Raw genomic sequence first — 72,089 nt, 5'->3', positions numbered from 1 at the left:
TTCCTCTGAAGTTCCTCTACCTTTATTGTCTGTGCCACCCATTTGTCACTTGTCACATGTTGTGATTTGTCTTTTTATATATGTCTGCTTTGTTTCCTGAAGAACTCATATAGTACAAAATTACACTTAAAAATCCCTTTTATTACCCATAGCACAAATGGAGCTTTGTGTAACTATATTGTGTAACTAGCTTTGTGTAACTATTTTGTGTAACTATATTGTGTATACATATAGTGTATATAATATATAAGCTTTGTGTAACTATATTGTGATACATATAATGTATATAATAACATATAGTATAAAACTCCAATGAGGGGTCATAATGAACACTCCCCCTTATTCCAGTCACCACCACCACCACCAAAAACAGGTATCCCTGTCAGGGCTGTCCCACACTCCAAGAGGCTCACACCTCAGCTTCCTTGAACTTAAATTTCCTTTGTGCTATATTTATCTAAACTATCTAAAAATGATAGGGGCTCTTTTCCACATAGCACTTAAGGAATAGCTAAATTCAATTTTAAATCATAAAATTATGATGATAATCTGGTCAATGTCTAGAATCAGGAATCAAAATCAATTTGACAAAGGATATATATACACTGCAACAACAAACCTAAGTATCAGTTTTTAAAAATACTTAACCTGAATGTTATAGAAGGTCTAGATACTGTTGGTGATCAAAAATGATACTCCTTCAAGAAATACTGAGATCAAAAACATGTCAAAATCACATTATCTAAATAATGAAATACATAATGCAAATATGCCATAAGAAGCTGAAAATTCTATCATTTTATGTTGCATTTAGATGCAACAGGTGCTGCTTCATCCTTACTAAATCATTACAACTAGATCATCAAAGTATCCAGGTAACTTTCGTGGCAATCTTAGGAGATAAAGTACATGAGAAGATAGTTAAAATGGACATTTGTCATCCTTTACAGTTCATAGAGGCTGTCATCCTGCTGGAGTAGGATGAGCACACTTTCCAGTAGACATCGATTGTACAAACAAAGAATTGGAGACCTAAGGAGATTGAGGCTTGGTTAAAGCCACACAACCAGTAAGTGGGGGTCCCTGAGTCTCACACCCAGCTCTGTCTGCTTCTCAGTCTAGTTCACTCTCAGGTATAACTTGTACTTCTACTGCATATTAAGAGCAGGTTTCAGGTTTAGAGGCCTCACTCTGGCCTCAGGATCTTTGCACTTTCCATTCTCTCTGTCTGGACTGTCTCGCAGACATCCATTTGGCTCGTTACCTCACCTCCTTCAGTTTTCTGCTCTGATGCCACTTTCTTTGGGAGTTCTTCTCTGATTATTTAAAATCCCATTTGCCCTCACCCCCACACACATACCCAAGAATTTCTCTGCCTTTTTCTTGCTTTATTTTTCTCCAAGCACTTACCAGCCTCTGATATGTTATGTATTTACTTGCTGACACTTGCACATAAGCTCCACAAGAACAGAAGTAAAAATTCCTAATAAAAATTCTTCTGCTCCCTGTGGTATCCTAGAGCTAAAGCAATGGATGGCTTCTAGAAGACAACAAATATTTGTAGGATGTATACAAATTAAAAAAATAAATCCATGTAATTTCTAGTTTGAATTCATAACAGTACAATTGTCTTCTGTGGCCATAGTCTGAACAGCCTGATTTCTAGCTCTGAGGTTTTCATTCATTCACTGATTTGCTTTACTTCACATAATTTATCACTGCCTGAAACTTTATTATGTACTTATCCATGTACTTATTTATTATCTGTCTCTTTATTTTACTATAGTATTAGCTCTAAGAAGGCAAGGGCTTTGCCTGTCTTGTAAAGGGCTATATCCCCTCACAGAAAACAGTACCTGGCACATAATAGGAGTTCAAGAAGTAGCTCTGATAAGATAATAAATTAGTAAGTGTATTCATTTAAGAACATTTATTGACCACCTGGCATGACCTGTCTTTAGTTTTATGAGGGAGAAAAACAAGTCAACAGGGAATTGCAACATAGGTAGGATTTACCATGGAAGGGGGAGAAATGTGCAGATACGCCTAACCTGATTGTGAAGGGTTAGTGGAAGACTTTAAGCAGGATTTGGCATGAGTAGATTCTCTTTATCATCTCACTGTGACATTTGAAAGGAAGGACAAGGCAGCAAGAATCACTGCTCATTACCAGATCCGCAAAGTCAGCAAACTGTAGGCATGAGCTGGGACTGTACCACCCGATAAGCCTCCACCCTGGCAGGTACAGAAAGCCAGTCACAGACCCAGCCTTCTGGAAGTGGACGGGCTAGACTGTCCCGTGGCTCCATGGGGACATTCAAACTCCACGACAGTGCTTGGGGACAGCTTATGGGTGTCTGAAATGCCCGCCAGGAGCTTTTCTCACTAGTGTAAAACCTGGAAATAAGCAAAGCTGTAAAAATCTATATATCTTGATAAGCTAGTAATTCACATTCTAAATAACTCTAGAAAGTAATAGAAAGATTAAAAACTCTCCTTTCCCCACTTCCATCATGCATACAATTTAAAATAATACATGCAAATATTACATTTAATACTTGGAGATTTTTCTAAATAATTAGCTGGGTAAGCAGAAGATAAAAGTGATCCTATGAATCAACTTCGACTGACTCTAGTTTCTTGAGACCCTATGATAATTTGTGTCAGCAAAATCAACTTCCACCTGCATATAATAGGGAGAGAAATAGTAGGGGGCCTGTAAATGTGGGGGCAGAGGGATCTGTGCCTCTGGGGAAAACTTCAGGCACAGTGAGGGGAAAAAGCTTAGTGAAGAGCGTGTGTCCATTCATTCAGCTCACCTGTAGTTGGCCCTGCATGTGAAAAGCATGGTTTTAATTCTCTAACAGGAATCAAGGCTGGAGGGTAATAAATAGACCCACACAAATGCATTCAACTGATTTTTTTAAGAAATTGAGGTCAAACTCACATAACATAAAATTAGCCATTTTAAAGTGACTTTGAGTGCATTCACAATGTTGTGCAACTACCATCTCTGTCTAGTTCCAGAACACTTTTATCACCCCAAAAGGAAACCCCATACCTGTTTAGTATTCGCTCCCCATTCTCCCTTCCCCCTGCCCCATCTCTGAGAATTCACTTATTCAGGATATTTCATATATATGGAATCACACAATATGTGACCTTTTGTGTCTAGCATCTTTCACTTAGCATAATGTTTCAAGGTTCATCCACTCTGTAGCATGTATCAGTACTTCATTTCTTTTTATGGCTGAATAATACTCCATTGTATGTATATACCGTATTTTGTTTATCCGTTCATCAATTGATAGACATTTGGGCTGTTTGCATCTTTTGGCCATTGTGAATCATGCTGCGGTGAATATACATGTGCATGTACTTATTTGAGTATCTGTTTTCAATTCTTTTTCGCATATACTACTAACTGATTTTTGGCAAAGAGGCAAAGCAATTCAATAGAGGAAAGACAGACTTTTCAACAAATGGTGCTGGAGCAATTGGACATCCATAGTCAAAAAAATAAACCATGACTTGCCCCCGATAACCTTGTACAAAAATTAATCCAAAATGGGTCATAGATTTAAATGTAAGATGTAAAGCTGTAAAAACTTCTAAAAGGAAACTGGTGCAGTCACTCCAGAAAACAGTATGGAGTTTCCTCAAAAAGTTAAAAATAGAGCTACCCTACGACCCAGCAATTGCACTACTAGGTATTTATCCAAAGGATACAAGCATAGTGATTTGAAGGGAAACCTGCACCTCAAATGTTTATAGCAGCAATGTCTCCACAATAGCCAAACTATGGAAAGAGCCCAGATGTCCATCGAGAGATGAATGGATAAAGATGTGGTGTGTGGGGATGGCATAGCCACTCTGGAAGGATAGTTTGGCAGTTTCTTATAAAACTAAACATGCATTTACCATAATGACCTGGTGATTGCACTCTTGGGTATTTATGCCAGAGAAATGAAAACTTATGTTCACACAAATATCTGTACATGAATGTTTATAGCAGCTTTGTTTATAAGCACTCCAAACTGAAAACAGCCCAACTCTGGTACATTCATATTGTAGAATACTACTCAGCAATCAAAAGTAGTGAACTATTGATACAGGAAACAACCTGGATGTTTCTCAAGGGCATTATGCTCAGTGAAAAAAGTCAATCTCAAAAGGCTAATACTTTATAATCTTATTTATATAACATTCTCAAAATGACAAAACTATAGAGATGAAAAACAGATTAGAGGTTGCGATGGGGCAGGGACAGGTGTTAGGAGAGGATGTAAATATATATGGAGTGTACGAGAGGGTTCCTTTGTGATGATGGAGCAGTCTGGTGTCTGGATTGTGGTGGGGGCTACATAAATACATATGCTTGGGATTACGTATGCATATATGGCATAGAAACACAAACACACACAAATGAGTGCATGGAAAAATTGGTGAAAAAGTGAACACGATCTGTAGTCTAGTTAACAGCATTGTACAAATGTGGATTTCCTGTTTTGATATTGCATATACGATGTCACCATTGGGGAAAGCTGGATGAAGGGTACTACAAGTATTTCAAAATACAAACTTAAAAAAAAAAAACCTAAATAGTGAGTAAAAATGCTGGTAAAAAACTTAGAAATACCTGTATTTTGAGCATATAAATGAGAGTGTGACTTTAGGCCTTGCTGCATATTCCAGGCGAGCTAGAGGGAGTCCGTGCCTTCTAGGTGCTTAGGTAGTGGGTAGGATGGTTCAGTGAATAGCACATTGTCTCATAGGAGGTGAGCATGTAAACAACCTCCTATAATCTCTGAATCAAATACATTGATTAATTTCAAGTAAAGTGTGCAGGAATTGAGAGGAAAGAGATTTTAAAGTAGTCCAAGAGGCTGGGAAAAATTTCTTAGGGGAGGTGTTTTCTAATACGAACCTTGAAGGATGGGACTGATTCTGAAAGTACAGAAGAGAGTAAGGAAATTTTTCATGTGGATCTTAGAATTTTTTTTTTTTTTTGGCTAGTATTTTTAAAATCAACCTTCTACTTTTTCCCCAAACTTATTCTTTCATGCCTTTGGCCTAGGAACCTAGATGAGTTTATATATGGTAAAAATGCACCACAGGGACTGGTTTGAAATGTGCTTATTTTGAGGCTCAAAGAGTGTTTAACGTCACTTCATAGTTCTTCAAAGAGAAGTACTTTGAGAGAGAACTTGAATTCCTGGGTCCTATAGCCATATGCCTAGAGGTACCAAGCTGCAGTCATGTAGCTGGGAACCCTGCCAAAATAAAAGAGTATTTCTTCCATCCTCATAGTTTTGTTTTGTTTTGTTTTGTTTATCAAGAACAACTTGAAAAATGAATCCCACCAAGTGCTGCTGACAATAAAGAATATTGCCCCAGGTAGGGACACAACAGACCATTTGCAGTTAACAGAGTCTTGATTCTATATTTTCTTGCATCTACTTAAATTTGGGCTCCAGCCCAGAGGAGCCCAATTCCAAAGGAAAGCTAAGTGCCAGATATAAATAGACCCGGACAGAGCACAGGCAATTTATTCTATCATTTGTTGTAATGAGGAACTTACATTCTACTTGGCCCTGCCTTACCTTGTTGGCAAGTGTTAACTCTATTATTTATCTAGTGAAGTTTTCCTCTATTTTTGCAAACATGAATTTGTACTTTAGAAAGAGGACTGCAAGTCCTTTCAACTCTGTAGAGAAAGGATGCCCTTGCAGAGCCAACCGTTAGGGTGCACATACAACTACAGCCAGAAGCTGGGTGTTTGGCTGAACGGTGCCCTGGAGCTTACCTTATTAAACAACCTCATTTTGCAGGTGAGGAAACCAAGACCAGAAGAAAGTACTCCTTTGTTGCAGAATAAGCGGAGTTTAAACTGCCCATTCGTGTATTTGTTCGTTCAGTACATTCTGAGCGCCTATGAGCCAGATGCTGTTCTGGATGTTGGGGGACATGGGGACCCTCTCCCAGGGAGCTGACAGAAGTGCTTGCAAAGGAGGGACTAGAGAATTAAAAAGTAAACAAGCGAACTTCCAATTTCATCACAGTGTCAAGTACTGTAGAGAAAGAAGTCCCGGGAGAGCGACTCTCTGATGGGGGTGGGAGGGGCTCAGAGAGGGCCGTTGCCAAGAGGCACGTGTAAGCTGAGGCCTGAATGATGGGAAGGAGCCATCTGTTTTAAGACAGTGGCAGAGATTGTTGCAGGTAGAGGAAGAGCTGAAGCCCTGAGGCAGGAAGGTGCCTGGCAGTTTCAAAAGAGCAGAAAGCAGATGAGTTCAGAAGGAGGGAGATGTGCTGGTAGGCGGAGAACTGGAGGGTTGAGACCCTACAGGCCTTGTAGGCCTAAGGGGCGACTTTTGAGATGTTGCAGGTTTGAGCAAAGGAGTTGCAGGATCTGGTTTACATTTTAAAAATAGTTCATCGTGTATCATGTGGAGTGAATGGTAGAGAAGCAAGAGCAGAAGCAAGGAGACTACTGGTACAGTCAGGCCAGACGAGAAGGAATGGCCTAGAATAGGGTGGTGGCAGAGACGAGCGAGGCAAGTGATTGCATTTAGGATATATTTTGGAGACAGAACTGTTAGGACTATGGTTGGATTGGATATGGGTGTGAGGCCAAATGAGAGTAATCAGAAGGACTGAAGTTTTTGGCTTGAGTAATTGGGTAGGATCCTTTCCTGAGATGGGGAAGTCTGGAGAGGAGTAGGTTGGGGAGAGTGTGGGTAGGGTGAGGAAACATTTATCAGAAAAAAATAAAGCGGTATCGAGAATGGGGGAAAACAGGAGTAGATCCATTTTGGTAGAACAGTAAATGAAGGCCTCACTCAGAAGTTGACATTTAAGGTGAAATCTGAAAGGCACAAAGCCAGCTAAGAGAACATTCCAGATAGAGGGAACCACAGGTGCAGAGGCGCAAGAGAAGAAATGGCTTAGCAAGTCAGAGGTAGGTGAAAGGAGCTATTGTGACTGCAGGGCAGGGAGTGAGATAATCAAAAGAGTGGTTTCTATTTTTCGTACTGCTCAGGAACAAGTTTAACACTGTAACTTAGATGTGCAAAAAGAAATATTGCTTTTTTTTCCCTCTATCACTGACCTGATTTTCCTCACAGCTGCTACCCTGAATAGGAGTGGAGACTGTAAGAAGGGACCAGAAATTTAAACCTGCCCATTTGTGGTATATTCATTGCTTTCAGAGAACCCCATTGCCTTCACAACGTGTGTGTGTGTGTGTGTGTGTGTGTGTGCGCACTGGGGGGGAGACTTTGGGTCCACACACCAGTCGTGTACTGCTTTCTAGCTCCCCTTGCCTCCATCTTGACAGGAGCCAAGCTCCTGTCGTGTACTTGTCCATCCAGTCAGGTGACGTGTCTTGGGAGAACTCTTAGTCTGCTCTCTGGGCTCAGTCGGCCTGGAGGTCTTTCCTGCAGACTCACCCCTACTTCCATTTTCTCTGATGCCACAGTTCCTTCTCCCTGAGGTTTGAGAGCACCTGTGACTCCCAACTTAAGGCACTTCTGAGTCACCTCATCATTGTTCTGTGGCATCTTTCGCGGCAGGAACATCATCTCACGTCCTTCACGAGGCTAGCAGGAACCTGGGGCTCTTCTGTGCCATATGGCAGCCAAGGAAGTCTCTGGGTAATTAAGTGTTCTCACTCCCTGACTGGGCTGTGCTGCCATTTTTACTTTGCTGTGGTCTTTCATTGTTGGTGCTCTGTGTGGAGATGCCCTCTCAGAGTTGTCAGTGGGAAGGGGCAGCAGCTCTTCCACTTTTGACTTCCTTCTTGACCCTCGACCTGTCTGATACCTGCCCCAGCGATGTTATGGTCCGGGGAGGTGTGGTGGTATCCATAACACATATGCAACTGACAATTGGCTTTCTCTACCTCTCTTCTTTTTCTAGCAAATTCTCTGACTAGAAGAAGCAAGTGTCCTTCTTCCTCCTTATGATAGTTTAAAAACATATCTGCAAATTCTCTGATACTCTTTCATCAAGAGGTGGAGTCTATGTCACTTCCCTTGAAACTGGGTGGACGTTTGTGTCTTCCTTGATGAAAAGAACATGGCAGAAGTGATGTGGTGGGACAGAGGCTGGATTAGAAAATGCTGTGCTGCTTCTGCCAGATTCTCTTGAGACTCACTCTGGGAGCTTTTAGCTACCATGTGAGAAGCCCAGCTACCCCGAGGCCACCATTCAGGGAGATTATGTGGGGAGATGAGAAAGAGAGGGAGAGGGGAGGGAGGGAGAGATCTGAGGAGCTTGAGCTGTTAGTTGTTCAAGTATGCCAGGCCAGGTGCCAACATGCTAGTTAAGAAGGTGTCAAGATGTTATCAGTTTCAACCACTGTCTGATTGCAACCTCAAGGGACAATCTGATCAGGAAGCACCTGGCTGAGTTCATTCAATGCTCAGATTTATGAGCAAAATAAATGATTGCTCCCATTCTTTTGGGGTGGTTTGTTAATAAAGATTGGAGTACTCACTCCTCCTGGAGCTCACATTCTTACCAGTATTTTTCTTCTACCTTCAATAATCTGTACACTATGCCTCATAATTAAGCAATAGGTCCAGGCCTTCAAGTAGAATGACCAATTACCCTGATTTGACTGGGACTGAGCGGGTTCCTAAGATGTGGGACTTTCAGTGCTGAAACCTGGGAATATCCTGGGCAAATTGAGATGAGTTGGTCACCCTATTCCAAAGTTTGCTTTCAAGCTGAAGAAATTTTGGGATTTTTAGAATTATTGCATCACTATGAATTTTAATAAGAAGTGGCTTTGGGCTTGGATGCTGACCCATTGTTCTAGAGGATATCTGTCCTCCCAAAGGGAGTCAATGAGTAGGCTAATGCAGGCAAAGATAATTATAGGATCTGAAAAATATTTCAAAAATATCTCCCACAGATGGGGAAACTGGATCAGACAAGGTCACTGACTTTTCCAAGGGCAAATAGTGACGAGGCCATAATTTGGGATACAGATAGTTGGACTTCAGTCAAGGGCTCTTACCTCCATATTATGTCATTTCCAATCCTCGTCGATCTTTACCCTGTGAGTACGGTATAATAGTGAACCCTGGATACTATTTAGGCTGAAGGAGAGATGTCCTTGCCAGTAAGACAGTTCACCATCTTCAGCTCTAGGCAGTGCACAGATTGGAGTAAAATCTAATCTGAGCCATACCTGGACAAACAGAGAACCAGAAAATACATCTCAATTAAAACAAAACCCTAAACCAACGTCAGGTCTGTTTTGAAATGGAGTTTTAACAGTCGCATCAGAAATGTTGGTGAAAAATTGCAGGCCCTGGTACTGCTGTCCCAGAAGAAGCCCAGCTAACTTTGGGTCCCAGTTTTAGGGCTCTCCTCGAAAGTAAAGGATGGGGCAGCTTCCAGCCAGCAGCAGGGCAGGTATAACTAGATATGGGCCAACAAGTGTTTCTGGGTGTGTCTTTTGGCAACGAAACCCGGACTGCTTTAGCAAATAAATAGGAGGCTGGTAACTATCTGCTCTGCCTAGGGCTGAGGATGGAGGACTAGGTGGGAGGAAGGGTGGAGAAGGAGAATATTACTTGAGGTCTGACTTGGCAGGAAACTGCCATTATGCTGCTTGCCCCACCTCTGTTTAGAAAGTGTATGTGGTATGCTTGTGTGTGGGCTGTGTGTGCACCTAACCACTAGAGCAGAGCTTTTATCAAAGAAAGCAAATTGCTCACTGATATGACATGGCCACCCAAAAGCCAGCCCTATCCCGTCCAAGGGATCCAGGAGGAAGCTCTGTTTTGACCGGCAAGGCAACGTGGTGAGGAGGCTGTGAATCATACATGGTTAGATTTGATTGGCATGTGAGCAGGCGTGAGTTGCATTTCATTTAATGATTATAAGATAAAGCCCTATAATTTTGCATAACCTAGAACTCATTCAGGAGCAACTGAAATTAGTTTAAAAAGAAAGAGTCAGAGCTCTTGGGATGGGGTACTATTTTGAGATTTTTAACCTTTGCTCTTCTTCTGTATTTCCTCTTTTTTTCCTCCTTCCATTGAAGCAGGCAATTAAGTTTGTTCTTTGCTTCCATGGGGGGTGGGGGGTGGGGTTATGGTTGAGAGGAGAGCAAGCCTTGTGTGCTTGTCTTCCTGGCTTTAGGAGCAGAGGTGGGGAGGGTGTGGGTCAAAAAAGCACAGAAACAACATATTGGCCAGAAACCCAAAAGAAAAAAAGATTTCTCCAAGACAAGAGAGATCTCCCAGGACTGGAAAGAGAGAGAACATGAGGAGAACAGAGAGCTCTAAAGTCCTGAGACAGAGGCGCCTGGGTGGCTCACTCGTTAAGCGTCTGCCTTCGGCTCAGGTGGTGATCGCAGGGTCCTGGGATCAAGCCCCGCATCGGGCTCCCTGCTCAGCGGGGGGCCTGCTTCTCCCTCTCCCACTCCCCCTGCTTGTGTTCCCTCTCTCGCTGTGTCTCTCTCTGTCAAATAAATAAATAAAAATCTTAAAAAAAAAATAAAAAAATAAAGTCCTGAGACAGAGAAAAAACATGCCCTGAATCTTTCAACATTCATTCACTCAATTCCTGTATGCACCATGCACTGTCCTAAGAGCACTGAACAAATACATAAAGACCCTTGCACTCGTGGAGCTTACATTTCAGTGACTATCAAAACATATGGGTTTCTGATATGCCAGAGGCTATTCTAAGTGCATGGGATGTATTTACTTCTCAAGACCCATTGAATTAGATACTATATTCCCAGCTCACAAGTGAAGAAGTTTCAACATAGAAAGGTTACATAATTTGCTGATCTCCTAGCTAGTAAGTATCAGAGGCTGAACATTGAACCCAGACAAGCAGGCTTCATTGCTCTTAACTGCTTGCTTAATTTCTAGGCAGGGCTTTGGGAGGGTGGCAAGGCACTAGAGTTGAGAAATCTGCCTGGAGCAGTTTCACAGAGACTCCCATGCCCCAGGTAGGTTAGGGCGGCAGTGAAAAGACCCTGAAATTCTAGGGGCTGCTGCCTGTGATGATGGATGTCTCTGAGTCAGTCTTCCCCTGAGTGTGTTCCACTGCCCCAAATTCTGGGAGGCCAGCATGAAAACAGAAATTAAGCTGAGTTAAACGAATACAAATGATAAAATAGATGACCAAAAAATAATAAGAGAAAGAGAATAAATGTTTTTGTAATCCTGAGTCTGTAGACTAAGAGCCAGCCGTGTATTTTGGGAAGTGTAGGAATTAGAGAAAGCTATGTGCTGCCCGTGGGAGGAGTTAAAAATCCCAATCCCTTCACATGTTCCCCATCCGCCCCCCTCCCCACCGCCTGCCCAGAATTAGGGCACTGTACAAGGGGACTAGGATTTCATGAAGGTGGAAGCCCAATCAGGTAGATAGAGCTTATATTAAAAAAATAAATAAATAGGGCGCCTGGGTGGCTCAGTCAGTTAAGTGTCTGCTTTCCGCTCAGGTCATGATCCCAGGGTCTTGGGATCGAGCCCCACATCGGGCTCCTTGCTCGGCAGGGAGTATGCTTCTCTCTCTCCCTCTGCCTGCCTCTCCCCCTGCTTGTGCTCTCTCTTTCTCTCTCTCTCTGTCAAATAAATAAATAAAAATCTGTAAAAAAAATAAATAAATAAAAATAAAGTTCATCACTCCAATCTTTGTTTCTGACATTGCATTGACTTCTTTCTGAGTCTGACTCCTGCCTCCCTCTTATACAGACCGTTGTGATTATACTGGGCTAATCTGGATAATCCAGGAAAATTGCTGAGTTTCTATTGATCAAACTCCCTCTTGGTCTGATTGATCCAAATGTCAATTAGTGATGGACAGTCTTAACATTGCAGTTGTGTGAACTGCTTTTAAACAAAGCAAGCATGGCCCGTGTTTCATATTTTACATAGCCCAGAATATGTTTTTATTTTTCTTGGTACATATCCAACCATTTTGAATTCAATAAGATTTGAACTTGAAATACCTCAAGTACAATGTCACTCATCAAGGAGGAGAGGAAATTTTACACAAATTGATCATGTTTACTTATTACAAGCTATACTGGTTTTCTCATCTGAAACCCCAAGAATTCTTTGTGTATGTGTTGTCCTCCAGCTTGGGTATCTAGTGCATGGACACCCTGTCTGTGAATTCAGTCCTAGGTGGTTACCCGCTTTTTCTTCAGGAGAGAGAACTACTGACTCCAGTAAGTGCTCCTTTAACATCCTGCTCATATTGCAACTGCTAAATTCAAGTCATTCTCGGGGCAGAATGGCTCAGTTGGTTAAGCGTCTGCTTTCAGCTCAGGTAATGATTCCGGGGTTCTGGGATGGAGCCCCACGGCAGGCTTTCTGCTCAGTGGGGAGCCTGTTTCTCTCTCTTTCTCTGCCTCTCACCCCAGCTTGTGCGTGCTCTCTCTCTCAAATAAATAAATAAATAAATAAATAAATAAAATTCAAGTCATTCTACTATCATTATGTGTCTGTCTATGCCATTGATTGCTGGGCTCTTCAGGTCATGTTTATATCTTCAATCTTTGTATCCAACATAGTGAACATGGCATCTGAGGTATTGTGAGTCTTCCACAGATATTTGTTAAATGGATTCGTTTATTGAAGAAAGAACAATACTTTGATTCCATGATGAGAGCTTTACATCGTTTCTGGTTTTCCTTTCCCTTGCATACCAGAAAACTTCAAGCCAAATTGCTCTGTGACAATAACTCTCTCATCCTAATTCTAAAAGAATTTTGCTTCTGTTCTTATTTTTCTTTAAATTAACCTATGTATTTTTATTATACGTAATGCCAAATGCTTTTTAGAACTACAAAGAACATAACTTATAAATAACATGTTTGGCAAATTTTGATTCATCTGGGATTTATGTTTAAGGAAGACCGATGCCTTTCACCATAGTGAACCTAATCACTATGATGGTAACAGTAGGAAAAACCAAGGAGCAACAACTATCAGATAAACATGGGAAGGGGGTGTGCATTGTGCTTATCAACAGGAAAGACAAAATAGGGATCAAAGAATTGACTGCTGATGTGGAACTTCAAACAGGTACATTTCTATGTCTGGTACAGATGGCTATTATATTGCTAGAAGAATCATGTTGAAAACATTTATTTTACTTTTAGTTATTTTTTTTTAATATCTAGGAGAAAGAAAAGGACAGAGAAGATCTAAAGGATTTCTCAGAGGAAAAGGAATATTATAAACCTGGTGAGAAAGCTGCCCAGTGGTCCAATTATGAGAAAGGCAGAGAGAAGATCCTCGTACCAAGGTCAGACGGAGTCTGGAAGGTGCACCTCAATCACAACAAGAGAAAAACAGTATTTGAGATTGGGGAATGGTAGCCTTGGCTAGTCACAGGGACATAATCAATAAGAATATTGTTTTGTAAAATGAGGAGGATATTCTCTGTGAAATTACTCTTGGTTTTGTTACAGGCTTACCAAAAGGCCTAGGGCCAGAGTGAAATGGGAAAACAGGAAACAACAGGAGAAAAGAAAAATCAAAATGCTTGATGACAAGACAGAGCTTTATTTATTAAAGTTTTTACTTCGGAAAATTTGAGAAAGTAAAAAAGTTCATTTTTTTTTAACTGAAAATAGACCATTGGTTTTACTTAGAAAGCAAAGAACACTTTCTAAATGAATACAAATAAATGGAAGAATCCACAAAGAAGCAGTCATCTCATCATTACGTGAGTCAGTAGTCACTCTGTAAGGTGACCAGAAATATCTGGTTTTGTTTTTTTAACCCTGAGGATATAAAATTTTCTAATTTTTTACCAAAGGTTAAACAAAGGTAGTTCAATCTTTAGTAAACAATTGGTTTTTCCAATTGGTCCAACAGTAGACAAGGTTTGCTCTTATAAATCAATTTGAGGGGCACCTGGATGGCTCAGTCAGTTGAGCGGCCAACCCTTGAGACTGCAGCTCAGGTGATGATCTCAGGGTCCTGGGATCAAGTGCTCAGTGGGGAGTCTGCTTGAGGATTCTCTCTCTCCCTCTCCCTCGGCCCCTCCCCCTGCTCACATGCTCTTTCTCTCTCTCAAATAAATAAATCTTTAAAAAAAAAATAAATGAACTCCAGTTTTAAAATGAAAAGTGTCCTCATTTAGAATGTTTTTGTTGCTCAAAGTTGGTAGGAATATCACGATATTGGTAAGTGGGGAAGGAAGGTGCCTATGGAAAATGCTGGGATCTGTAAGTGGGAAAGGAAGTTCCAAGAGGGTTGGCTGTGCTTGGTTGTAGTGAGAGCTCTAGTTCTCGAGCTGCTCTCAGAAGGCACAAAACATTGAGCCCATCTGAAACGTCCTATTATCATGATTAACATTTAATCATGAGATTTCACATAAAAAGCCACATTTCTGATTTCTCTTGAAAAATCTGAGAGCATTCAACCGTAGCAACTATCACTGAGTAGGACTGAATAGCTGCTGCTCATTGGGACAGGGCTGGCTCCCTGTCATCCATTCCTTCCCACCCCTGTTTTCTTCAGACATGGAGACAGAGTGTCAATTGCCATCCACCCATGAGATTGCACAGGCGTTTGTCTTATGGTAGAAGTAATAAGATATGAGAACATGTCTTATAACCTTGTCTATATCAAAAGTGTGAAATAGACCAAGATGCCACATAATTCAAGAACAATGGGCGAAAGCAAATTTCCTTATGGAAATGAAGAGTAACCTAGGGATTCATATGCATATAAAATAAATCTGTATAGAAATCACCTGCCTGTTTTACTCATTTGTTCCCTTGCAGACTTTGGGTTTAAAATGCCTGGTTTAGCTTTTGTAGCTGCGATCTCATCTTTGGGCACAGATCACCCCTGAGGCTAAAATAATATGTTTCTTTTTCCAAGAAACAGTTCCCTTTTCTTTCTTTTCAGTGAAACTCTGACTTTTTATGGTGGTAAAATGCCCACAGCTGGGTCTATGCCAAAAATTTTAACCACATTTAAGCCTTACTTCTCAGCTTCCTGTGTTGCTAGCCGTATAACCCAGTGCTGACCAATGAGATGTAGGCAGAACATGCTGATGAGTGGAAGAATTCATTTACCTGTAAAAGGGAACAGGTGCAGTTTGTTTGGCCTTTTACTACTACCCCTTTCTTCCTGCTTTGAAATGGACAAGTTCTCTGGAGATGTAAAAACCATCTTTCACCCACAAGGAGACAGCCACAGGGGCAAAAGCCAATTTGTGAAGGATACTGAGCAGAAATAAAGCACGAGTCTAGGCCCTTGGGTACAGGTGAATCGCTAAACCAATTGCCAGTAACTATCTAGGTTTGATTATAAAAGACAAACCCTTCATTGTTTATATCATGGTTGTTTGGCTTTTCTGTTACTTGCAGACGTAGGCATTCCTAATTGATTCGTTCTTCTCCCCTCCCCTCCATTCATATGTGCACAATGCTTCTCACTATTTTGTACTTCCCACATCTGCCAAATTATGTCAACACCCCAATTCAGTTCCTACCAGACAATGTTTGCAAGGCATGGTGCTAGGATTTGGAATGCAGGATCCTATAAAGATGAGCAAGACAAATACTTTGTGTAAAAGTATCTTGTTATCTAGGGGCGCCTGGGTGGCACAGTCGGTTAAGCGTCTGCCTTCGGCTCAGGTCATGATCCCAGGGTCCTGGGATCGAGCCCCACATCTGGCTCCTGGCTCAGTGGGGAGCCTGCTTCTCCCTCTCCTCTGCCTCTCCCCCTGCTCATGCTCTCTCTCTCTCTCTGTATCTCTCTGTCTCAAATGAATAAATAAAATCTTAAAAAAATACAAAATAAATAAATAAATAATCTTGTTATCTAGAAGGGAGAATTAGATACTTGCACACAATAATTGCAACACAAAGTAGAGCAAAGACAATGTGCAGGTTGTTATGGAGTGTTCAAGGCATGGGTGACAAATGCCATTGCACCTGGTTCCGGGCTGGAGTCATCAGGAGGGATTTCTTGGAGAGGGTGGAATTTGAGATGAGTCTTGAATGTTGGATAACATTTTAGAGGACTGCCTTCTAGAAAGGGACTGGTGGGAGGAAAGGCCTGGAGGCAGCAAATGTAGAACATGTTGGAGAACGAAGGTTCTATGGCCCCCTGCTCCCACACTCCAGACCCACTGGCCTCGCTGGTTCTTCCGGGAGCAAGCTAGTCCCAGCTGTGCACCCTCGCACATGCTCCTTCTCCTGCTCATGGCTCTCCCTTCTTCTCCTGTATGCTGGCCATCTGGGACTGTTGTTTCCTTAGAGAAGACGTCTGTGGGTAGCCAAAGTCAAATAGGTCCCACCTGCCACTCTTTCTCTTTACTGTATTCTTTGCCTTTACAAAATTTAGATGCTCGTTTGTTTAGCAATTGTGAATATTTATTGAAGACCTGTTGTATTCCAGGCATTGGCCTCACCTAGTAGCTATATTAGTGAATAAAAAAGTCAAGGAGCGCCTGGGTGGCTCAGTTGGTTAAGCGTCCAACTCTTGATCTCAGCTCAGGTCTTGATCTCAGGGTTGTGAATAAAAAAAAAGTCAAGCTTCATGCCTGTACATGCAGGTAATGAGACAGGTGATTAACAAACATAAAATTATTACCTGTTGTGTTAAATGCTAGGAAGGAAATAAGGGTAATCTGGGAGACACCTGGGCCTGGCAGGAGATAAATTCTGTTAATGACAGCACCTACTTCAGAGGATTTTGTGACGATAACAAAGATGATATATATAAAGAGCTAAATAGAGTGACTGGCACATAGTACTAAAATTAGTAATTACAAGTTTGTGTGGGTGAGTAAACTTTTTATTGCTACATATACAAGAAAGAGCACAGAGCAAAAGTCTATAGCTTGGTGAATTTTTTTTTAAAGATTATTTATTTATTTATTTATTTATTTCAGAGAGAGAGAACACGTGGAGGCAGAGAGAATGCTTGAGCAGACTCCCTGCTGAGCACGGAGCCTGACGTAGGGCTTCATCCCAGGACCCCGAGATCATGACCTGAGCTGAAATCAAGAGCTGGCCACTCAACCGACTGAGCCAGCCAGGTGCCTCTATAATTTGGTGAATTTTTATAAATAAAACACACACATGTTACCCTTCCCAGATCAAGAAACAGAATATGACTCGAACCCTCAGAACCCCATCATGCTTCCTTCTAGTTAGTCACTTCTCAAGGGAAATTATTATTTTACCTCTCACAGTAGAGAATGATTTTGTCTGCTTTTTGAACTTTATATAAATGAAATCATAAGGTATGTACCCTTTTGTGCTTTTTTTTCCCTGAAAAATGTTGTGTTTTACAGTATGAGAATTTTTTTAAAAAAATGTATATATTCTATTGAAAATATTGATATGCAAAGAAATAGTTTTGGGTCAAATATTTTTAAAATTTAGATTTGATCAATTAATTAAAATCAGAAGTGTTGATTTTATTGTTATAAGAAATATTAGTTCTTGTAAGTCTTAACTGAGAATTTCTACATAAATGATTGCTGTACAATGTATCAAATATAAACAGTAGTATAGCAAGAAAATAAGTGGTCAAAAATAATTACACAGCAAAAGGAAAAATCAACAAGGTGAAAAGACAACCTGTGGAACAGGAAAAAATATTTGCAAACCATACATCTGATAAAGGGTTAATATCCCAAATATATCAAGAACTCATACAACTCAATAGCAAAAACCCAAATAATCCAAGTAAAAAATGGGCAAAAGATCTGCATAGACATTCTTTCCAAAGAAAACATACGAATGGCCAGCAGGTACATGCAAAGATGCTCAACATTACTAGTCATCAGGGAAATGCAAATCAAAACGACAGTGAGATATCACCTCATGCCTGTTAAAATGGCTGTCACGAAAAAGACAAGAGATAATAAATGTTGGTGAGTATGTGGAAAAAAGGGAACCTTTGTGCACTGTTGGTGGGATTGCAAACTGGTATAGCTACTATGGAGAGAAGCATGGGGTTTCCTGCAAAAAATTAAAAATAGAACTACCAAATGATCCAGCAATTCCACTTCTGGAAATATATCCAAAGGAAACAAAAACATTAATTTGAAAAAATATCTGTGCCCCCATGTTCATTGCAGCATTATTTACAATAGCCAAGACATGGAAACAGCCTAAGTGTCCATTGGTAGGTAAATGGATAAAGAAGATGTGAGATATATATATGTATATGAATATTATTCAGCCATAAGAAAACAAGGGAATTCTGTCATTGTGAAAACATGGATGAACCTTGAAAGCATTATGCTAAGTGAAATAAGTCAAACAGAGAAAGACAAAAACTGTATAATCTCACTTATATATGGAATCTAAAAAAATAACCAAAAAAAAAACAAAACAAATTTATAGAAAAAAAGAACAGATTTGTGATTACCAGAGGTGGGGGGTGGGGAGAGGGGGAATTGGAAGAAGGTTGTCAGAACTTCCAGTTATAAGATAGATAAGTAGTGGGGATGTAATGTACAACATGGTGACTCTAGCTGATGTTACTGTATGATATGTAGGAAAGTTGTTAAGAGAGTAAATCCTAAGAGTTCTCATCACAAGGAAACCAAATTGTTTTTCTTTTCCTTTTTATTCTGTATGTGATGGTGGATGCTAACTAAATTTATTATGGTAATCATTTCACAATATATGTAAGTCAAACCATTTTGTGGTACACCTTAAACTTATACAGTGATGTTAATTACATCTCAGTAAAACTAGAAACAACAACAACAAAATTTAACCAGTAGTAATAACCAGACTCCCTTTTCAAAGAATCTGGATACACAAAGAATGGGAAAATATTGTTGTAAGATTTTGCAGCATACAAAAGCATTTGATCCTAATTCATCGTCATCAACACCCCTTTCTTCTCCAGGAGTGCTGGACCTAGGTTAAATCCTATCAGTTCAGTAGGTTTATTACGTGAGCCATAGCGCACACATGTGTGCACGGTAGGTTCTGAATGCCAACGTCTGTCAAAGGTTGCTTTAGTAAGACACAGGATTTCAGTGTTGATATCATTGACTAGGCTTTTCCTTCTTTTCTTCCGAGATGGATCATGCTATCCTCCTGGTGTTTTTCTCTCCAGGTGGAATGGATGAGTTGCAAGGTAGCCAAGTCGTATACCTGGCTACCAGGACAGGAGATAACCAAGGCGAGGCAGGAAAGCCATTCTGACCCCGGGCGCTCCTAGGGGCGGGTGGTGTCTGATGCCCTGGAAGCAGCACCTTGCCTACACAGGCCACGTTCTCTAGCATCTCCCTGGATACCCTTACCTTTAGCTGAAACTGCCGCTCCTGCCCCAGCGTTGGCAGTCCCAGCCTCTGCTGGGCTATGCTATGCCTGCGGCTGTAGGGTGTTGATTTTCTTTACTTTTCTTTCTTTTTTTTAAAAAAGATTTTATTTATTTATTTGTCAGAGAGAGAGAGAGAGAGAGCACAAGCAGGGTGAGTGGGAGAGGGAGAAGCAGGCTTCCCGCAGAGCGGGGAGCCCGATGTGGGGCTGGATCCCAGGACCCTGGGATCATGACCTGAGCCGAAGGCAAACGCTTAACTGGCTGAGCCACCCTGGCGCCCCTGTAGTGTGTTAATTTTCATTGCGTGTAGCAGTCCATGGTGTGACCGTGCCACAATTTATTTATCCATTTCACTGTTGATGGATTATTTTTAAATGTTTGTCATTTCACCAGGTTGCATCTCCACACAGCGTTCAAAAGATTTTTATCAGATGAATGGGTATTAAGCAGGTGATGTGAGATACTACTGGAAAAGTGAATTAGGGCCATATTATGGAGAAATGTAAAAGTCCGGTAAAAAGTTTGCAGCAATTTCTTAGGCGAGAAGCTTTAGGGGGGAGAGGTTAAAAGCATGAACTATGGTGGGGGCGCCTGGCTGGCTAAGTTGGTAAAGCATGCCACCCTTGATCTTGGGGTTGTGAGTTCGAGCCCCATTTCGGGTGTGTTCACTTAAAAAAAAAAAGCATGACCTGTGGAGCCAGACAATTTGGGTTTAATGGCCAGTTCTACTTACTAGCACTTAGTAGCTGTGTAACCTGGAGCAACGTACCTAATATCTCTGCCTCAATTTCCTTCTCTAAAACAATGGGTGTCATAGGGAGATTGTAAAGATTAAATGAGTTAATATTTAGAAATTGCTTGGACCAGGATCCGGCACATGGTAAATTCTACAACAGTGATCGTTAAGTAGAATGAGGGTCTCCACTGTCAGTTTTTTAACAGGGAAGTGGTATTGTTGGAGCAAAGTGAGAGGCTGTCAACAGGGCAGGACCAGCGGTCCAGCTAGGGCGACTGTTCTTATCAGGAGGCTGACGGTCCCTGACCCGAGGGGTGTTACCTGTATCAGAAACGCTAGTGAGCAACTCAAATGCAGAGAAACAGCTTGAAAATGGGAGTGACAAAACTATAGTTCAAAGATTCCATCCTCTGCCTCAGCAGACAAGCTGTGAACGGGCGGTTTGGAATTATGACCTATAATTAGAAAACTTTCATCTTTTATAACCATCAGTTAACGAACAAACAGTAGTTAGAGAGGTGGAATTTCCGAGCAGCAGAAGAGGGATTTTTTTTTTCCATCCCACTGAAATGACACAATGTTAAGAGTCTCTCTCTGCTCCCTGGGCTCTTGAGATTTGCAGGAATTTCCACCGGAAGTTTCCTGCCCTGAAGTTGTCTGTGTTGTGCTAGGTTATTCCGCTGGAGCCAAACTACAGAACAGTGAATATGTAGGAGTCTGGGAAGAAACAGATGCTACACTCCAAGTGCATAATTTGAAAAGAGTTTAAGAAAAGGACCATTTTACAGAATTAGGAGATATAAAAAGGTAGTGCAGAACCCTGAGACTTGCAAACTTGGGAAGATCTGACCACCCTAGATCTGAGGGCGGTGGGGAAGCTCGCCAGAACCCAGAGAGGGCTGCGGACAGAAGCTGTGGGCTTTGGCACAGGGGAACACCCAAACAATGGTTCCCTGGTAAGGAGGGAACTGTGAGAATGCATCCTGCACTTTCCTCTTACCCTGCCCTCCCCACTCTGCCAGTGTGCCCATTGGCGGAAACTTTCTGGAAGCCGGAAGGCACAGGAGTCCACTGATGCAGGTCATAAAGGTCAGCCTTCCCAAGACACAGAGCAGGTGGAGTCCACAGTGGCATGGACCTGAAGGGGCAAAAATGCATGTCCCGCAGAAACAGAAAACAATGGCATCAGCCAGACAGCCCATTTCGCTACTTTCAGAGTCAACGTGATCTCATAAAACAGCTATGATTAATATGAATAGTAATAATCGGCATAGTAAAAACATGCTTTTTATCTATTGGGCATCCCCTGTGCCAGGCCCTGCGCTCAGCACATTGCATGCTTTAGTTCACTAAATCTTCACAATATTCCCATAGTTAGTGTCACTGCTATTTTGCAGATTAGGAAAACTGAGGTGTGAGAGAATTAATTGACTAACCTTAAGTACCATAGTGCAAAGGAAACACCTGGATCAAAGTGTAGTCCCACGCTTTCTGAAGCCAAAGTCTGTGCCCTTGTTACCACTTGAGTGATCTACTGATCCCTTTTATTGACGCATTCCCTTCAAGTATTTTCTACTCAGTTAGATGAATCTATTTACGTATAAATTGACACAATACAGAAATTATAAAGTCAGTGAAGTCCTTCCCATTTCTGTCCCTTAAAATATTTCCCTTCTCAGAAGTTCTCAGAAGTCTGTTAATGGTGTGGTATGTCTCCTTTCAAACTCTTTTTTCTATGCATTTACAAATTTACGTGTACATATGCAGCTATTCTATTTTTACATAAATAAGATCATTTTGTTTATAATTTTCTTCAACTTTTAAAAAATTAACTCATTTTTTATTGATGTATAATTGACACACAGTGCTCTATTAGTTTCAGGTGTACAAGAGTGGTCTGACATCTCTATACATTATGCTCAGGGCACCCGGGTTGCTCAGTTGGTTAGGCGTCCGACCCTTGGTTTCTGCTCAGGTTATGACCTCAGGGTTGTGAGATCAAGCCCCATGTCAGGCTCAGCACTGGATATGGAGGCTGTTTAAGATTCTCTCTCTGCCCCTCCCCGCCTCTAAAAAAAAAAAAAAATTATGCTAAGCTCACTGCAAGTGTAGCTGCCGTCTGTCACCATACAATACCATTACAAATACCACTGACTATATTCCCTATGCTGTATATTTTATCCTCATGATTTATTCATTCCATAACTGGAAGCCTGTACCTCCTACTCCCCTTCACCCATTTTGTTAACTTTTTTTTACCCTGGTTTTTTTCCCCTACTTTGGACCCCTCCATACTATAGTGACTTGAATTATTTTATGTGCTGGCTTAAATACGTGTAGATATATAATTATGTATAAAACCCCCTTGTGCTTCTAGGTCATACACAACTATAAAACCCTAATGAATTAAGGACCAAAAAAATTCCAAAATAAAACATTATCAGCATTAATGTAATGCAGTTTAATGTAATTGAAAGGAAATTATAGATGGATGGGTGTAACAATAGGATGATGTTTGATTTTTCAGTTTTTGACTTGATCCTTTTGATTTTGAGCATGATGGCCCATTTTTTATGTCATCATCATCATTATTTTTATTTTTCCTTTTAAACAATAAACACTATACTCTCTTTTGATCCTATGACCAATCAATGTAATAGAGCATGCCAAAACTTACTGAAAATTTTACAAAGGACCATTGAACACAAATATTTTCCATGTATCTCTACAATTACATGTTCTGACAATAAACTTTTGCAAGCTGATTGATGCAGAAGGAGATACATACAAAAAAGGAGCTTGCTTCCTGAATGGTACTAACAATCATACCCTTATATCTGAACTACTGTGTATAATGTGACCTGATTCTCCAACCATTGTTTAGCTTTTGCATAGCACAAGATGAGGTAATTTGGCCTCCAGTTGAACTTGGTGCCTCATTTCCATTCTAGATCTGTCTCAATTCTTTCCTCATTAGCTTCGTGGTTTAGAGTATGTTACTGCACATTTTCATGATGTCATGTCAAAATCCCAGTTTATTAAGTCACTTAAGAAACTAAAGTGTTAGTCCATGAAAATGTCTTTCAATTTTGAGTATCATTGCAAATATCAAGATTTATCTTTATAATTGGCTAAAATAAATCATTTAAGTATAATAGCAGCTATGTTGTCATTTGGGTATGAAGATACACCAGCTCAAATGTGTCCAGTTATGTCTATTAACACATAAAAGTTAAATGCTGTCCTTTCAGATGATCAGGTGATAATAAGCTGATTACAAACAGCAGTGCAAATATGCAGACACTGGAATTAGTGGCAGTTTGTGGGTATTAAGTGGTCATCCAGATTGACCCAGAATATGCCTGTTATTTTTTCAAGAGTATCAACCATATGAAAATAAAGAATTAAAATAATCCCAAGATATTTGTGGGTATACTTCCCTCCCCCCCAATTATGTGTAAGTGAACATCCACAGTTTAAGAACCACCGTGCACTATGTTTTATGTTCCTGCATGGGGTATAAAGGCAATCCGGATTGGGGGCAAGGAGGACAGAATTGCTAGAGCCAAGAATTTATAGAGTTTCTGTCTGCTGCTGGCAAGGAAGTTGGTGTTAAGAAAGGGATACTGTGGTCTGTGTGGGTTTCTGCCTCCCCAAACTCCAACCCAAGAAGATATTTCTCCCTCCTTCAGACAAGCTTAGACTAAATCCTTTCTGTGATGTCTAGGCCTTGAAAGATTAAAGTCAACCTTCCAAGTTACCACTCCACTAGTTTGTACTGTGGCTTGAGACCCTTGTTTCCTGTTGCAAAGTATACTCATTTGCTATAAAAGGTAGGAGGGAAATCCAGGGTGGTTGTATGGTAATGGCCTCATAAATGTATTACCCTGCTATATAACTCACCCAGGTGGCATGAGTGCCAGAAATGTGTTTTGTTTTTTATCTTTTCTTGTGATTCAATATGGGTATATCCCATTGAAAGAAGAGTGTCCCCTTAAAATACTTTTTCAGACTAAGCAATAGTTAATTTTTCCTTTTTTCTTTCCTCTCCTCTTCCGTCCTTCCTTTCTTTCCCCCTCTCCTCTCCTTGTCCTTCATTTTTCTGAAAGATACCCTTTAGGTTATCTCCTTTGACTCAGAAGTATAGAATAGACATTCCCAAGTTGATAGATCTCACTGGGGCAGAGCTATTGCTAGACAAGGATCTCCAAGACTCCCAGAACTGTGCTTACCATCCTAAGCATCTGCTAAGGAGTATAAATCAATAATGTATTAATAAACACTGAGCCTTATAGAATAATTTATCCAATTAATAAATATAAATGAATGAGGGAAATCTAAAACTGCCACTGGGCAAATACCATAGTAATAACAGATACAGGCAGGATCCACTGATGGATAAAATCAGTGGGTGAAAGTTGGAGTAGAAACTCGTTATTAGCAAAATCTCAAAGTATCAGTTATAAAGAAAAAATAGTAACTTGCAATGGAGAAACGAAACAGATGCTACAGTAACCAAATGGCCAAAGTCAATGTCACTGGCACTGAGACATATCAATATCACCTACCTCTTGATATGATGCACTGAAGAAACATCACTTTTGTAGTAATCTTGTCAAAAAGACATAAAACCTCTGTTAAATCACGAGAAAACACCAGATAGATCCAAACTGAGGAACATTCTACAAAATACCTGTCTAGTACTCATTAAAAAGTCAGGGTTACATATCAGATAAAGGGCTAGTATCCAAAATCTATAAAGAACTTATCAAACTCAACACCCAAAGAACAAATGATCCAATCAAGAGATGGGCAGAAGACATGAACAGACATTTTTCCAAAGAAGACATCCAAATGGCCAACAGACACATGAAAAAGTGCTCAACATCACTCGGCATCAGGGAAATCCAGATCAAAACCTCAATGAGATACCACCTCACACCAGTCAGAATGGCTAAAATTAATAAGTCCGGAAACAACAGATGTTGGCGAGGATGTGGAGAAAGGGGAACCCTCCTACACTGTTGGTGGGAATGCAAGCTGGTGCAGCCACTCTGGAAAACAGTATGGAGGTTCCTCAAAAAGTTGAAAATAGAGCTACCGTATGACCCAGCAATTGCACTCCTGGGTATTTACCCCAAAGACACAAATGTAGTGATCCGGAGGGGTTTGTGCACCCCAATGTTTATAGCAGCAATGTCCACAATAGCCATACTATGGAAAGAGCCAAGATGTCCATCAACAGATGAATGGATAAAGAAGATGTGGTATGTGTATATGTATACACACACACACACACACACACACACACACACACAATGGAATATTATGCAGCCATCAAAAAAGGATATCTTGCCATTTGCAACGACGTGGTTGGAACTAGAGGGTATTAAGCTAAGCGAAATAGGTCAATAAAAGAGAGACATGTATCATATGATCTCACTGATATGAGGAATTCTTAATCTCAGGAACAAACTGAGGGTTGCTGGAGTTGTGGGGGGTGGGAGGATGGGGGGCTGGGTGATGGACATTGGGGAGGGTATGTGCTATGGTGAGCGCTGTGAATTGTTTAAGACCGTTGAATCACAGACCTGTACCTCTGGAACAAATAATACATTATATGTTAAAAAAAAGAAGAAGAAGATAGCAGGAAGGGAAGAATGAAGAATGAAGAGGGGGAAATCGGAGGGGGAGATGAACCATGAGAGACTATGGACTCTGAGAAACAAACTGAGGGTTCTAGAGGGGAGGGGGGTGGGACGATGGGTTAGCCTGGTGATGGGTATTAAAGAGGGCACGTATTGAATGGAGCACTGGGTGTTATATGCAAACAATGAATCATGGAACGCTACATCAAATAAATAAATAAATAAATAAATAAATAAATAAATAAATAGAGAAGAAAAAAAAAAGTCAAGGTCATGAAAGACAAGGATAGACTGAGGAACTGCCACAGGTTGGAGGAAACTAAGGAGACAACCAAATGCAATATGGGATCCTGAATTGATTCCAGAACAGCAAACGGACATTAAAGGGAAAAAGTAAATACATTCAAGTAAGATCTATAGTTCAGTCAATAGTATCGTACCATGATTCATTTCCTGATTTTGATCAGTATGCTATGGTTGTATAACATATTAACATTAAAAGAAGCTGGGTGAAGGGTATATGGAAATTCTCTGTACTATTTTGCAACTTTCTGGCAAGTCTAAAATTATTTTATTTATTTATTTTTTAAAGATTTATTTATCTATTTTAGAGAGAGAGAGGAGGAGAGAATGGGGTGAAGGGCAGAGGAAGGGGAGAGAGAATCTTTTTTTAAAAAATTTTTTAAATTAACATATAATGTATTATTTGTTTCAGGGGTACAGGTCTGTGATTCATCAGTCTTACACAATTCACAATGCTCACCATAGTACATACCCTCCCCAATGTCCATCACCCAGCCACCCCATCCCTCCCACCCCCCTCCACTCCAGCAACCCTCAGTTTGTTTCCTGAGATTGAGTCTCTTATGGTTTGTTTCCCTCTCTGGTTTTGTCTTATTTCATTTTTTCCTCCCTTCCCGTATGATCCTCTGTCTTGTTTCTCAAATTGAAGGAGAGAGAATCTTTTTTTAAAAAATTTTTTATTGTTATGTTAATCACTATACATTACATCATTAGTTTTTGATGTAGTGTTCCATGATTCATTGTTTGTGCACAACACCCAGTGCTCCATGCAGAACGCGCCCTCCTCAATACCCATCACCAGGCTAACCCATCCTCCCACCCCCTTCCCCTCTAGAACCCTCAGTTTGTTGTTCAGAGTCCATCGTCTCTCATGGTTCGTGAAGGAGAGAGGATCTTAAGCGGGCTCCACACTGAGTGCTAAGCCCAATGTGAGGCTCTATCTCATGACCCTGAAATCATGACCTGAGCCCAAACCAAGAGTCAGCCATTTAACCAACTGTGTCACCCAGGTGCCCCTAAAATTATTTTAAAAGAAAAAGTACTCAGAACAGACATTCTCTCTTGAGAAGGGCAGAAAAAATTTCAATCTTTAGGACCATCTTTAGAGTGCCAAGCAAGTTGATGGGATAAAGATCTTTGAGAACATTTGTACAAAGTCTTGTAGTTTGTGTGAGGATGTGTGAGGAATTTTATTGATTTTGTTTTGTCCTCCCTTTTCCATTTTCTGCCAAAATATCCTGCTTTTCCTTGGTAAGTGTGGTTTGAAAATTGTGTTGTATTTTAAATGTTATCATTATAAAATTCTGAGCACACAATTTTTCCTGTTGGGAACTCATTTCTAACTTTAATAGGGAAATAAAATGAGTTTTCCTTCCCCCAGTTATTGGTGGTAGTCTGCTTTTAGGGACTACAGCTCATCTTTTAAATGAGTCATAGTTGTGTCCAAATCTGATAAAATTAATCAATCAGCACATGTCTACTTACCACTTGCTGAAAACTCAGGACATAGCTGCAGTCCTTAGTGAGCTCACAATCTCTTTGGAGAAACAAGTGAACATAGGGAAAGCAGGGCAAAACCCGAAATGAAGCCCTGAATGAGGTTGTGGTGCAGAATTTAAGTGCTGTGGAAGGAGAGGGGGTTAAGGGGTTGTAATGGTCACAATAACTTTCCTGCATAAGAAATTATTTCAATACAAAAAAAAGAAATTATTATTTTTTTTTTTAAAGTTTTTTTTAAGATTTTATTTATTTATTTGACAGAGAGAGAGATAGCGAGAGCAGGAACACAAGCAGGGCAAGTGGGAGAGGGAGAAGCAGGCTTCCCGCCGAGCAGGGAGCCCGATGCGGGGCTCGATCCCAGGACCCTGGGATCATGACCTGAGCCGAAGGCAGACGCTTAACGACTGAGCCACCCAGGCGCCCCCAAAAGAAATTATTTTAATATCAAAACATCAAGTCATACACATCAAGCATCTACAATTTTTATATGTCAAAGATATCTCAGGAGAGCTGTTAATAAAAAGAAATTATTTGATCTCAGTCTTGCATTGTTGGCAGAATTCCATAGATGGGGGTGATGGAAAGGATTTCAGATAGGGAGAGAATAAGCCAGCAAGCCCGCACTCAAGTGATCAATGACAAGCACAGCCTGCCTGGGGTAGCCAGTGGATGTTGACCTGAAGTTTGATCAGTAACCAATAGCAGGGGAAGAAGGGGGGCTGAATTATGGAGATTCTTGAAAACCAGGTCAAGAATATTAGATTACAAGCCTGTAGCAGATAATAGAGTCTTCACATGTTTGGGAACAGGGAGTCTATTGTAGTGATCTAGATGGGACCTGAGGCCTTGCTAGGTTTGCATGTTGATAGTGGGGATGGAGAATGGACATGACACAGAATATATAAGAAACATTCAAGATTTGATAAATATGAGGGAAATGGAGAGGAGTCATAGAGGACTTGAGAATTTTCGTCTCAGGTAATTTGGATGCCAGTACTCCTGACAGCAGGAAATTCAGGAGGCAAAGGGATTCAGGGGAAAAGGACATTTTGGTATAAAGTTTGAGATATTGTAAGAGATTTGAATGAAAATGTCTTAGTAATAGTTTTATAAACTCATTCATTCATTGATTCATTGAAAAAACTATTACGTGTTTTGTGCCGGGAATTATGCTAAGTGCTGCATATCTTATCCCAGGGGAGTCTGGTAGAGATAGACATCTACGCTATGATTGTAGGGAGCATGAAAGGGCTCTAGGAGCAGCAAGGCAGGGCAAGTTTCTCAAGGTGTTGGGACTACGGGACCACAGGTCAGACAAAAATGGAAGATCCAAAAGTGTTGAAGTCATCTGCAAGAAATAATACGTGGAAACCAAGATTGGCTAAATCCAATTTTAATGGAAGCAAAAAGGCAGAAGGTCAAGGTATGAGTCCTGCTGAGACACAGAGAGAATAGGAGAAAATCAAGTGTCAGCGACAGGGAGAAAGTACTGGAAAATTTGCATATGTAGTGGTGTCCCAGACACTGAAGAGAGAGTCTCAAGGAGTTTGCCAATTGTTTGGATTTTGGAACAGCTTTGAGGGGATGGTCTCGGGGGAGCCAAACTAGCAGAGGTTGGAGAGGAGCTAGAGAGGAAGTGAAGGCATTAAGCACTCGTGTAAAAAGTAAGGTAATAAAAGAAACCTAAAAATAGGAAAGTAACCAGACAGGGCACCAAGAGAGAGTGAAGTAGAATCTTCTCTGTTCATTTACTCTGTAAAAAAAAAAAAAAAATGCTGATTCAGTTGCCAGGCACTGTGATGGCTACTTCATGTATATTTTCTCTTTTATTCCTCACAACTTTTTGAGTGAGTAGCAACATTTATTCAGCAAACATTTATTGAGGGCCACTTGGAGCCACGTAGTGTTTCAGGGGACAGGGATACAATAGTGGACAAAAATAGACAGTTCCTGCCCCCGTGGCACTTATTTTCTAAGGGGAGAATTAACATGAAATAAATCATGTCACGCATTATGAAAAATGGAAAAAGGAACAAGGTGTACTGTTACAGGACTTATCATTCAAACAGGGCTGTGCTCCAGTTCACCTTTGTCCTGTGAACACACATTTTGCTAAACAAATTAATAAAGGAAAGGCCACGACATCTTTATGAAAAAGGTTCTAATTTGCAGAGAAGTGTGCAAATGAGCACCCTGGGTTTGCTGTAACTCTTAGGGCCACTCTGATTGTGGGCACTGATGTTAGGTGACTTCAAGTGGAAGTTTGTTCTGCTGCCCTCCTGAATCTTTGGATTCACCTGAGGCACCTTATCAAAGCCAAGAATTAGGCCAAGAGTGTGCTCTGAAAGTAGCGGAGCTGGTGTTTAGCACTGAACCTGGGAAGCTGGCTCAGGTTGACCAAATGCCCCCTCTACCCCAACTCCCAGCGGCAGCCTGGAATTTAGAACCCCAGATATGTCTTACCAGAAGTGGGAGTTTCTAGGCACTATTCCCACTCTAGGCTCTGGAGTTTCCCACTTGGTTTTTTTTTTTTTAAAGAGATTTTATTTATTTGTTTGACAGAAAGAGAGAGCAAACAAGCACAGGCAAGGGGGAGAGGGAGAAGCAGGCTCCCTGCTGAGCTGAAGGCAGACGCTTAATCCACTGAGCCCAGGCACCCTCCCACTTGGTCTTGACTCCCTATTTCTGTTCTCCTAGCTCCTGCCAATCCAAACAATTATTTTCTTTTTGCTCAGATCTTGATATTGGTTTTTAACCCCTGCCCAATAGACTGATACCACCTCTGACTGTTTTTTTTTTTTTTTTAAAGATTTATTTATTTATTTGAGAGAGACAGAGAGAGGGAAGGAGGGGCAGAGGGAGAGGGAATCCCAGGCAGACTCCATGCTGAGCACAAAGACCAATGTGGGACTTGATCTCAGGACCCCGAGATCATGACCTGAACCGAAACTAAGAGTCAGATGCTTAACCAACTGCGCCACCCAGGCTCCCCACCTCTGACTGGCTTTATTTTTTATTTTTTTTTAAGATTCTGTTTATTTATTTGAAAGAAAGTGAGGGGGAGAGAGAGAGCACGAGCAGGGGGCGGGGCAGAGGGAGAGGGAGAAGCAGACTCCCCACTGAGGAGGGAGCCTGATGTGAGACTTGATCCCAGGACCCTGGGATCATGACCTGAGCCGAAGGCAGACGCTTAACTAACTGACTGAGCCACCCAGGCGCCCTGGCTTTATTGTTTTTTCTAAGCTGGTTTCTGTCTCTGGAAGAGTCAGGATCCCACCATCCTGAAGAGGTTTTACCATTTTTTCTCCTGTCTTTCATCTGGGAGGCAGGTAACTTCAAGTTTCCAGGATATATGACCATTGTTAAATCAGATCGACTTTTGAGCCTGGATTGAGTGTCCCATTATAGTAATTAACCCAGAGTCAACCCAGGTTTTGAAGAAGTGAGAAGCAACCATGTCCTCCTTGCGATTTCTTCTCTGAGCTTCTCAATGCTTTCAGGTCTTACAGGTAAATGTGACTTACAAGGCTTGTATCTTTGCGTGTCTGTGGAGTAAAGTCACCGTCACGGTCAGGTTGAAAGTTATTCATTATTATAATTAATTTGAAAAATATCGCTGTTAAATGAAAGGCATGATCCCGAACCAGAAACAAATAAAAACAGGATTCCAATGCAGTCCCTTTTTATTTTCTTTGATCAGTGGGCTGTCCTGATGTTGGCCCAACCATCCTTAAACTAAGGCTCAGCATTATAAGTAGAACCAATCTTTATTTGTCTGAAACTCGCCAAAATCTAGCATCTTCTCCCTCATATCCTCATGGAGTTACCAGCTCATTACCTTTGATTTATTGGAGAGTCTGAAGCTCTTGCCTGTAAGAGGGAACAATTTCCTCACTCTCTGGTGCCCTGAAATATTTTCTCTTTTCCTAATCAAGAATTTTATTAAATCTTTCCCTCCCTTTCTAACAACCCAAGAACATCACCTGGAAGTGACATTATGCAAAGCAAGTTACCGCAGTTAGGACAGGACTGCACTTTATTCTTGCACATAACTTAATGGGTTTTTTTTTTTTTTTTTGAGTTTTGGGGAGGGATGGTCAACTCCATTTATGAAATAATGTATTTAAAGGGGGGGGTGCTAGATAACTCAGTCAGTTATTATCTGACTTTGGCTCAGGCCTCCATCCCAGAGTCCTGGGATGGAGGCCTATGTCCAGCTCCCTGCTCAGTGGGGACGGTGGGGAGTCTGCTTTTCCCTCTCCCTCTGCCCCTCCCCCTGCTCATGTTCTCTCTTTCTCTCTCTCAAATAAATAAATGAAATCTTAAAGAAAAAAAAGAATGTATTTTGGGGTCCAAGCAATATAACCAACTGGAATGGGAGAATGTTCATATTGGAGAATAAAGTGATTTTAAGGTGGGCAATTGCTATTTATGCTATTTACTCATTAATATGTAACTCAGGCATCATCTCAGGTAGAAAGCCTCTGAATTTTCCCACCCCCACCTAAGACACTGCCGGGGCAAACCAGGATGTATAGTCACCCTCTGTAAAATTCTGTCTAAATCTCAAAGTGTTTTACTACATGCATTGATCTCTGGCAGTCACAGGGAATCAGTAAATAATAGAATGCAAAAACAAAAAAGTAGGGTAAAGGGGGGTGGTTGATATAGATGTTCAGAAGAAGATAACATTTCATCCAATGGTTAAGCACATTTCCTCTGGTGCAGACTGCCTCAGTTCAAATTCCAGCTCTCTCAGAGATTGTGTAGCCTTGAACAAGTCCCTTACACAATCTGTACCTCAGCTTTCCCCTCTGTAGAATGGGCATCCCTAAACGGATTGCTGTGAGGACTAAGTGAATTACCGATGCAAAATGCTTAGAACAGTGCCTGACACATAGTACCTGCTGCATAAATGTTACCATTTATTATCATGGCATACGTTGGCCTAGCAGAAGAGGTAGAATTTGAACGAGAGCTGACAGGCAAGTGCGACTGGGTAAAGACAGCTGTATGCCAGTATGTACATATGGCTATAAAGATTAGCGCTAAGGTGGGGGAAACAGTTCTTTTCATTTTATTTCTACTGGTCTCCATCCATTGCATTGGGTTGGGACGGCAATTCTCTGGTGTTCGGCCCAGTGGAAATTAAGCTTCACTTTCCTTCCGACCTCCTGATAGACATTGATAAGTCGATAATGGATTTCTGTCCAGAGAGCTGATACAGCCTCAGAACGCCTCTCAACACACCCTCCAGGAAGGCCCTGCTAGTGACTGAAGAACCGAAAAAGGCAAAAACATATGTGCCATTCCCAGGTGAGTGTCTCACCTCACAGCAGAGAAACCTGGAGCCTAGAGAAGCGAAGTGACCCGCCCAAGGGGACACACAGCTACCAGAGCAAGAACGAGAACTTGGGTTTTTCTACCCTCCGGTTGACATTTATCTTTTCATCATCCACCACTAGTATTCACATTATCACTTGGTTAACTTAGTTTCTAATTAGAATGGCTTCTGTCACCAAATACATTAGTATGGCTTTAGATGGTTTAAAAATATGTGTGTGTATGTATTGTCAAAAGTTCATAAATAACAGAAGGAAAACCAGGGATCACCTAAGTAGTAATTAGTAAAAGTTTATTGTGCATACACCAAAAAGACAATTCTCAAACCGAGAGCACTGGAACCAAAACATGGAATGAGGCTCGGGTGCATTGTTATAAGACAATTTATATAATAGAAAGGCGGTGACTCTATTCTTCATAGTGATTGGTTTATAATATTATAATTTTCTTAAATGATGGGGAATTGGTTAGTGGTTACCTTTGGGAAACTGTTCTGCTTATAATTTCCAGAGGCATAAGCAAGAAATGACCTAGTCAAGTCCGTCCGGCAGCATAAGCTAAATTAAGCTTTGCTTCTATGACTAAACTGGTTTTGTCTGCTCAGAGAATTTTTAAGGCTGGTCTCTGTTTGTTTTTGATTTTTAACAATCTCCTATATTATGTATCTATTACGTGAAAGACAGGTAGCCGCAAGTAATTAAAACAAAAGGAATCGAGGTACAATCATGCAACCATAGGATGCCTTGGTGCCTTCCAACCATACGGTGAAATGGAGAAGCCTTGCACGTTCTGCAGCAGGGCTGATGACACTATCTATCTGGCTTAACTGAATTATGGCGACATGATCTCGTACTCAGGTTGCAAATGAAAAACTCCACCAAGCTCATCAGCGGCAGATTGAGTGTACTTAGAGCTTCAAGCCTAGAAGCATAAATTGTGATATTTTACTGCTCTTAAATGATGCATGATGAATGATTGAAGACATCATCCCATTGAACGGAATCTGGTGGGGAGTGTGATGTTCTTAACTATTTAGCACTTTAAGCTCTTAAGGGAGTGTTAAGTACTTTTACAGAAAACCTGTAGGGAAGTGATATTTGTTACGATTTAGACTGTGTCTAGAGAAACAGTGGAGCCTTGACCCTGTCATAGACATGTTGGGGAACCTGACTAGCGGGAGAAAGTTACGTGGAGTGTCCAGCTTTAAACTGGATTTTAGTGACTTAATTAGCACTTAGCGAAGCCCTGGTAAAGTGGTTCTTGGTCTAGGCTGAATATTAGAATCACCTGGGGAGCTTTTTAAAGTACCACGCTGCGGTCCCCTTCAGGGATTCTGATTTAATATTTTGGGTGGGGCCAAGCACTGGTGGTTTTTAAAGCTCCCAAATGCTTCTAATGTGTAGCCACAGATGAGAACCAATGGCGTGGTACTTGAGGAGCAAATTCATCAATTAGCTTTTAAAAATCCTCCTTCTTTCAGCAGTGAGCATGCAGGAATTGCTGGGAAGGAAAAATATAGGAGCGGAAGAGAAGTAACAGGTAGGAGATTCTAAGGGAGGGTCAGTAATTTCTCAAAACCTTCACCTACACTCGTTCAGAGTTTAAAAACTCTCTTTAGAGGTGAATCACTCAATACAAACTCTAATGACAGATCACGTCTGGAGATAGGACTCTATGCTTCCCGACCTGGAATTGTCAAAAAGGACTTAATTTATTCATTAATCAGTTCATTGAATGAGCTTCTACAAAATTACATGGGGCCAAAAACACAAAACACAAAAAACAAAACACACATACACAAAACACAAGGTCTGTGCTCTCCAGAAGCAATTCACACAGGACTCTGTGGAAACTGACATAGGAGAGACACGGGATATTCCTATGTGGGTAACGGACTTTTCCTCCCCCGCACCCCTCTTTTGGAGCCAGTTACTTTTTCTGGCTCAGGGAAACATAATTCCGGGCTGGGAGGATGGCAAGGCCTTTGCATGACAAGGTGTAAAAGATAAGCTGCCAGAGGTTACAGCGGACCCTTGTCTGTTGGCTGGACCAGGACAGGAACCGAACCGCTTCCCTCTTTGTAGATTCTACTCAGAGCCGGTCCTCTTATCCCCAGTCCTTTGTGTTCAGCCAGTGGCGAAAACTGAGGTTGCTGAGAAAGACAGTGAACCACTCCTGGGGCAGCAAGTAAGAGTAGGCAGGGGGAGGGCCCCGAAGAGGCCTTCGGGAGGGGGGTGGGGGTGGGGGAGGGGCTGCGGAGTAGGCGTGGCTACTGAAATGTAAGGTGCAAGCTGAATCCCCCAGGAAGGCCTCTCCTATAAACCCACCACCCGTTCAATGAACTAGATTTCCTCAACTGAATCTGCGGTAAAGGACTGACTGATTGCTCTTTGGGATTTTGTGTGTTTGCTTGTTTGTTTTTATTTGTGGACTGTCTTACCTTTCTCCCATAACAATGATGGTTAGTGCGAGGGTTACAGAGGCCATAGAATTTCAGAGAAAGGTCAGGTTCCTATCAATAACCAGGGAAAGCTTCAGGAAGCTGAAATGCTGAGAGTCACTAGAATTTCATAGACTGTAGACTTTTTAATTTGAAGACACTCTGGAGAGACCCAAATCCATTCCCTAATTTTCTAAGGAGGTTATTGAGCTTTGAAAAATAATGACGTAGTGGGGTTGGGATGGGGTGAGACAGAGTGAAACTTAGAAGCCAGGCCATAGGGGAGGGAAGACATAAGACCCACTGGAGCATGGAGAGAGGATCAGTTGCCTGATTATTCGGAAGATTTTTTTTACTATGGGCAAAGGTGAACTATTTTAACAAAAGAAACTGAATTATTAATATGAACAAGATATAAAACATTTGGACATGGCTCGTGTTAGGAAAAAAATATATGAGATCAGGGAATTTCTTTGAGGGATGAAGATGGAGGAGAAGCATTGCACTTTACTTGGAAGTGCGACTTTCCCAGTATGAACTCAGAAAACAAAAGGATAAGCCTTCTTCCATTTTCCTTCTTCCCTCCCCTCCCCCAATCTCTCTGACTCTTCTTCCTCCTTGTTCCTTTCTCGTCTCATTGCTGAGTGGGAATCCAAGCTGGGTGACATGGGGCTCTCCTCCATCGCTGCATCCCTAGTGATCAGGATAATGCCATCCAGGGAATTTACCCGCTGTTTGTGTGTGTGTGTGTGTGTGTGTGTGTGTGTGTGAGAGAGAGAGAGAGAGAGAGAGAGAGAGATGTGGGGCACTCTCTCCTCCATTTTGCAGTCTCCCCTCCCCCACAATCAGACATCTGGGTTAAGTGCTGCCTCTGTTAGGAACAAAAATACAATAATAAAAAGCAATTTGAATTTTGAATTCCATCTGGAAATGATTAAAAGTGTGAATTTTGTTAATGGAATATGTCATCATTGTTCACAGAAAAGCTACAGAAATAGGCTTTGCCATTATAGTAAAGGCAACTGTAATTTTATTTTGGAACTCCTTCTGCCTCCTATTTCCTCATAATTTCTAACCAAATAACTGAAATTAAAAATTGGTCAGCCATGCTCCGATAACACTACTATTAAATCTTCTCAATACCATTACTTTCACTGTTCTCAGCATAATAATTCAGGAATGAATCAAAGAGAACCCGAGCCGGGAAGTTTGCTTTTAAAGCCTTTTCAAGCTGTAGAATTAGTCTTGGGCTAATTTAATCCCTAGGAACAACCATGCTACTGATATTTCGGCTAGTCCGTTTTGATGATGCAAAGTACCTAGAGAATAACATTCTGTTTCCTGGTGGAAAATTGGAGTCCTTTCTTCCAGTCATAAGTGTAAGGACTCTTGATGAGATACAGTGGAAAAAATAGAAAAAATATATGAAGCTGGCTTCCTTCAACCTCTCTTAGGATAGTTAATCAGCTCCGGAAATAACTTTACCAAAATGGGAAGTTTCTTTTGGAGTTTAAAGAAAAAAGGTTTTGGGTATTTAATGGAATTACTCCTTTGATCCAACCTATAAATAAGACGTATTGACTTTCTAGCTCCAAAATATATGTCAAATCAGACCATCTGTGTCTCTGCTTCTGATACTGCCCCCTTAGTCCAGCCCTCTCCTGCATGGGTTCTCCCTGCTCTGACCCCTGCCCCTCCCACTCACCCTCACACAACGGCCAGTGTCCCCCTCTTACAGTGTAAGATCACCTCCTTCCCACCTCGTCCTCCTGCTACCATCCTACAATGAGAGAAGTTTGGATTTAAGTCTCACTGGGTCTCCCAAATGCTCGACCCTCCCCGACTTTCTGTTGCTTCCTCTCCAGCACTCTGCTGTTCCTTTCGTAAGACCTTACCACAACTCATAAATATTTGGTTTGCTTATTTTTTTCTTGTGTCATCTTGTGTGCCAGATTGTATGATTCATGAATTTGGGAGTGTTACTGTTTCAGTCTCATTTATCTTTGTTTCCTAGTGGCAAGCTCAACAACTAGCCTGTAGTAGACTTTTTCTCCAGCGTTTTTTTTTTTGTTTGTTTTTTGTTTTTTGTTTTTTATAAAAACTTTCAAACAGGGCTGCCTGGGTGGCTCAGTCATTAAGCATCTGCCTTCGGCTCAGGTCATGATCCCGGGGTCCTGGGATCAAGTCCCGCATTGGGCTCCCTGCTCAGTGGAGAGCCTGCTTCTCCTTCTCCCTCTGTTCCTCCCCCCATGCTCATGCTCTCTCACTCTCTCTCTGGCTCGCTCTCACTCTATCTTAAATAAATAAAATCTTTAAAAAAAAACCTTTCAAACATGCAGTAAAGTTAAGAGAATTTTACAACGGACATGTGAATACCTGCAATCTAGTTTCTACTAGGCTTTCTTCATTAGATATCTATCCATCTTTCCATTCCTCTATCTGTACATGGTTGGCTTTTAATACGGTTGTTGAATGAATGAATAAACAGATGAATGAGTGCTACTCTTCTGGTTGATAGATGGAAGCTATTCATTCTGAGGTTGGCCCAATACAAATACTGAGCTTCCTAACCTGTCGGTGACCCCATCCCATCGTTTCTGTGTGGATAAGGGTATGGGGAACTATGTGATGTGCTCTAGGATGTGTATCTGCTAAGTTCTGTATTATGAACTGGGCTAGATACTGGGGATTCAGAAATAAGAACAAATTTCCTGCCTTCCAGGGGCACATGGTCTGCTAGTGAGAGAATCTAAATATGGTAATGATGGAAGAAGAAAGAAGTAGAAGATGTGAACTAGTGATTTTTTTTTTTTTTTTAGTACACACAACTTATTAACAAAGACTGACCAGTGTTATCTTGGTGTTAAAACTGCCTGCTTTCTCAGCATTTTGTATTTTTGGTTGCACAAGTAGGGAAAAGCAGTTGTTGACTTGGCCAATATCCGTGCAGGAACATTTTATGATTCCAAGTTCAGTGAGTGACAAACGCAAGCCCATTTTAACCATGAAACTTTTGACTGTTCTTTTTTTTTAAAGTTCTGTGACCACTATTGAAATATACAAATAATGCAGAAAAGAAAAAGCATATAAGAAGTGTTTGTAATCTAGGCTAACGCTGGTCATGGTAAAGAGCATCTCTGCCTAGTGGGGCAAATGGACAGAGCAGGCACTGCAGGTGGGGTTCTCTTCCCTTCTGCGTGCAGATAGGTTTTTCCCCCCATACTATGTTTGATTATATTTGATGAACCCTGTGTTTATCATTTTGATTGCTCAGAGGAAATGCTTACCTTCAAAGTGACATCCTGAGGGCAGTGCTTTGCAATATCCTTTATTAGGCTTTACTGTGTCTCTTCACATTTATCTTAACTCTTATTTTTAGAAGGAGGATTTTAAGAAGGTCAATGCGGTATCTTTGTAATTGAATTCCAAGAGTACTTAGCAGGGGTCCTTGTATATAAGCATGTTGAATCATTGTGAACTGGGAATGCATCCAAGTTCATGCTTAACTGAGAATCCTCTTTTAAATATTTAAAAGTGAAAACAATCTTTCAAAATAGGCCTATGGGCTTGGACAGCGTAGAAATGGGTGAACACAACACCCGGGTAAGCAGCAAAGGTGGAAACTGGGACCTGGGCTTCTTGCTCCTCTGACCTCAGCTCCTCTGACCTCATGCCCTTGCGTCTTTTAATCCATGTGGTTCTGTTTCCTAACCTGTCGGTGACCCCATCCCATCATTTTTCGTTTGCTCCCATTGTCCTCCCACGGGCTCCAATGTGCCACGTATTTCTGGGCCTGGAGGGTCCCTGCCCTGGATTTGCTTCCTTGCTTTGCCACTAGCAGCTGAAGGACCTTGAACAAGAAATGCGTCTTTTCCAAGTTCCACGTCCCTTACCTGTAACTGGGAGACCTTAATATCTACTCCAACATGTAAAATGGGTTCACTATGGAGAAGACCCTTAATAAATGTTCATTTTACCCCGCTGTTTTAAGATCAGTTGCCCCAATGGATTATAAGAAAAGATAAGTTTAGGGGCATCTGGGTGGCTCAGTCGTTAAGCGTCTGCCTTCGGCTCAGGTCATGATCCCAGGGTCCTGGGATCGAGCCCCACATCAGGCTCCCTGCTCCGCAGAAAGCCTGCTTCTACCTCTCCCGCTCCCCATGCTTGTGTTCCCTGTCTTGCTGTCTCTCTCTCTGATAAAGAAATAAATAAAATCTTATATAAAAAAAAAAAAGACAAGTCTGGGGACAAGTGTGGATGGAAGCACCTAGATAGTTGGTGCAATATGAGGAAAAAGCAAATCTGGGGGTGACTGTCTTATTTACAAAATTAAGCCTAAGTTTATTTTGCAAAAATCAACAAGTCCAGGTTCAGATCTGGTTTATCTTCAAAACACGTGTTTTTGGTTTTGTTTTGTTTTTTTAACAAACATGCATGTTAATTTGGCAGGCCAAACATCTTTCTCTCTAGCCTTCCTTGGAAATGTTTTTTCCATAACACAAACATGGGTGCAAATACTGTCCAAAAACTATTTACATTTTGACCCTCAGAATTACGAACCTTACTATTTATTGAAAAGAAAGACAAACTGTAAGGTTTGGTCTTTGGCATTCACATTTGATTCAGCAGTACAATTAAAAACTTATATTTGTTTTAAGATAAACACTTTGAAGGAAATTTAATAAATCTTGTTTTTGCTCTGCAAAAGAGCCACTGTACCAAAGCATTTAACTGGAGCTGTCGAGTTCCTGCTGGTAGAATATTACTTCCAGCCTATTTATTAGCTTTCCTTCCTGTAGCCCAATACGTGCTTCCCCCCACCCTCCTCTACTGAGTGAAATCACAGAAAGAAAGCAATTTCTTTTCTCTTTTTCCCCCCCGGCATCATGCAAGGCAAGGCAGCATCACAAGTCATGATATCTGAATTTACTTTGATTATATTTTGTTCCTTACACTTAATATTTTTTGTATTATAATACTTACTGGGTTATCTAAAATCAACATTGTTGATTTTAAACTCTTATAAAGCCAGACTTTTAGAGGCGTTTGAAATCATTCATGAACCATTCTGAAAAGAGATAATTGCCTCCCGCCTATTCTTTTGCACTTGAAGTAAAAGAATTTTAGGTATCAGCAGTTTGCTAGAAAATAAGACTTTAGGGGGCCCATATAATTTATTCACATCTTTTTATATGTGTAAACAAGGATAGGATACTCTTGACAGGAGCTTATGAATAAATTTTTTTTTTTAAAATATACCCTTTAGTACAGAATAAATATCAAGGGACCATTTTAAACATGATTCTGGTAGGTCTCTTATGAGCCTACTTTTCAGAAAAATTTTATATGAAATTTCCTGATTAAAAAAAAAATCTAAAGTTGTAGATTTAAGTTGAAAGAATATGGTTGGTACGTGAGGCAAGGTGTATGCATTATATGGACTGATGCACCATGTAGCATGTACAAAAAAACCTAAAAGACATCTATCCCACACTGCAGGCAAGATATAAGAGTGCATAGACAAGAGAGTTTTTCAGATCAGACAATGAAAGAAGACACATATTCACGTAAACTGGTAAGTTGTAAGCAACATATACATAGGCAAAGCTGATTCACAGAATGCAAACAGGATCAATTAGAAATTGTACTGTGATAGCCACACATTTTGGAGAAAAATTCCCAAGCCAGACGAATGTGGATTGGGATAAAAACATAGGCGGTATACACCACCATAGCAAAAATGGTCAGTAAGATGGTATTGAACATGGATTGCTCCCAGGGCTCCAAGACAGCACAGCAGCTAATGATTTGGTATTGATAGTAGAGCCAGGAGAAATAGTCCTTCACACGCTTGAAATCCATTGTTGGCTCCTTCAAGCTGCAGAAAGTCTGTCCTGTTAACAGATTAGAAGAAAAATAAAATGAGGAACCAAACACAGAATCTCCTTAGATTTTCATGATCTTAGCATGTTAAAACCTTTAAAAGAATGTCAGTGATCATTGGATGGATTATTTATATGAATATTATATTAGAAATAATTCCCAGTATATTAATCATAGGAGCTCATAATATTGCCACTATGGATAATAATTACTACCAGGATTAATGGCAGCAATATTATTAATAATAGTAATAGTTATCTAAAAATGATAATTGCTAGTGGATAATCTAGTGAAAATACCTAAAAATCAAGGCTAACCACATTTTCTTTAGCTATGTATGCAAAGAGTGAGAAGTGTGAATATTCTATTTCCTACAACACGTATTCTGGAAGAAGATTTAAAGAATGGTGTGCAGAAAAGAGTTAATACAGCAAGCCTGAGGCTGCTATATTTACAAGGGTCTGCTTGCAAGTTTTTGGCCCTTGGCCGGCACCTGGGAACTTGCTTTCGGAATGTTCTCTCTATTCCCTAATGGATAAGGATGATTCGCTATGCCTAAACTGTGCAAACACTGTAATTTTCGGTGAACACCTGCTTTATTCTGGAAGTCTGAATTTTAATAATTGTTAGACAAAGGATGTCCACAGAACCAGCCCCAATTAAAACCCTGGTGCCGAGTCTCTAATGAGCTTCTCTGGGCAGAAGTATTGCATATGTATCACTGCACTTTTTGCTAGTGGAGAAAGAAGCACACTTGGTCTGTCCACTCATGGGAGGCAGAGAGCATCGGAAGCCTGTAAGGAGATGTTTTCCAATTCCACCTGTATCTTTCTTCCTTGCTGATCCTGTTGTACATCCTTTCACTGTAATAGTCCCTAGCTGTAAGTATAAACATATATTGAGTTTTGTGAGTCTTTCTAGTGATTCACTGACTATGTGGGCGGTCTTGGGGACCTCCAAAGCACATGGAAGCCCAAAGTTGGGTGATCATTTGGTTTTTGGGTAAAGAAATTATGAAAACCATATAAAAATGTTTTGTTGGTCCCTAGATAGGATCACACTTACAACCACATGCATGTAAAACTTCCTAGAAAGAAGGGCATCTATTATTTCTTAAAAAGATTCTTGGGAAGATTCTGTAAACTCCCATAGACACTATGGGAATATAAGCTGACCCTTGTGCCTCTTCTGCTTATTCCTAAGAATATAATGGTGCCACATCATCTAAGTCCACTTTGCTTACATTTACTATTCAAATCACAGTTAAAGTTTTTGAAGATAATTTCTACCTTCTGACCTAAACACGTCTCTCTTTTCTTTGATTCTCTTTGAGTAAAATAAGATGTTTTTGCTCCATAAGACTAAGGACTCCTCAGGCTATGGGGAGACTTTCATGATCCTAAAGCCCGCCACAAAGATGGTCATAAGTAAATATGTGCTGAATGAATGAGTGAATGGATGAAGAGTAACCAACTTAAAAAAAAATAATTATAGATCACTCATAGTCCCAACCTAAGTAGGATATGGTTAGCTACTGTTGACTTTCAACAGCTTGGCTTTGATAAGTAACTATTTCTGATGAGGGTAATTTCCACAAAAACTCAAAATACAAAGTCTTTGTTGCGATTATCTGTAATAATGGCCAGGATAATCCAAACAAGTAGATGGTACAAACTGAAGTCATTGTGCTTTCTTATGAAAAGAAAAGTCAGCCTCCCATCTGTCCTAGAAGCCAGAGCGGGAACTAAGTAATTGGATTGAAATGCCTTGTCCTGGTCGGTGGACCTTGGTTAAGAAGTCACTTCCAACATTCTTTTTCATTCCTAGCTCTGGCTGCAGAGAAAGAGCAAAGGCCAATAGAGTTTGGTCTCAGAGGAAATGAATGACAAAAGTGGTCATTTCAGTGAGCAATATTATCCAAGCAACCCACATTTTCCACTGATAGGCCAAAATGGAGAAAATTAGGAGGTATCACTATTTGAGCTTTTAGGCTGTCCTGCTAGACAACTGTATATTTCAAACTAAACTTACTTGTTTAAAGATCTCATTTACGGCTACCCATATTTGCTTCCTCTTCATTACCTAGATATGGTTCAGGGTGACACTGGGTAACTGTTCGGGAGTGTGAGAAAACATTCATCAGGTATCACGTCCAGGCTGTACTAGGCAAAGGTGGGAGACCGATGGCTCAGACAGGCACAGACCCTCCCCTTAGGAAGCTTCATCCAGTTGAGGAGAAAGGTAGCAATCAAGTGGTATACACAAATATGTATATCAACTACATTATGCCCTTAACGAAAAGAGCAGCATATGAGAGGCTATGGGAAACCCGATCCAGTCTTAGCAAGTCTTGGAGGAAGAGATGCTTGGGATAAGATCCAAAGGATGACTATAAGTCATACAGATAACATGGGTAGTCAGGTGGGGAGAATGGCCAAGAGAGGGATCAACTTATGTTTGTGCAAAAGTCAGAGGTGGGAAGAGGTTTGACAGATGTTTGCGGGGGTCAGGGAACAGAGCCGTAGACACCTGGGGATGGAGAGTGGGAGTAGGAGAAAACTGAAGAGAAGGGGGTGGCCAGAGTTAGGCCAAGCACAACAGGGCCTACTTGGATAAGCTAAGTATTTTGTCTTTATCCTATGAGTGAGGGGGGCTGTGGTGGGTTTGAGACAATAAGGCATTAAGCTCATATGGACACGTGGCCTTCTCTGCATTCTAAAGCCAAGATGAAAGGATTTTCAAGACCAGTCATTTCAGAAAATCTATACCTCTGCTGTCCCAAGGGTGTTACTCATTCAGAATCAACCTCCTACCGAAAATCTACTTAAAATATTCTTAATACTCTTTTCACTTTCATAAATGAGATAAATGACTCATTTAGAAATATCATTGACTTTTTCTCTATACACTTTAGCTTTTAAAAATACACACAACAAATTGCCTGGCCATAGCTTTCTCTTCTATTTTTATCTTTTTTCTTTTTTAGTAGTCTCTACCCCAATGTGGGGTATAGATTTCTCTTCTAAAATTAAATTTCTTGCTTGAGCAGCCCCGATGGCCACCTCGACTGCAGTCTTGTGAGAGACCGTGAGCCAGAGGCACGCAGCTAAGTTGTGCCCAGATTCCTGAGCCACAGAAACCGTGAGACAGTCAATGTTCATTGTTTTCAACCGTAAAAACCAATCAATCAAACAGACAAACAGTAGATCTGAAGCACACCAACGTGCATTCACCAGAGGGGGATACCTGGTAAGACTTTGACGTATACTGCTAACAATTTAAAGAATCAAGGTTTTAAAAGTTTTTCTTGCCAGTTTTCCCGGCCCCTGTGTCACTTCCCAGGCCCCTGTGTCACTTCCCAGTTCTCTCAGGAGCCAGCTAGGACATGTGAAAATGCTTGTACCACCCCATCTCACTTCTGTCTCCTGAAGCCTAAAAGTCAACAAAAGGCATTGATTTCTCTCCTCACTTTGATTCTTTTTTCCCCTTATTGATGAAAAGCAATTTTAAAGATGGTTTATTTGTTCCTTAGCTGGAAAGGTAACTATACAAATTAGTCACGGGGCAGAAAAGTACAGCATAAGAAATATCGTCAATAATAACTGTAGTAACTTTGTATGGTGACTACACTTACCGTGCTGAGCACTGGTGAGTGTGTTGAATCACTGTGTTGTACACCTGAAAGTAATATAAGATTGCATGTCAACTACACTTTAGTTAAAAAAAAATTACTAATGCAGCCGGGAAAAAAAGGAAATAGAATTATAGTACATTCTAGAACCTACGTGCATTTTTACGGAATAAAAGAGGATAGTGTTTTATAAAACATTAAAAAAAAAGAAAAGGTGAGAAGAGAGAGTTGGTTATTATTGGTAAACCATCTGTTACAATCTATTGTTAGAAAAACACTATATTTAGTTTCTAGATTTGCTTAGGTAATATATTTCTACTTCCTTTTGAGCCCATTTTAAAATTTCCTATGGGAATACATCCAAGATTAAAAAAAAAAGTATTTAAGATGAGTAATGTGGGTAGAAGAATTCACTCATACATTAAAAAATGCAATTTGAGTACTACTGTGTGATTTCTTCTGAACAGTGATGGCTTCAGAAGGAATCTGTCCCCAAAATGGCAGTGTAGACAGGAGATACTCTTATAGGCAGCACGCTGGACCATGTAACAAACACGTCAGGTCAGGACTGAACACCACGGGGATAGGACATGGAAAGATGCTAAGAAGGAAACTAGGAGACTAGGCTGAATTTGGGGAAACAAGATGGTAGAAATGCCATGAAAGGAATTACCCATAGGTAACTTAGAACTGGATGAGAGCAAACATCTTAACGTCTTAATTTCTCACAATGAAATGTGGAATTCGTTTGCCCACTTCCTTAAAGACCTAATGCCCTATCCCGGCAAAGCTAAACAAAGGACTTAAAATGGTAACTTTACTCAAGCACACAACACATCTCCTTGTTTTTAGTTGTGTGCTTTTGAAAGGTGATTTCCATACATGGAAATGAGGGAGGCAGTAGTTTGTTGCCTTCAAAAAAAAAAACTTCCCTCTAAACTTGATGATTTTTAAACCCTTCCTAGATCTTTAAGGAAGTTGTGCTTTTGTTTAGGGGCGTCATTGCTTAAGCAGATAGTGATATGTCTTCGGGGGCCTAGATGGGTATGACTGACAGCTGAAGCTGAGTGATGGGTACACCCTTGGGTGAACTGGGAGGGCTGGGAGCCCCTGTGGAACAAAAAGCAATTGAAGCTCCAGGTAAGAAGTAGGGGGTAAAGCAAAGGGCAGCAGCTTTACCTGGAGAAATGGACTGTGAAGCCTAAGGAAAGGCTTTCTCTGGGCCATTGTTTTAAAAAACATGAGGACCAGTGTAGGACCACATTCTAAGGTGCCTAATGGATTTGATTTATCAGAGTTTCTCTAGTAATAATAACAACAAAAGAATTTATATTTTCAAAGGATCTCCTATAGTTTGAAAAGTGCTTTTTTTTGCATTTGCATAATGCAGAGTATGGGTTTGGGAATAAAGATAGATGTTGGTTCAAGTCCTGACTCCTCCACATACTGGCTGTGTGACCTTGGTCCAGTTACTTAATTGTTCTGGGTCTCAATTTCCTCACCTGTAAAATGGAGACAATAATCCCTACTGTTTAGGGTTGCTGGAAGGATTAGCAGAAATGCAAGCAAAACATCAATTCAAAGATTTGCATATGGAGGAAGGACATAGATAGGAAGATAGAATCTAACTGGAGAAAGCCTTCCCTTCTTCCCTCCCACCCTTCCTTTTATTTACTGAAAATAATTATTGACATGCTGGTAATTGCACTAGAAACTGGAGATTCTATGGTGACAGTCATCATTGCCCTTGAGGATTATAATTCAACTGAGTATATTCCACCAATCTACATTAGAGATAATATTTACCATATATAACAGGTAGCTAAAGTGAAAATCAGAAGGTTAATGACTGGATGGACTGTAGAGTTCCCCTAGACCAAATTACTCATTTTAAAGAAAAGGACCAAGTCTATGGGGCTGAAATCAAATTGATATTAAATTGGTTGACATTGAAATTGGTTTGTCAAACCAAATTGAAGTGACTGGACCAGGTAGAGAACACCCGGTATCTTGGCAGTTGACACTGGATGAATGAAGTGAAAATTCCAGTGAAGGTTTTCTGTGGTCTTAAAAGACTTAAAGTTGAGCAAGGACAATGGACTCAGGTGTGTAGGATATCTGGAAGACCTCAGCCCCTACCCTCTGTTTCCCCAGACTCTTTCCTGAATTCCTACCCTTCAGATGCTCCTCTGACCAAATGAGGATCTGGATGCCTATTTATTGCAAATGTTACTGGGAACTAGCAAAAATTAAGGTTCTTGTTAGTGATGCACATCTTAGCATGGCTTTACCCATGCTACGGTATGCAAAATAATAAATTGTTTTGTTATTATTATTGGAGAAACTCTGATAATTGGCTTTACCCATGGCTTGACCCAACTTGGTAAAGCAGAGTTTTACCAAGCAGAGGGGAGGAAGTGGGAGAAGGATTATTAGAGTCCTGGGAGACTCAGGAAGAGACTGAATCCTGAAGGGAATCCAGCGAATGAACAAGGACACTGGGGCCCTGGAAAATAGTAAGGGCTTGGAAGTCCCCTAAGAAGTTATCTTATAACTGATTGGAGAGTAAGTGACTATTTTTTATTTCTGAATGTCACTGCCCTTTTATCAACAGGTGATGATTTTTTTCCCCCTCACTCGATTTGTGTACAGTGAGGAAGGAGATAAAGTTGCACCTCTTCTCCCAGAATGAATGGAGAGGACCTGGGACTTATGACCCACATTACTCAGGGGCAGGACTTTGTTCTGGTCTGTATGGACAAGAAAGAATACATAGAGCAACAAGAAAACCCCATGTGTTCCCATGGACCCATGTGTATGAGTCATGAAACGAGAGCATTGCGAAGGGAACGTGCAGGGAAGGAATGAAAAAGAGAGGCTGGGCTTGCTCAGGAAGTTCTGTGTTGTTGTTTTCTGTCCATGAGAACAGGAGTGGCAGGAGGTTAGGCAACTGCAATGAGGGGGAAGCAACAGGTGGTTTGGCAGGCTGGAATTGACTTTGTGGACATTGCAGAGGCTTGATCTTGCAGCCCTCCTCCACCTAAAGAAGGTACTCCAAATTACCGGATTTTCTCAGTGTGGGATCTCCCTTTCTAAACATTAGCTAAAAATGAATCTTCCCTCTTGTGGGGAAAAAAACCCTAACACATGTTGGGTTTTGGGTTAAATTTTGGGTTAAATTTACTTCTAAAATGTCAGAATCTGGGGCTGAGGAGAAAAGTCAGAAAGATCTGCAATGATTTTGAGTTAATTCCTTTCCAACTTATTTAGAACTTTGCGTCAGTCACTTAGCTTTTCCGTGTGTGTGTGTGTGTGTGTGTGTGTGCACGCTTCATATTTGGAACCTGAAAATCTGAGATGTGAAAAAAGTGTCCTGCCTGCTGCAGAGAGAGATGCTGTATCTAAAAAGAGACCGTGTCTGTACTCAGAAGTAGCTTTCTTTGGAAAGAAGTCAGTACTTTTTACTCAGGTTCAAGCCTCCCTTTGATTAAGTAATTCATTTTTATTTTTCTTAAAGATGTTATTTATTTATTTGTCAGAGTGAGAGAGCACAAACAGGGGAAGCAGCAGGCAGAGGGAGAAGCAGGCTCCCTGCTGAGCAAGGAGCCTGATGTGGGACTAGATCCCAGGACCCTGGGATCATGACCTGAGCCGAAGGCAGACACTTAACTGACTGAGTCACCCAGGGGTCCCTAAGTAATTCATTTTTAAAAGGAGCAGAGTGATTTCCTCCCAAAGAGTACTGTTTGACAAGGGGGATAAAAAAGTAAATTTAAAGTGGAGAAGACTGATTAGCACTACCTCAGCCAGTGGATCAAGGCCAAGATCAATAGCGATAAATGATGTTGATGGTATGTATCCATGATATCATGGCATGAAAATGGCATTTTACCTCTGTGGTCTTCCCCTAAATAACCCACAACCTCAGTGTAATCATGAGAAAAAACATCAGACAAAATTCCAACAGTGCAGCATCCTGCAAAATACCTGATCAGTACTCTTTAAAACTCTCAAGGTCATCAGAAGCAAGCAAAATGTGAAAACCTGTCACAGCTCAAAGGAGCCAATGGAAACATGACAACTAGATGTAATGTGTTATCCTGGATGGAATCCTGGAATAGAAAAAAAGGATATTAGGTAAAAGCAAAGGAAATATGAGTAAAGTATTGGCTTTACTTAATAGCATATCAACATTGGCTCATTAATTGTAATACTAATGTAAGGTCTTAATAGGAGAAACTGAGTGCAGGGTATGTGGAAACTCTCTGTACTATCTTCTCAATTTTTCTGTAAGTCTAAAGCTGTTCTAAACAATAAAGTCTATTAATTTTTTGAAAGCAAAATAATAATTAGGAAAGTCTTGAAAGGTCCAGAGTTATCCCTATTCTAAACTCCAATGAACTAAACTCTGCTCTTCTGGGAACATCTTGCTAATAACTCTGAACATAGTTAAATAATACCCTTTCATAAAGGAATGGCTTTCAAACATTTTTAAACAGAATAGAGAGGGAAAGTACATTTGCATTGTGATCCAGAGTACACACACACACACACACACACATAGCTCTATAACTGAAACAAACATCTCTCACAGTATTACTCTACAGTGCATGCTACTTTCTTTTCTATTCTGTTCTTTTTGATTTAATTCTACTGCATTCTATGTTATTCTCTTTGGTCATTAAAAAATATCCCAGTTGTGAGCTACACCAATTATAACCTACAGTTGGAAACACCCTGCTTTAAGGCTTAACTCAAGTGCCAGCTTCTCTAAGATGCCTCTGCACTGGCCAATATGGCAGCCACTAGTCACATGGGGCAATTTAAATATTTAGTGCTCAGTAGCCACGTGCAGCTCATGGCTACCATATTGGACAGCATGGATACAGAACATTTCTGTTATGGCAGCAAATTTTATTGGGCAGTGCTGTGGATTCTCTCCATATCTTGCTTGGACTAATGAAATAGCCTACAAACTTATCTCCTTTCACCTTACAATCTTCCATCCTGATGCTGGAATTAACTTCCTAAAATCACAGATTCATTTCTTTGCTTGAAACCCTTCAATGGCTCTCCATTTCCTATGATATGAAATATTCCTTTTAAGGCCCCTCACGATTTCATTTTTCTCCCTCTCCAGCAGCATCTCTGAACTCTCCCGCTAAATTCCATTCACTCTTAAGCTTCCATGCTTTTGTTCATCTTTTTTTTTTTTTCTAGAAATGTTCCTGTGCCCTTTCTCTTCTAGATAAAATCCTGTTCACTTTCAAGACCTAGCTCCTATCTTCTCTCTTCTACGAAACATTTTCAGGAAACTACCCTTCCTGAGGAAAATATATTGCTTTTGTTTATGTGTTTTAATTGGAACAACGTTTCAGCACTTATACCGTATTATAATTAGCCATGTAAAGTTTCTTCACTAGACTAGGAGGTCTTTGAGAACTGGGAATATGCCCCAGTCATCTCTTTATCCCCAGTGCCTGGAATGTGGGATACTTGCATGCTGGCTGGTGAGCTGGTTGGCTAGCTGGCTGGCTGGCTGACTGAACTGTAAGTGGGGTGAGGGCAGGGAACACACTTGTACTTATTTAATATTTCCATGGCACAGTGTGGGCTACATAAAAGGTACTTATGAATTCTCATTGTCTGCTTTCAGGCAATGAGTTTTAGGCAGATTGTTTTTTGCAAATTCAGTACAATCTGTCTTTTTGTAGGAAGGAAAGAAGCTGGTACTAAATTTTTTTCAATGTAACACATGCTTTTTTTTTTTCTCATACTGTTTAAAGTTCATGGACTCTGTGGGGAATAAAAAAACAAACACTTGTGAAGTGGTTTTAAAGCCCATTAAAATGGCTTTTACAAGTGCTTACTCTAGGTGAGTAATAATTTAAGATTGGTAGGTAGAAAAATTGTTCTAATAGAGAAAAATCCCAGGATGGGAACATCTGGAGACCTTAATTGTATTGTAGCTTACTCTTTTCTATTCATTCATCCATTCATGCATTTTGCTTCATATTCCTGAATAAGTTCCAAAATCTTCTGGGTCCCAGCCTCTTTATGTAAAATGAAGATAATCATAACTGCCTCCAAGTGTCTCAGTGATGCGGTAGGGAATGTAGGGGTAGGTTGTGAGCTCTTTAGAAGTCATAGTCATGGTCCTAGTAGTGTTTGTTGTTGTTTCTTGTGGATTGGTACAACTTTAAACTGCAAGATTTTTCCTAAGTTAATAGAGTCAAAGAGTCTTTGTCAAATAACGGTTACCTATAACGGAGTGCTGTGTATATTTTATAGGAAAAAAACCCTCAACCCTTATTTGTGTTCGCTAGTTGAATTGTCTAGTAATGTTTTTGAAAAAATAAAACAACACGTGTATATAGCGATTACCACAAACCACTACTTGAAAGGCATTGCAATCTCTAAGCACATTTTCAAATGTGTCTTGGGCAGGGCAACCACATACCTTTGTGTGAGCTGTGCCCTGCGCAACCTTACGTAATAGTTCTTGTCTTGGGGACCTAATTGCAAGTTGCTGCTTTACGTGAACACAGTTTGATTCACAAAGATACAAAGTTCCTATGATTAATGGCAAAACTTCATATTGTGTCTATGTCAGAATCAGGCATAATAGCAGTTTATTGGTTTCCCACTTTCCAGATATCTTGCTCTAAGTTTTCTGTGGATGACTCCAGTGTTTTTTTGTGCCTCACAGAAAGTTCCATCCTTGCTTCACATTTTCCTGTGAATTTCCGTACATCTTAGAATACTCTCCAGCCATCCTTTGGCAACCAATGCCTCATGCTGATACCCAGGTTAATATTAGCAGTCAGACGAGAAGTGATGGATTTGAATAATTCTAGGCTCCTCGGAGAGGAAGAAACAAACAATTGTAAGTCAAAGCATGTTACTGCTTTGGGCAACTAAGTTACTCTAAATTGTCTAATCCTGTACTTAGAAATGAGTTACTGAAATAATGTACTAAAAGGAAAAACTCTCACCAACAATTTAGCCAAGTTGTTGTTGGTACAGTGTTGGTTTGAATTATATGCAAGAGCAGAGTGTCTTTGTGGCTATCTGAACTGACCTGATTGCCTCCAATTGTCATTGACACTAACAAAAGCAGAACAAGAGAAAACATGTATTTCCAGCCCAATTATTTATTGAGACTGCTGGGCAACATGGCATGTGTTGAATAACTGTAATTTCAAAGTAATCCTTATTGTTTGGCATATTCTGACAGATTCCAGAGGGATTTATGAATTAAAGACTTCTGCCCAGGAAAGAAAATTTGGAATTTGACTTTAACAGAAAATTTCATAATAGTTTAAGAAATACTAAGTTCACATTAGATCAGTCTCTATGTTGTGTAGCTATCAAAAAGAAGATAAATATTTTGAAACTAAAAAAGAGCAGTAAGTACATTCGTGTTGAGTAGATGTTATGAATAGGAAGAGAAATTTGTAACAAGTGGGATGATATATTTTGTGTTGTTCCTGGTGTCCTTTCATTTACTCATATAGAAAAGAGCCAAGTTCCCCTGTTTATTTCTGCCCAAACTGGAGTGGAGAGTAGAATTTCTGAGCCAAGCTTTTAGCTAGAATGTCATTTCTTAGGATGAACCTCTTTATTACTATTTTTTAAAAATTTTTTATTAACATATAATGTATTATTTGTTTCAGGGGTACAGGTCTGTGATTCAACAGTCTTACACAATTCACAGCGCTCACCATAGCACATACCCTCCCCAATGTCCATCACCCAGCCACCCCATCCCTCCCACCCCCCACCACTCCAGCAACCCTCAGTTTGTTTCCTGAGATTAAGAGTCTTTATTACTATTTTATTAAAGAAGAAGAAACCGGGGCACCTGGGTGGCTCAGTCGTTAAGCATCTGCCTTTGGCTCAGGTCCGAATCTCACGGTCCTGGGATCGAGCTCCACATTGGGCTCCCTGCTCAGCGCAGAGTCTACTTCTCCCTCTCCTTTTCCCCTCCCCCTACTCGTGCTTGCTCTCTCTCTCTTAAATAAATAAATGAAATCTTAAATAAAACAGTCTGAACAATATATATTTTTTGTTATTAAAAGTCATTGAGATTCTCAATTTGTAGTGGGGCATGACTAGCTGAGCAAAATTACATAGATGTACCATCCAAAGCTGAGTAAATAAATAACCCCAAATGTCTTCAAATAATAATTCTGAGGTCCCAGTGGGGTTCCCTTTCTCTTGACTTTTAGGATACAAGAGGAAAATCAGGAACTGCCAAACTACAAATAACCTTCTGAGAGGAGGGATGACATGTTTACGTGTATTCCTGGCATCAGTGAAAGTCAGTATACAGAATACATACAGTACTTGGGGGAATTGTAAATTCTATGATATGCTTATTTGGTTTTGACAGTGATGTGAAAAATGGGGTTTATAAGACTCTGGTACCCAGAGCACTTAAAAAGAAGTAAGAGTGGAAAAGTGGTTAAATTGTCTGGCCGAAACTTTTCTACTGTCATTACAGAGCCCTTTCTAGGCAACTGTATTCCATGCACATCATAACAGTTCTGCTTTGTGTTTTCTTCCCCAGCTCTTGGCCATCAAACCCACAATTTTTTTTTTTTTTAAGATTTTATTTATTTGACAGAGAGAGACACAGCGAGAGAGGGAACACAAGCAATGGGAGTGGGAGAGGGAGAAGCAGGCTTCCCACGGAGTAGCGAGCCCGATGTGGGGCTCGATGTGGGGCTTGATCCCAGGACCCTGGGACCATGACCTGAGCTGAAGGCAGACACTTAACAACTGAGCCACCCAGGCACCCCAAACCCACAATTCGGTAAAGGAACTATGTGCTTACTGTTTGTTTCTAAGGACTCTGTTTTCTTAGGAGCTAGAATTCTGACCATGAAAAATTAAACCTTTATCTCATCCTATCTATTGTCATTATATTTGATATGTGTTCAGAAACAGAAAACTTATTTCTAAGAAACAATCTGAGGCCGAAGAAGGTGAGTTACTGCAACACTGATCTGTCACAATCATACCTGCTGAGCACTTGCTCCCAGAGTTCTGTCAATGGAAATCTGTTTGATAGGCAGGCAGCTGGTCAATCAAGACACTTCCAATAGTATGTCCTAACAGTAGTTTTCTTTGCAAATTTATTTTTTTGATAACATTGAATATTTGCTCATAAAACTTTTTTGTTTTTGTTTATTATCTGTCCTTCCTCCTCTTTCTCATTCTTCTGGTTTGTTTTTTACTTCTTATTACACTGTTTGGAATGCTTCCAGTGATGAGTTCAGTGTTTTTCTTATTTTGGTGACAACAACACTGAACTCTCATAGGCGTGATTTTTGTGACAGTAGTAATACGGTCTGTTGCTTTTTCACTGCCCTCAACTGAGCTGCTTCTGTGTCTCAGTTATTATTGCTTTTAGGCAAATGACTAGAAATCTAGGCTGACTCCAAGGGTCATGGAGATAGACATAGCATTGTTGAGATGTTTTCTCTGTCAACCCTCAGATCTGGGGGCATTTCCCTACGGGGTTGGTTGGCATTCTAGGTCAGCTAGTTTCTGGCATAGGGAATTTAGGAGTAAGAGGAGGAGGGGGGAAAGGAAAGACAGGTGTTTATAGAGTTATGTCAAAACAGGTTGTTGCTTTTAGGCAATTAAATTACTCTAAATCTTATGATTTTGTACTTAAAATTGAGTTACTTAAATGATATACTAAAAGAAAAAAGTCTCATTGACCATTTAGTCAAGTGGATTTTTCATTCTCCTGGTAAGAACTGTGTAGACATATTATTACTGGCTTCATTCTCTTTCACCTGCTCCCAAGTGCATGGCTACCTTGCATGATTCTAGTGAAAAGTGGACAAGTGCTAAGCTCGAGGCCTGTTCTTTTAAATGGGTAACAATTGTTTGTTTACCAAGAATTTTATTGATTTTCAAGTAAATGTGAGAAGGCTAATGGCAACTGGGTATATTAAGAAAAATATTTTCAGCCGGCAGATTTTATAACCAATTTAACTATAGGTGTAAATTGGGTGAGATAAAATGTTCTTTTCCCTCTTGGAATAAATGTGGGCTTGTTGGTCAAGAATACCAGAGGGAATCTCCCAAGACATAAGCATATTTAAATTAAGATTTCATAGTAGGTTGAATGGTGGATCCCAAAGAGATATGTCCACATCTTGGACCTTGTGAATGTGGCCTTATTTGGGAAAAGGGTCTTTGTAGCTATAATTAAGTTATGAATCCCAGCAGAGGAGGTGCAGAGGAAAAATTCCCCGTAAAGCCTTTGGAGGGAATGTGGTCCAGCTAACACATTGATTTCAGACTTCTAGCCTCCAGAGCTATCAGAGAATACATTTGTTTTGTTTTAAGCCATCCATGTTGTCATAGTTTGTTACACCAGCCCTAGAAAACAAATTCAGATCTCTTTAAAAACACTAGAATTTTGGGATGCCTGGGTGGCTCAGTCGGTTGAGCCTCTACGTTCGGCTCAGGTCATGATCTCAGGGTCCTGGGATCTAGTCCGTATCAGGCTCCTTGCTCAGCGAGGAGCCTGCTTCTCCCTCTGCCTGCAGCTCCCCCTGCTTGTGCTCGCTCTCTCTCTCTCTCACAAATAGATGAATAAAATCTTTTTAAAAAACCCAAAAAACATGAGGGGCGCCTGGGTGGCTCAGTCGTTAAGTGTCTGCCTTCAGCTCAGGTCATGATCCCAGGGTCCTGGGATCGAGCCCTGCACTGGGCTCCCTGCTTGGCGGGAAGCCTGCTTCTCCCTCTCCCACTCCCCCTGCTTGTGTTCCCTCTCTCGCTGTGTCTCTCTCTGTCAAATAAATAAATAAAATCTTTAAAAAAATAAAAAATACAGAAAAAACATCAGACTTTTATAATGTGAAATTCTCTTCAGAGAACAGAAAAAACGTTTATTAAGTACCACTGTGGCAGGCACTGGCTAGATGCTTAACTTAAGTGACTTCTATTTTAAGGATGAAAAAACTGGGGGCAAAAGTTTCACAGTGACCGAATGTGGAGCTGGGTGAGAATCTCACCGAGAGACTGGGTGTGGTGAGTAGTGATGAGCTCTGGCCCTGGATCACATCTGGGTTTAACCCTGGCCAAGTGACTCAACCGCTCTGACTCAGTTTCCTCAAGTGGGAATTAGGAATCATAACAGAACTTCATTCATAAGATTTCTGGGAAGATTAAAAAGTGTAAGGTATTTACAATAATACATATGAAGAGCTAAATGAATATTAACTATTATGATTACTACATAGTGTTTTATATACTACATTACTTACACTGCACACTCTATTAATATTACTAATCATTGCCTTAGCTATGAATACCAGGTATAGATTAAAGGAGCATGAGCTCATCTTTAAGACAAGGCATCTGAACTTTATCTGTTATTCAATTAGAGGCCACTTTTAGAGATATTCTTCTTTAGTATGTTTATTCAATTCTGGTGTGGCTGTCATCAAGGAGATAAAAAATACATCATTTTAAAGACGAGAAAACTAGGGGCACCTGGGTGGCTCAGTGGGGCGCCTGGGTGGCTCAGTTGTTAAGCGTCTGCCTTCGGCTCAGGTCATGATCCCAGGGTCCTGGGATGGAGCCCCACATCCGGCTCCCTGCTCTGCGGGAAGCTTGCTTCTCCCTCTCCCCCCCGCCCCCCCGCTTGTGTTCCTGCTCTCACTATCTCTCTCTCTCTCTGTCAGATAAATAAATAAAATCTTTAAAAAAATAAATAAAGACAAGAAAACTGAAGTGCATTAACTTTTTGCACTTTGCTTATTGCCAAAAGCCAAAGCGGAAACAACAGTGGGATTCGGTCCTAGGATTCTCTCACTCCGAGCGTCGTTTCTATCGCCACACTGGCCCTCCTATGAGACTGCTGCACAAATGCTAAGTGTCCCATGAGTGGTTTTGAATTAGTAAAATCAGGCCTCGTTATCAATAACTTTAAAGTAATATAGGAGCTTCCCAAACTATTTTAAAATGAAGACATTTTTGCCAACCATTTCAGAACCATAAATCTCTTAAAACATTGTGGCAAAGGGAAGGATTAAGAAACAATCAATTTAGAAGATAAATCTATTTCTTTTTGCCTCCACCCCTACTCTTTTCCCCATTTCCCATAGATTTCATCAAAGCGGTCAGGCAATTAGTGGTAATCTAGGTTTTTTTTTTTTTCATTTTACTTCCTTTTCTTACTTTCTTAAAAATAAAAGAAACAGAACGAAAATGAAGGTCCTATTATAAGCACGAATCATCCTCACTTTCACTGCTAACATTTTTGAAAGAAAAATGTTTTCATTTTATCATATTTCTCAATTTGTCCCATCCAGTTAATTAAATACTTATTAAAACATTTAGTACTCTCTTGAATCAAAGGTCTTCCAAGATAAGATGCCACTACATTTAAATAAAAGATGAACATGCTGAAACAGAAGACGCCTTTAACCAGCAGACCCATAAATAAGAATTATGCAGTCCTGACCCTGGCACTCGTACTGGGCTTGGTCAGAGGTTCTTAACCTGCGGGCCAAGCACTCGGTGGTGGTGCACATCTAGAAACCCCTTGAGATGTTAGCAAATTTTGCATAAACCTTTTTCTGCACACACTTCAAAGGAGCCTGTGATGTCTGTAAGCTAAGCTGTTTCAAGGCCTCATTGCTAAAGCTAATTGCCACATTTTATTCCTTTGTATCATCTTAAATGTCATTATAATATCAAGGATATAATGTTTGTTGGTTGCTTAAGTGAGAACCAGAAGACCCATGTTGTTGAAGATGTCATCTTGTCATCAAAAGGGTCAGATTTCTAAAAGTGAGACTCCATGATATAATCAGAAGAATTTACCTGCCGAGGAGGGTCCAGAGCCGGGTTCTTGTCCTTGTGCCTCTGTGGAATGATCCTGTGTGGGTTACTCCTCTTCTCTGGGTTGCTGTTTCTTCATCTGTGAAATAAAGGTTTGAATTAACCCAAAGTTGCCTTCAAACTTCAAAACAATTCTGTTCCATGTAAAAGATTATGCATTCTCTTAAATGGATATCTCCCACAAAATTCTAGAATGTATTACAAAAACAAGGTATGGCAAGCTAGCCATATTTTTAAAATTGTTTTCAGAGAAAGTTACAGTTTGAAAACATGCCATTGGCTTAGTCACTTCCGAATGTCCCTGGGGGACGATGAGGTGCCACCTTACCGTCTATAGCAGGTTGAGGGGACGCCCCGAGTGGGACAGAGACAAGGCTAAGGGTCTTGCACCTCATTTCTATCAGAACAGCCAGCTTTTAATCTGCTTTATATGGTGGGTTTTACGTGAGATTTTGTTTGTAGAAAATGTTGTGGTTTTTTTTTTTTTTTTTTTTGAAAATGTTTTTTGATTTTAATTAGTCTCTTTTGATATCCATGGTGGGGAGAAAAAGGAAAAAGAGATTAGGTTAATCTTTTTTTAATCTGTTTAAAAATCTGTTTTTGAAAAGGCACTGGAAACAGAAGCCCTAAGGCTTTTTCCTATTTTGACATTTATTAGCTGTGTCACATTAGGCAAGTCAGATAGTCTTTCTGAATTTTTGTCCTCACATATAATGATAATAGTATCTGATTAACAGGGTGGTTGTAAGAATCAAATGAAATGTTTGTGCAAGTGCTTCGTAATTGGTAAAGCATCAAGTCAGGGAGTGGGTCTTTAGTGGTGAGGCCCACAGGTCTGCATTTTGTCCTGACCATGGTAGCATTTTTGTCCATCTGAATTAAATCATAGAAATTATGCATGATCAAATTTACAGATAAGCCCAAGTTATGGGGTGGAGTTATAAAAGACTTAGCAGGTTACAGGGTTCCAAGCATGGTAAAACTTAGGAGGAAATATAAAATCTTGTTCTTCAATTCAAAAAGTTAACTGTCCAAGGGTCAGATGGGAGAAAATGTGGCCAATGATCAGTTCAAGTAAAAAAGACTAAAGAATTTAATTTGACTTCAAGTTCATTACGAGCCGTTAGTGTTGTGAAATGTTGGGCAAATAAATAAGTGATGTAATTGTCTCAGTCCATTTGGGCTGTTATAACAGAATACCACCAACTGGGTAGCTTATAAGCAATAGTAATTTATTTCTTGCAGTTCTGGAGACTAAGAAGTCCAAGATCAAGGTGACAGCATCACTATCCTTCTGGTGAAGGCCCTCTTCCTGGTTCATAGCCGGCACCCTCTACTGTGTCCTCGCGTGGTGGAAGGGGCAAGAGATCTCTTTGGAGCCTCTTTATAGGAACACTAATCCCATTCATAGGGGGCTCCATCTTCATCACCTAAGCACCTCCTGAAGACCCCCACCTCTTTCTAATCCCTTTGGGGGTTCAGATTCAACATGGATTTTGGGAGGATACATTCAGACCACAGTGCCAGTATTCTTCTGTATTTATAGGAGTACTGTGCCACAGGTGACAAAAGGGGGCTACAGCCCTTGGCTTTGATTAGCATCCTTCTTCCAGCTGTTAAAAACAGTTACTCCAGCAGGTTGAGAGCACATCCAAAGGAAGCTAAATAGAGAAAAGTCTGGAAGGTTTTCTTTTTCTTTTTTTTTTAATTAACATATAATGTATTATTTGTCTCAGAGGTACAGGTCTGTGATTCATCAGTCTTACACAATTCACAGCGCTCACCATAGCACACACCCTCCCCAGTGTCCATCACCCAGCCACCCCATCTTCCCACCCCCCTCCCCTCCAGCAACCCTCAGTTTGTTTCCTGAGATGAAGAGTCTCTTATGGTTGGTCTCCCAGGTCTGGAAAGTTTTCAAGGGCAATGTTGAGAGAAGATTTGAGGAGAGAAACGTGTCGTGGAGGTCTTAAAAGATCTGAAAGGTTTTAAATGACGTTACAGGCAGTCATGGAGGTGAAGGTTTGGAATTTATTGTTTTCAGAGGTGAATCTCAGGGAAAACTTTAAATAATAAGAGCTATCTAAAGGGAAAGCGATTGCCTAGTTGAAGTAGTGAGATTTCCATTAGGGAAACTGTTCAAGCAGAGACTGGACCACACCTCCCGAGGGTTGCTATCAATCAGCAGGAAGGCTTTAAGAAGAAATTACTAAGATTTCATCAAATCTGAGATCCTATTTCTACAACAGAATTCAATATCCCACTGGAGAATGATTCGCTTCATTAAATTTTGGGGGGCTGTAATAAAAGTGTGGATTTTGAAATTGGCAAACTGGAGTGATATTCAGGATGCTGTTTAACCTCCGGGGACATCAGTTATGTTGTCAGTAACAGAGATGATTATTTCTGTGTCGCTGTAAAGATGATACAGCACAACATTGGTGAAGGATGCTTAATGGTGCCTGGTCCTAGTAAAGGGCTCAGAGAGTAAAGTTTATCACAATTATATTTTGTTCCTCTTATTTTCTACATGCATTTTATTTCTTCTCCTAAGAGATTCCTTTCAGGTGACTACTGAACCCTTTAGAGACATATGGTGTAAGTGGGTAAAATGGTGACTTCCGTGAGCCTAGGAGAAAGCATTCACTCCAAAGGTCATAGGGGTACCATATCACCTCTTTTGTGTTTGCATCAAATGTTTGTTTTCTCCTAAATGGAGGAAACCTGTGGAACAACTTCTTTGTCCTAAATTATAACCTGATTTTCCTGCCCATCAAAACCAGAACTAGGCCAACCTGATTGATTTTTTTTCTTTGCTGAAAATTTTAGGCAATAAAACATCTTATTAAAAATTTAAGGACCAAGATCTCCCTTGTGGAGTAGAGGAAGTATCTAGAGCCTTGAGGAATAAAAAGAGTTGGTAACTGAAGAATTGGGGTCAGTTAGGTCTTCTTTCTAGGCCTAGTTTTTTTCCATCAATAGAGTGATCCTAAGCTAATTTTACTTACAAATGACTTCCCAGTTGATGAGTTAGTAAAGGAGAAGCAGTTTACTATTCTTAGGGGAAGACGAAAGCCATGAGACTCCCCTGTGGTTGGGAGAGAGACCATGTGAATTCTGTTTGCCAGAAGCAGAGGGAAGAAGTGAGCATGCTGGGTTTCCATATGTTGGTCACAGGTTGGCGTTTGGTCTCATTCAGAAGGTGATAAGGAGTTGTCTGTGAGGAGGCGCTATGATAATTCTGACCAAAGGTCTCACACAAAATGAGGATTATTCAATTTTCAAAAGAAATGAAAAGGATACTATAACACTTTTAGGTTTAGATTAAGACTCCACTTCAAATAATTTTTTTTCCACTTTTCTTTCTTCTGCATCAGTGAACACTTATTGATGCCTAAGGGGCGTGACATTTTATGAGGCACGAGTGTGTTCCAGAATGGGGATGAGCTGGTACTTGGGCTATCTACAGGGGAGGGTGAGAGCACTAGAGGCTATTATTGCTCCAGAAAAGTTGCTTTGGACATGCCATCTTGAGCTTGTTTCCTCCTTTCTTTTTCTAGTCTGTTTAATTTTCTTGTTCAATATCCTACTTATATTAATTCCCAAATTCTCTTTTTAATCTTTGGAGGGCTTGAACTCAAAATAACACCTTTAGCTTGGAATTCCTAATTGACATCCTTTGATCTTACAATGCAGCTGAAAGAGCAGAGATGCAATATTTGAATAGCAAACTGTCCCCCAGGAAATTGCCATTCTATATTGGTAATAATAGCAGATAGTATTTATTGAACAACTTTTGTCCCAGAACTTTGCTAACCACTTTGTATGTTTACCTTATGTAGTTCACTTAATAACACTATAGTGGAGGCACTATTTCTATAACCATTTCACAAATAAGGAAACTTATTTTGGGGAATTTATTTTATTTTATTTATTTTTTAAAGATTATTTGAGAGAGCGAGAGAGAGAGAGAGAATGCAAGCCAGGGGTTGGGGGGAACAGAGAGAGAGGGAGAGAAGCAGACTCCCCGCTGAATGTGGAACCCAAGGCAGGGCTTGATCCCAGGACCCTGAGATCATGACCTGAGGCAAAATCACTGGACACTCAACTGACTGAGCCACCCAGGCGCCCCTGACATTGGGAATTTAAAAGCTGACCCAGAGTCTCACAACTAATGTAGAGTACACAACTCTTAACCACTCTGCCAGACTGCCTATCTATGCAAAGAGCTTTGATCTTAACCTGGCAAATCATTAATCTACCCACCCATCCATCCACTCAAATATTCATCAAACATGTGCTAGAGAGGGGCGCCTGGGAGTCTACTTGAGATTCTCTCCCTCCCTTTCCCTCTGACCCCACCCTGTGCTCCTCTCTCTCTCTCTCTCTTTCTCTCTCAAATAAATAAAGAAATCCTTAATTTAAAAAAATGTACTAGAGATGTAAACTATGACTAAGACTGACATGGGCACTCTCCTCTAGCCACTTTCTAGAGGGGAGAAAGGACAGTTACACTAGCATCCCCACACACTGTGATAGCGCTATGACAGGGAAGGGGGCAGGGAAGGAGGCTCTAACCCAGTCTGGAAGGGGGTGTCAGGACAGGCAGGTGGAAAAGTTCTTATCCTCATCACTGTGTGCTTCAACTTTTGTAGCAAAAGGCATATAATGTAACCTCTACAAAGAAAGGTCTTTGAAACAAGGTCTTCCTTTATGTTGTTCCCCCAGCACCTGGCACATAGTGACTGCTCAATTAACATCTGTAGAATAAATGAATTAGAATTCTAATACTCCATAATAACCCCATTATAACAGGGAATCTTTTGACTTATTTCTAACTGGACTCTGAACATGCTTAAATGCTTCTCCTCTAAGCCTGAAATAAATGCTCTTTTTTTTTTTTTTTAACTTAAAAACATCAAGTCCCTGATCCCTTTTAAGCCATTTTCTAAAAGCTCTATTCCAGGAGAACTGCCACATCCATTGTCTTTTCCTAGAACAATGTGTCCTCTGGTGTCTTTTAAAACAGGGGCCTTGGGGTGCCTGGGTGGCTCAGTCGTTAAGCGTCTGCCTTCAGCTCAGGTCATGGTCCCAGGGTCCTGGGGTCGAGCCCCACATCAAGCCCCACATCAGCCTCCCTGCTCAGCAGGAAGACTGCTTCTCCCTCTCCCACTCCCCGTTTGTGTTCCCTCTCTCACTGTGTCTCTCTGTCAAATAAATAAATAAAAATCTTTAAAACAGGGGCCTTGAGTAGAGATTCTGGGACAGTCCAGGAAAGTGGAGACTCTGGTTGCTTCCCCCCTCCTTTTTTGGGTGATCTGTGGGATTCCATGCTCTGTTCTCTAGTTCTGAAAACTTCGTTCTCCCTTCACCTTTCCAAGATGACCTGGAAAGTTTTCTTCCCCTCATCCTCTCCCCAACCCTCTCACTCTTCAAAAAAGATGTAAACTTTGGGAAAGCAGTTCTTAATTATTTACCACACGGTCCTCCGGCGGACCACAAGAATCCAGGGCAAAGCAAGAGAGAAAGGCAAAAGAAAACCGAAACCCCAGGCTAATGATTTCCCTCAACAAGAATTTTTGTTATCATAAGGTGGTGTTTTATTTAGGTTATGGTTCTTTGGAGCAGGTGTTAAACTATGTCTTCCTTGGGGCTGCGTTAAGACTTGTATTTTCCTTAATGAGACAGCAGCAAATCCAAGGGAGCAAAATAATGCTGATGGGAAGGGGACACCGAGACTCCTGAGGGGAGAAGTTCACTTGGAGCTAGTCATCCTCACGGTCCATCTCAGAGACACGGAGCCAGGTTTGTACACGATCTTTACATTATCTAATTACATAATTTTACTTCCTAGCATGATGCCACAGTTTAAAACTATACCTCATTCCCTTCCCTGCTTAATTTTTTCTCCAGAGCCCTTATCTCCTATCATATACTGTAATTCACTTAATAATAACAATAATAATAATAATAATAATAATAATAATTTTTTAAATCATTCTTTAAATGGCTGATGTCCCCTCTAGAATTGAAGCTCCTCAAAGGAGCTTATTTTATTACTCATTCAGGGCCTAGAGCTGTTCTGGCACAAGATAGGTGCACAATAAATATCTATTGGATAAATGAATTATTAATCCCGATCAAAGCAATATTAATAAATAATAACTGTGATCAAGTTTTTTTTTTTACGTGTATTTAATCTACAGACAACTGGTTGGACCTTTAAAATTATTTTGTATAAATCTTCTAATTGGATAAAATATGACAATAGGACCTTTACAAAAGCTTTGATGGTCAAAAGCCAAACGGAACCCATTTTCATCAGCGTGGTATGCTCTTCTAAACATATACATGGAAGGATAAGCCTGTGCTGATGAGAATAGAAACTCTTGTGTTTTCCTGACGCAGGCAGACTTACTTGAATCCCTAAGCTAAGGGTATGGTTAGGCTCATTGTACTCATAACTGTTGCTAGCGGCAAGTTTAGCTGCTGCTTACCAGCCCCATGGAACTCAGAGACTCACTAACTTTATATTCTTATTTCTGGACAAAGCACTATCATCCAATTCCATGTTTCTTGCTACAGGATCAGGCAGTTTATGGGAACTCAAACCACTAAGGTGACTAGAGGAGTATATGCATTATTTGAGAGCTCCTCTTGTATTGGAGACCGTCATAATCACAGGAGATGCTTTCTAGCAGCGCCATGTCGGTGTAGTCTGAAGACCATAGTGGTGGCTCCAGCTCTTCCTTCCCCCCCCCCCGCAAGACTCCTACTCCGGGGGCCCATCTAGTGGGAGTGAAACTGGGCTAATCTGAGTGGCAAAGTTCACTTTTGGTTGAGATTTAAGTAACCTCCTTCTCTCACACAGTGTGACCTCTTTCCACAACTGGTCTGAAGAACTGATAAAGGACTAGAGCTATCTAGAAGTGGGAGGAACAACTGGCCTCACAGGGCTTAAATTAATATGGCAAGTTGGCGAGTCCAAAAAGTTAGGGCATTTACAAGCCGATACTCTATAAGACTACATTAATGACACTTGATTACTTTCCTTATTTATTTATTTATTTATTTATTTATTTATTTATTTAAGAGAGAGAGAGAGAGTGAGTTCATGCCGGGGCAGGGGGGCATTGGGGGCAGAGGAAGAGAGGATCTTAAGCAGGCTCCACGCCCAGCATAAGCCCAACCCGGGGCTTGATTTCACGACCCTGAGATCATGATGCTGAGATCATGACCTGAGCCGAAATCAAGAGTGGGATGTTTAACCGACTGAGCCACCCAGGCGCCCCTACATTTGACGGATTTCTAAACAGAGGAAAGTTTGGGTGGGTGTGTAAACATGTGCAAATCACATAGCTATGTAACACCTGTGCCACTCTTGATTATTTCATATATTTCAATGTGGCCTTGGGGAAAAAGCCTCATGTAGGGACACCTGGGTGGCTCAGTCAGTTAGGCATCTGCCTTTGGCTCAGGTCATGGTACCGGGATCCTGGGATCAAGTCCTGTGTCGGGCTCCTTGCTTGGTGGGGAGCCTGCTTCTCCCTCTGTCTGCCACTCCCCTTGCTTGTGCTCTCTCTCTCTCTGACAAATGAATAAATAAAACCTTAAAAAAAAATTTTTTTTTTAAAAGCCTCATGTAAACCATTGGTCTAGTGGTATATGGGGATTCATGAACTCCAAGTTCTAAATCCGCCTGTTTTTTTTTTTTTTGGCCAATTTATTTTTAAAAACCAGCTTTATTAAGATATAATTCAGACATTGCAAGTACACAATTCAGTGGTCTTTAGTATACTCACAGTGATATAAACATCACCAGTCAACTTTAGACCATTTTCATCACCCCAACAAGACACTTGCATCTTTTAGTAGTCACTCCCCATTCCTCCCCAACTCCACCCTTTCTGTCTCTATAGGTTTGCCTATTGTAGATCTGTTATATACATGGAATCATATAATATATAGTCTTCTTCCGTTTAGCATGATCTTTTCAAGGTTCATCCATGTTGTAGCAAGTATCAGTACTTCATTCCTTTTTGTTGCTGAATAATATTCCATTTTTCTATTCTGTATCACATTTTATCTCTCCTTTTATCAGTTTTGACCACTTAGATTGCTTTCACTTTTTGGCTATTATGAGTAATGCTGCTGTGAACATTTGTGTACAAGTCATACATTTGTGTACATGGACATACATTCTCATTCTCTTGGATATATAGCTAGAAGTGGGATGGCTGGGTTATATGGTAACTCTGTTCAACTTTTTTTTTTTTAATTTATTTAGTTGAGAGAGAGAGAGAGAGAAAGAGAGAGTGCGTGTGAGCAGGGGGAGGGGGAGAAGTAGAGGGGGAGAGTCTCAAGCAGACTCCCTGCTGAGCTTGGAGACCGATTCGGGCTCCATCCCAGGACCCTGAGTTCATGACCTGAGCTGAAATCCAGTCAGATGCTTAACTGACTGAGCCACCCAGGCGCCCCTGCCACAGCAACTCACCATCTTATATTCCCACCACCAATGTATGATGATCCCAATTTCTCTACCTCCTTTCCAACAGTGTTATTATCTGTCTTTTTTATTATGGTCATTTTGGTTGGTGTGAAATGGTATCTTATGCTTTTGATCTTCATTTCCTTAATGACTACTGATAGTAAGTACTTTTTCATGTGTTGATTGGCCCTGTGTACATCTTCTTTGGAGAAATGGCTCTTCGATTCCCTTGCCCATTTTTGAATGGCTTATTTGTCTTTTAGATGTTGAATTTTTCTTCATATGCCTTAAGAATGGGGGTAGTTGGAGGAAGAGCCTGAGACCTCTTGCCTGCTGCTGCCTAGATGGAAGCTTCTACAACACAAAATGGGTGGTAAGATGCCAGTAGCCTGCTTTTCCCAGGGTTATACCATAGCCCTAGACTGGGATCTAAGCTGAGAGGGAGCCCTGTGTTCTTGGCTGCAGGCCCCGGGAATGGAGCACCATCCCCTAGCTGGAAGGGGGCAGGGAAGTGGGTTGTGGCTGAAATGCCTCACACTCCTGCTGTTCTTACTGAATTGCAGTAGTTTATCTTGAGTAAAGTTTTCTTCATTTGTTGTCTTTCCTCAGAACAATTTCCAGAGATGAATTAGTTCATCTGTAATTTTCACCAGTGGTTGTTTTGCTACAGAGTGGGTTCATGGAGTTCCTTACACAACCATTCTGGAAGTTGAGTTCCTTTTGAATAACTTTTAATGCAAATGTTGCATCTTTTATACTTGGTGGTAAAAGAGTTTATGCTGACATAGTAGATAGAGAATTATGAAGGACAGTTTTTACAAAAGTAAATTTTGTAAATTTATTAACAGTGGATGAAGAGAACTGATTGAAGTTGAGGCCTGGTTGACTTTTAACTTTATATCCAGTCAAATTCTAGAATGCTCATGCATTTGATTTGACAAACTATTCTTAATTTATTGTCATTAAATGGCTGAATAGAAATATTTGAATAATGAGGGTGACAGTGCATTTCATATGAGAGATTATTACTCTAGTAATCTATGCACAAAGCCATCAAAGCCCTGACAGTTATCAAAATAATCCCTGTTTTTGAAAGCATAGGAATAATTAAAATGTGAAAATCAAGTTACTAAAACCTCATTAGTTTTATGCATTAATCTAAAAAGTTCACAGGCAAAAATGACCATATATTTCTTAATTAATTCAAAAGAACGACCACACCACTACGTCTTTTAGAAAAACAACTTTCCCAATTTCCCTGATGAACCTGTTTGTAGTTTTAGGGCTAAGATTTACATTTAACAATTCCTCAAATTCTTTATTGAATCAGGAGCTGAACTCATCTATGTTAATTGCCAACCAGTCCAATGTCACTTTAGTTGAAACAAACATAGAACCTCTGCTCATATCTAAAACCCTCTCTTTCCATTCCTTTCCATTCCGTGGCAAAGTTCACTATTCCTTTCTCCTGGGGTTTAGAAGTCTGGTTACTTATGAATGATCACATAAGCATCTTTGAGAAAATACATACTGCTTCATAATCATGAGAAAATGTTAAAATGTATTCCTTGTTGGAAATTCTTCCCTTTTTGGGCAGTTGACTTGTGTGTACTATCGCCTAAAGTAGCTCTAGGGGCAAAAAGTATTATATAAGAACATAACACTAGAATATTTAAGAATGAAACCAAGCACCTCCCAAAGATATTTCCCTGAATAGTTACTGAACTACACAAAGATAAATACGAAAGTAATTCACAAAGTAATTTTCTCTTCTTTGGGCTGGGAAAGTTTCGTAATAAAGTTTGGCTTCTGTTGAGTGAAACCTCTTAGTTTCTAACTATGTTAGAAAGGCAACTGTGTTACTAAGGCAAATGGAAAAACCCATTCAATTCTTAAAATTTTAATGCAGTTAAATAATAAACTGATAAATTGCATTAAAGCTGGGATTAATTTTTCCCCTATAGAGACAGGAATTCTAACCTACTAAAGCTACTTTAGCGTTCAAGCATATATTTTGGAAGATGCTTACCTCCCGGTTGGGTGTATCTCCCTGCGGCTTAGGTGAGCACCCAGGCTTTGGCTCCTCCCCAGCTGCTGCGAGCTTCCCACTGCGCCGGGCGCCTCAGAGCCTCCTGGAGTTAGGTGTTCGGCCCCGCCCTCTGCACTATTGCTAAAACTCCAATTCTGCCAGACCGATTCCGGTGATTAATTATTGACAAAAGGAAAACACTCCCGCGCAAACTTGTGTCCAACCGCACTGCTCCCAGCGATTGCTTCCAGAGGAGAATGCCGGCTGCACCACTCCCCTCCCCCTTTGCTCTACGGTCCCAACTTCCCACACGCTGCCACTCTCTGTCCTGGGCGATCAGGCTCGTCCTCGGAGGAATGCAGCCCAGCGACTTCTACATTTTTTAAATTTGGTTTTCTGCAGCTCGTTAGCACTTCTCCGGGGACCAGCCTCTCAGGAGGGGGCGCTTTCCGGATGCAGGGGAAGCCGGGGCTCTGAGAGCAACCGAGGAGGCGAAGGCGTCGCTGTCACCTCCGGCTGCTGCAGTAAAACCCCGAGCCGCGGCGGGGATGGGGAGGAGGGGATAGGGAGGTGTCCTCCCCCTCGCTTGGGCTGGGAGCCCCGACACGACCAGAGGGGCACGTCCTTCGGTAGTGGTGGTGGGGGCGGGCAGATAAACGGGAGGCGCGAGGTGGGAGTTGGGGGCTTTAGCGGGAGCCAGCGTTAACCCGACCAGGGGAAGCCTGCGCCCCGCATCCATCCATCTGCAGACTTGGGCAAGGGGGCGAAGCTCGGCGGATGCTGAGCAGGACTGCGGTGTGAAACTCGGCAGCAGGCTGCGAAGTGAGCCCAGGGCTCCGGGCCGGGGCGGCAGTCGGCCGAGCAGGCATCCCCCTGCATTTGTTTGTCAAAAATCGAAGAAAGTAAACCCGTTTAGCGTCGGCAGCTGATTTTGGTGCCTTCGAACGCGCAAAAACGCCTCTCCCCGCCCCACTCCCTCCATCCTGCCCCCTTCCCTCCGCCCCTTGGCTGGGAGGTTAATCGTTGAAAAACTGGGCTCCCCCGGGGAAACAGACGGAAGGATCGTGCCCGGGGAACTTGTGTGTGCTCACTCACAAGTGGAGAGAATTAATCCCGGCCCGGACTGCGGCAGGAAAGCAAACTGGGAAGAGCGGGCTGGCAGGCGGCTCGGCTGTGCAGACCCGCGCGGCGCGGGCTCCCGCGGTTCCGGGGCCGGCGTGCCCAGCGCCGGCGCTCCGCTCTCAACGATCTTCCCGAGGAGGCGCAGGACCGCGAAGAGCATCTTCCCTGGAAACCCGCATCCAGAACACCATCGATCCCTTCTCTACCGAGCGCAGGATGCTGGTTGCGAGCGCAGAGGCCCTTGCGGATCCCGGCCCCGATATCTCCGCCACCGAGACGCTCTGCCCAAGACCCGGGGGCGCCCGGGGCCCAGAGCTTCTTGTGATTAATGAGCATTTGGGCAACTGCCAGTCAGCCCCCACTGCTGAAGGAGGAGGCACTGCACATGCTCGGCCAGGGCTGATGGTGCCGAAGCGCGAATTTGAGCTGCGGGCAGGTTTCTGCTCGTTTTCACCACACTCTTCCAGCAGGTTCCAAGCTGCGGGTGCCACGAAGAGGGAGACTTACGTTATTGAGAGGGATTTTCTCCTCGCAGGAGGGGGTGCGTCCCCAAAGGAAGCTGAAGGTGGTTGGGGCCAGGGAAGGGAGCCACTAGGAACGGAGGAGCAATTTGGAGCCTGTACTGGCCAGTTTTTACATCGTTATCTTTTCCTTCTCTGGAACTGTATCTAAATATGAGCAACCACGCCTAGTATTTTTTATTTCATTATCACTTTGTGTTGTTCACATTCCTTATCTCGCTGCCTCTCCTGACAAACCTTGTAATTTCGGCAGAGCAAGTAAGACCACACCATTGAGGCGTGGAAATAGATGAGGAAATAGAAAACCTGAAAAGTGACTTGTCCAGGGTCACCAAGCCCGTTGTGTGGTAGGACCAGTACTATTACACTAGTTTTTAGGTCTCGTTCTTCATTATCTAGTTCTCTTACTGGATCTTGCCAATCACCATGTGATTGTACATTTGTGGAACTATAGAAACAGGCCCCTTTTCTCTGTGCCAGAGATTTGTGAAATGGATAGAAGACCTTGCAATTACTTCAACTGGCGGTTGGGAGAAAGTGGTGCATTTGGCAGAAGCATCCAGACTATTAAAAAGGATCTTAAATGACATGTGTGTAATATAACCACACACAGATAAAAAGGATGTGTATCTTTTCACCTCCAAATGGAAAATAGATTTTTTTCTATCTAATCATAGAACATTCTCAAAACTTAACTAGATCATAAAATAAAGATCACATTTTTAAAAGACAGAAATCATACAGACCACATCATCTACTGAAGCACAATGAGGATAAAATTAACCAAAAAAACTTAACAAGAAAAATTCCTTCTCATTGATATACAACTGGAAATTTAAAAATGCTTTAAATCTAGATTAAAGAGAAGAACAAATGAGAAATTACAAAATCTTTAGAAATAGAAGAAAAAAAATCCTGCATAACAAAATCAGGAGAGTATTGAAAAGCAGAAATCATAAACCTTAAATGTATTTATTGCAAAATAATGTACAAACCAAGAAACTTAGAAAAAATTGCAAAAGATTTATATTAACTAGTAAAGATTAAGCAGAAATTAATGAAATAGAAAAGTAAAAATCCAGGAGAATTGATCAATAAAAGAAAAAACTTATTCATTGAAAAAAAATCAAGGAACAAAGACACAAGTAACATCAGGAAGGAAAGATGGAAGGAAAGATGGTATATAACCACAGATAAGGAGGATATTAAAAAAAAAAAAGTCTGGGACGCCTGGGTGGTTCAGATGGTTAAGCATCTGCCTTTAGCTCAGGTCATGATCCCAGGGTCCTGGGATCGAGCCCCACATTGGGCTCTGTGCTCAGCAGGGAGCCTGCTTCTCCCTCTGCCTGCCTGTCTGCCTACTTGTGATCTCTCTCTCTCTCTCTGTCAAATAAATAAATAAAATCTTTAAAAAAAAAAAGTCTCAAATGATGTTCTTTCGCCATGAAGAGGATTCTCCCTTTATGCTAACTACAAATTGTGAGATAAGAAATGGTTAAGACACACCACAGCTTATGGAAAGGGGAATAAGATTTAAAGAACCAGGCAGAATTGTTTAGAATATAATAGTATGAGAATCTAAAGTAATGATAATTGTATCAACTGAACATTTTGAACAAGGCCTTTTGTTGTCATTATCATAAAGCAGCTGTTGAATTCTTTAGGTATTCCAGCAAGCATGGAGTAGAAATCTTTTAGCAGTAGTAAAAGTTAAAAGTAATAGAAGAGTATATTCCCTTAGGTAACCTGGGAGGTTTGGGGACAAATATGGGAAGAGAATGGGATCACTTTGTAAAAGCTGTACCAATTGACCCAGAAAGGTTGTGTGGAATGTATCTGGAGTTCAGCATACCAGGAAGGAGAAAGGACCTGATGTGAGAATCCACTTAAAATAACCAGCTGTCAGTTACCTGATCTGGTATGCATCTGCTGAGAACCGTCTTACTCCTGGGGGAGCAAAATGAACAGTTTGAAATACGAGTTTTCTCAAGCTTCCAAACGTAACCAGGGTGTCCTGGTAGAAAAAGTTATGGACTTTGGGACAAAATCGCCCTGGGTTCAAATCCCAGCTTTTCTACTAACAAACTGTAGTCTGAGACAAATTGTCTATTATTTCTATACCTTAATTTTCTCATCTGCGAAGTGGGAATAATATTGACTTCATTGGGTTCTTTTGAAGAATTAAATGAACCACCATTTACGAAGTACTCATACAGTTCTCCATCTCCCTCCTCCCCGGCTTTTCCTCTTCCCTTCCTTCCTCCACTCTCCTCTAAA

At 40.9% G+C, this 72,089-nt stretch overlaps 1 protein-coding gene across 4 annotated transcripts; it reads right to left on the bottom strand.

Annotated features, from left to right (window-relative positions):
* Positions 1–39,604: 39,604 nt before the first annotated feature.
* Positions 39,605–69,826, bottom strand: SPTSSB (serine palmitoyltransferase small subunit B). Of its 4 annotated transcripts, none has more exons than XM_032407288.1 (5): positions 68,170–69,122; positions 57,635–57,731; positions 48,767–48,891; positions 44,783–44,826; positions 39,605–41,159 (listed from the first exon to the last, which is right to left on the bottom strand). In XM_032407288.1, the coding sequence occupies exon 5, from the start codon at positions 41,125–41,127 to the stop codon at positions 40,897–40,899; it is 231 nt and encodes a 76-aa protein (XP_032263179.1). In that variant the 5' UTR covers positions 41,128–41,159; positions 44,783–44,826; positions 48,767–48,891; positions 57,635–57,731; positions 68,170–69,122; the 3' UTR covers positions 39,605–40,896. The 4 variants fall into 4 exon arrangements, 2 of the variants coding, with proteins under 2 accessions (XP_032263179.1, XP_032263180.1); XR_004299858.1 differs by lacking the exon at positions 39,605–41,159 and adding an exon at positions 69,265–69,826 and having other exon boundaries at positions 44,782–44,826; positions 68,170–69,042; XR_004299859.1 differs by lacking the exon at positions 48,767–48,891 and having other exon boundaries at positions 41,132–41,159.
* Positions 69,827–72,089: the final 2,263 nt, after the last annotated feature.

Source organism: Phoca vitulina, unplaced genomic scaffold, assembly GCF_004348235.1.
Source record: "Phoca vitulina isolate PV1807 unplaced genomic scaffold, GSC_HSeal_1.0 scaffold8, whole genome shotgun sequence".
NCBI lineage: Eukaryota > Metazoa > Chordata > Mammalia > Carnivora > Phocidae > Phoca > Phoca vitulina.
The sequence above is the reverse complement of the archived record's forward strand: the minus strand, read 5'-3'. Positions and strand labels throughout refer to the sequence as shown.

Coding starts and splice junctions, on each gene's coding strand:
- SPTSSB (XM_032407288.1), bottom strand. CDS start 41,127: ATGGATTTCAAGCGTGTGAAGGACTATTTCTCCTGGCTCTACTATCAA.